Genomic DNA, 72,089 nt, shown 5'->3' with positions numbered 1-72,089 from the left:
ATATGATTTCTATGTCCACATAACATATTATCACTTAAGAATCCACTACTCAAAGGAATCTAAAAAGGCTAAATAGTGAAAGCTTTCATTCTTTTAATTTCGACTACATAATTTTTTCACTTATGCACAAACCTAAATTCATAATAGACTTAAATACAATGATAAGAGTTAAATTTGTCATTCAACTAATAAAAAAAAAATTAAAAAATGTGTCAACTTCTTTTAATCATCTCGATTCTTCTACTGTTCCTCCCTTTAGTCACTATCTGATTTTTCCCTTTTACAACATATACTTTAATTATTGTATCAACTTCTTTCACGAAGAGGAAAAACATCATTTTAAACAATTCAATACTTAATTTTATATCGGTAAACAATATTTATGAAGTCTCAACAAGTTAATACTTAATTTTATATCAATAAACAATATTTATGAAGTCTCAAAAATAAAATCTTTAAGTCTTTATTTCTTTAAAAAATCTTCAATTTTTTTTTTAATTCTTCAAAAAATCTTCAAATTTTCTTAAAATCATAAAATAAAATAAAAAACCTTGAGTTTTCAAGGAATTCCCCGAGAGTTCCAAAAATTTTCCTCAATCTTCAAATTGTGCTTTAAAAGGAGAGAACCCTTTATTTATAGCTCTTATTTATTTATTTATTTTTGAGATAATTACTTTATCTTTGATGGTAATTATTATTTATTTTAATTATCATAATAAATTAATTATCATTTTTTTTTTATAATTTGGGATGATGCATTTTTTGATAATTAACCAGTGAGCTATAATTTATTGTCAAGGAAAATGGAAGAAACTCCTATAAAACATCAATTTATGAACTTTGTCTTAGGATGCAATAGACTTCTAAGTACACCCTTACAAGGATGATGATGCATTTAAACCCAAAATATTATTTCTTTTATGCATAATATGAGGTTAAAAATGGAAGAAACTCTTATAAAACTCATACTTTCTTTTATGCATAATATGAGGTTAATTCTATTTCTTTATTTCGTGGAAAAACAAATTTAAAGCTATACACATTTGATCTATTTCTTCTTGAAAACTAGTTTTCATAGTCACTCTGAAAGAGGGCTAATTTTCATAATCTACTCAAAATAACCTTCCCTTGAGCTTATATGGAGTAGGAAATTTATAGAACCATTTGAAATCAACTACATTAGGGAAGTGTAAAAATTCTAGAAAGGTTTTGAAACATCCACATATCCCTACACTAGTATGGAAGGAAGGTATGGGAAGTTTAATAGGAAATTTAAGGCTATGTTTGGTTCCCGGAAAATTTGAGGGAAAATGTGAGGGAAAGAAAATACAAAGGAAAAGTAGAAGGAAAGAAAAAGTGAAGGAAAATAAAAAAATAGATTAAAAGTTGATAAATTATTTTTTTTGTTACTTCAAACTCATTTTATTTATTTTAACTTATCAATATAAAGATTAAATAATTTAAACATACATAAGTTTTTAATTAGTTTTAATTATATTTGATTTTCTTTGATATTTTTCATAGGACAACCAAACATGAGAAAATCATTTTCCTTATCATTTTTTTTCTTTCCTTTGTACTTTCCGGGAACCAAACATAACCTAAAGAGTTTCGAAGATATCTTGGAGATAGCATTTATGTAGATATTTCTAAAGTATTTAAGAGTAGCGGGGAACCTTTGAGGGTTTCATTCAAAAAGCTGCCTATAAATTGAGGATGGCCTCGTTAAGGCACCAAGCATTTGAGAGCGATCTAAAGTTGATGTAAGGTGGGGTGACGGGATGAAGACCTCACCTTTCTTCAGAATGGCAGAGACAGGCGGGATGAAGACCTCACATCTCTTCAGAATGGCAGAGACAGGTAGCCTTCTGTAAGAGTAAAGATTACGTGTTCCATTAGAAGCTCGCATCAGTTGGCTCCACTAGTCTGATTGGGGAAGAGTCAAATGTTTTTGACAATTCCTCATCGGAGGATGAATCAAGATTTTTTCATCCCTGCTGTAATAATATCTCAAGATTTGCAACGATAACTTGGTATATCTACTATACAACCATTAACTAAAATATGTTTATGATTAAGTAATTGGCGGGCTCCAGGAATAGTCTAAGCACCCAATCATAAAACTCGACCTGTTGCCCTTTGACTTTTTCCGATACGAGCATAGTTATTCTATCCATCGGCCCTCATCACCACGCAAAGAAAGATCTTCAGGAGGTGGAAGATCTCAAGACTCATGTTCTTGCAGATTTCTGGACTCAATAAATGCCGGATGTGCCCAAACTGATAAAAGAAAAGCGTTTTTTACTGGTACCTGATGATATTCAGAAACTATATCTATGTGAAATGAGATATTTTGTTGCATAAAAGATGCCCGTTTTGCCGTCTGTAGCCAATGAAAGACTGCATACTTTAATTGGCAGTGCGACTTTTGAAATGTGTATTACAGATTTGTTGCTCTTAGATGATCAATTGCCATGGCTGCTCGGGTGAACTCTATAAAATTTGTTAAGGAAAGGGGTAAAAAGAATATCATAAAGTTTAATTTCTGTGTGTTGCCATGAAGGGGAGGTTGTCAGATTCCTTCCCAAAGTCCCTCAAAATTTATTTGATAATGCTCATCTAGTGGGGTTATTGTGGGGATTATTCTGAAGATACCAAATTTGAAAAACTAACCCTTACCTTTTTTTCAACCTAAAAAATATCTATTTTGAATAAAAATATCTCATTTTTCTCTAACAAAAATAACCATTTCCTTTAAGATATATGATGTAAATATTAAAAATATTGAAGGGTATTTATATAAAAAAATGAATTACACTTCAAATTAAAAAATAGAAGATATTAGTTTTATAAATTTGAGATTTTTTCATTTCATTAATTTTGATTATAATATTAATATTTTTAAATTCAACAAAGTATGTTGGAGGGGCAATTTTTTTTTTTTAAAAATTAAATATGGTGGTTGGGATCACCTTTGCATACCCGACCACAAACATTCTAATTTTTGCGATATTACTTAATTTAGGTTGTTTTTATAAAACTTTGCAAAGTGATTCTCCTTAATTTAGATGATGAACCCTAATGATAAGAGGGTGTTTTTTTTAACTCGATTGAGTAGACTACTATTTATATAACAAGTCATATTGAATGGGGAAAAATTTTCTTGACACTATACATGTATGAGTATATTTTAACCGTATAAACATATTTTAAAACCATGATGTTCATTGCACTCAGTATAATATGACGGTTATGATGCGGTTAGAGTTATTTTTGGCCGATTAATTGACCTAGTATCCTAATATCATATTTATCACTTTAAATTTTTATTTAAAAATTAGAGAAACTAAAGTTATTTTCCCTTTATTGGTTCTATATTATTCTGTGAACCACTCAGGTATACTTGCTTTGATTTATCCGTTTTATCATTTTTTTAGATTTTTTTTTTAATATTTTTATAAATTTTTATAAATTTTCATTATATTAACCTTTTTTCTTTTATTTTTTAAATATTTTTATAAAATTCAATTGCCAATATTTCACAAATTTCTAGTATTTTTATCCTTAATTCTAGTATACCAAGTGAAATTTATGTTGAATTGATCGGTTAAAAAAGATAAATAATCCTCATATTTGTAATACATGTAGGTTAAAAAAAAAAGAAAAATGTTAGAAAATATGAGAATTTATCGAATTATGGGAATTTGTAAATGATCATTCATATTGATGTATATCTCTTTGTGACTTCCTATAAAAGGGAGTTACTTCGACTAGTATCTACAAAAGAAATAGAAAGATTTTTTCTCTATTCAATGAAATAGAAAAACGTTCTCCTTTTCAGAGAAATAAAAAGACTCTTCTTTCTTCTTTCTCACAAAAAGATATGTGATAAACTTATATCATGATTTTCTATTTTATTACCATTTGATCTCTATTTTCATTTATTTTATTTGAATACATAAATATGTATAATCCCTATAACTAGAAATTATGGGGTAAATTATAAATTATGGGGTAAATTCATAACCGGAATTATGAAAAATATGTGCAATTCATATAACCAGAAGTTATGGGGAAAAATTACAGAATTACAGATTATGTATATGATCCCTAATTATTTATTTTTAATTATACAGTATAATTGGATGTTATACCAAACAATATTGTATAGCCAGAAGTTATAAAATAAATAAATAAATATTCATAGCCTAAAACTATTTACAAATTTACATAATGAAAGTTCACAGCTCGAAGTTATGCATAAATTTACATAAAATAATTCATAGCTTGAAGGTATATATTACTTTGCACATTTTTGTTATGATAAAATAATCATAACCCGAAGCTATGAAAAAGAATATATATATATATATATATATATATATATATATATATATATATATATATATATATATATATATATATATATATATATATATATATATATATTAAATTTTAATTCTTATTTCATATTTATACATTTTTACCATATTATAATTGACAAATTTTAGGTCATTATATTTTAGATATTGTTTATTTGAAATATTGTTAAAACATTTTATTAATAGTTTATTATAATAATTGAAATATTTCTCTGATTAATATTATATATGGCTTTTAGATAATGTCAAACCTTGTAAAGCTTGAATTTGTTGTCTTCGATATTTCGGGCAAAAACTACTTATCTTGGGTTCTAGATGCTGAAATTCATCTAGATGCGATGAATATTGGAAATACCATTAAAGAAGGAAATGACGCATCCCTACAAGATTGCACTAGAGCTTTGATATTCCTTCGCCATCACATTGATGAAGGATTAAAAGGTGAATAACTTATGGTTAAAGATTCTTTCATCCTTTGGAATAATCTAAGAGAACAACATGACCACCAAAAGACCATAATCCTTCCAAAGGCACGCCATGATTGGATGTACTTGAGATTACAAGATTTCAAGTCTGTTAGTGACTACAACTTGGCCCTATTCAAAATTAGCTCACAATTAAAATTGTGTGGAAAAAAAGTCATTGAAGAAGATATGCTTGAAAAAACATTCACGACTTTTCATGTCTCGAATGTACAACAACAGTATCGAGATCGTCGTTTCACTAAATATTCAGAATTGATCTCATGTCTTCTTGTGGTTGAACAAAATAATGAGTTATTATTGAAAAACCATCAATCTTGTCCTACTAGGTCTATGCCATTGCCTGAAGCCAATGCCACATATGTTCAAACCCTTGGACATGGACAAGGACGTGGATATGGACGAGGTCGAGGATGTGGTCACGGTCGAGGTCGTGGTAAACACAATTCTTCTCATCGTAGTGGTTCTCAAAGTAAAAAAAACAACTCAAACCACCATAAGTGGAATAATTCAAAGACACAACCTAAAAAGGGGATAGAACCACAAAGTAAACATACTTGTGAGAATAAGTGTCATAGATGTGGCATGCAAGGACATTGGTCACGTGCTTCTCGTACTCCAAAACATTTTTCCTTTATCAAGCCTCAATAAAAGCAAAAGGAAAGGAAGTTGAAATGAACTTCATTGATGATGGCCTAATAGATCTAACCCATTTAAATGTTTCAGATTTTTTTGAGAATCTTAATGGGAAAATTGACCATCTAATTGGTGATGGAAATGTTTGTTATGATTAAATGTTATGTTCTTATTTAGTTCTTTGCAAATAGGTTTATTTTGTTATCATCTTTAAATACATTGTTTATTATTCATCTTTTATAGTTTATTTCACATTTTATTATTTCTTATTTAAATTCATCTTTTTATTTATACTTGAAGATACATGGATCTTTCTCATACCTTGGTACATCATACAACATCCAATGTAGATGCATGTATTGCAGATTGTGCCACAACACACACATTCCTTCGTGATAAAAAATATTTTTCCAACATATCGTTGGTTAAGTCTAATGTTAATACAATATTAGGTCCTGTAGACTTGATTCAAGGCTCTGGAAGAGCAACTATTATTTTACCTAGAAGAACTAAAATCCACATTAATGATGCCTTCTATTCTACTAAATCCAAGTGAAATCTTCTTAGTTTCAAGGATATTCGCTAAAATGGATATCACATTGAAACTATGAATGATGATAGTAATGAATACCTTCTCATTACTTCAATTATTTATGAGGAAAAACACATCTTGGAAAAGCTTCCTTCTTATTCTTGTGGGTTGTATCAAACAATCATTAGACCCATTGAGTCATATGCTGTCATGAACCAGAAGTTCTATGACTTAAAAACTTTTATGATATGGCATGAACGTCTTGGTCATCTAGGATTATCCATGATGTGTCGTATCATCAACAATTTTTTAAGGCATTCCTTAAAGAATCAGAAGATTCTGATGCCCAATGATTACAATTGTGTTGCTTCCTCACAAGGCAAATTAATTATTAAACCATCATTTACCAAGGTTGAATATGAATCATCAACCTTTCTAGAACATATTCAAGGTGATATTTGTGGACCTATTCATCCACCTAGTGGACCTTTTCTTTATTTTATGGTTTTAATTGATGCATTAACTCGTTGGTCTCTGCTTGTCTTCTTTCAACTAGAAATATTGTCTTCGCCAAGTTACTTGCTCAAATAATTCGACTCAAGGCACGATTCCCTAATCATCCTATTAAGACAATTCGTCTTGATAATGCTGGTGAATTTTCTTCTCAAACATTTCTTGATTATTGTATGTCGGTTGGTATTGATGTTGAATATCTTGTTGCTCACACCCATACTCAGAATGGATTAGTTGAATCTCTAATTAAGCGTTTGCAACTGATTGCAAGACCATTACTCTTGAGAACAAAATTACCTTTATCTGCTTAGGGGCATGCTATTTTTCATGTTGCCACTTTAATTCGAATTCACCCTACAACTAATCATGATTGCTCACCTTTACAACTTGCTTTAGGATCCCAACCAAATTGTGAAACCAAGGTTTGATTAATCTTGATTTTGATGATAACAAAACAAGCTTTAGAACTAATGATCATATTTCAAGTGTGATTAGACAAGACAATTTCCAAAGTGGCAATCACAAAGACAAATCAAGCCAAGGAGAAATCATGAAGAAGAAGACCACCTCAAAGAGAAGAGTTTTTCAAGACCAAAGCTTCATAAGATCTTTTTGTAAGGTTGTTGGTGTACTAGGACTTTCATGCATTTCATTATTTATTTATGCACCAAAATCATCCAAGAGTAATATTGTTTTAAATATCTTAAAAATTGGATGATTTCATGTTTTCAACTAAAACCTTGTATTAAATGATTTTCAAACTTGTGTTAAAAGGTTTTAAGTTGAAAAAGGTTGGGTATTGAGCCAAAAAATGGCTCAATCGGTTGACCGGTTGTGCTCATCCGGTCGAGAACCGATTGAGGGAGGTCAAAAAGTTCATTTCTCTCCCAGTGGCCTTCTCTTCCTGGTCAAGGTTGAACCTCAACCGTTTGAGGTTCAATTGAGGTCCGGTTGAGGCCCAACGGTCACTTGCCAAGCATTAAATGCTAACGGCTAGTCAACCGGTCGACCCCTAACTCGATCGATCGAACCCCTAAAGCTAGTATGGATTTTTTTTCTTCTATAAAAAGGCTCCAATCTTCATTGTTTCAAGAGCTTAACCTTCCTAAATCTTTCTTGATTATATTTGAGCCTTGGAAGAGTATTTTTTAGTACACCATTGTTTCAAAACTTTCATATCTTTAGTGCACCATTCAATCCTAATTTTTCTTGTATCATTTGAGCTTAAAGTTCTTGTGCTAGGATTTTTTAGAGATCATTCATTTGTAAATCTTTGAGAAGAAGTTTCTCAAGTGTGAGGTATCACTTGAGGGGTTGTTCAAGAGTGGGATATCTCTTGAGAAGTGTAAAGGGTGCTTGGAGCCAAAAGTCCAAGAGGGTGAATTGGAACCATAATCCAATTGTATTGCTTGAAGGCTTGGTTTGGAAGCCTTAGATTAGTGGAACCTCAAGCTCGGGATTGAAGCTAGAGGAGAGTGGATATAGGCCGGGTTGCACCGAACCACTATAAACTCTTGTGTTTGCATTCTCTCTTCCCTACTCTTTAATTTATATGCAATTGTCTATATATTGATTATTATATACTTGCATATAATTGTCTCTTGCATTCACTTGTTTAAATTTGCGAAAAGAAACCATCACCCTATTCACCCCCCCTCTAGGGTGATTACCATAGGTTGGATTAGTCTCAAATTCCTAACACAAATGTTTCATATTTTTGTATTTTTAGTTGTGCTGTCTATGTTCCTATAACTCCACCTCAACGGTCCAAGTTAGGACATCAACGTCAACTTGGTAGATATGTTGGTTTTAATTCTCCCTCCATTATCCATTATCTTGAACCAGTCACAAGTGATGTTTTTACTGCCCGCTTTGTAGATTGTCATTTTGATGAAAATATTTTCCCACTATTAGGGGGAGACAAGTCAAAAGAATGGAAAGACATTACATGGTATGTACCCTCCTTGTCTCATCTTGATCCTTGCACAAGACCATGTGAGTTAGAAGTTCAAAGGATTTTTAATTTGCAAGGACTTGCAAATCAATTACCTCATGTTTTCATAGATATAAAGAAAGTAACAAAGTCACACATGCCAGCTGTGAACGCCCCAACACATATTGATGTCCCTAAAGGACAATTGGAGAATGTCATAGCAAATGAATCTAAGACACGTCTAAAGCTTGGTAGACTTATTGACTCAAAGGATTTAATTCTTAGAAAAAAAAAATGAACAACATATGAAAAACTTAGTACTCCTAAAGAGTTCACAAATATGAAAGGGTCAAATGATGAAACCCAACTTGATAAACAGTTAGCTCTTGAAGAGGCACAAATTGATCAAATATCGGTATCTAGAATTGAAGAGATCTCAATGAGTCACATGGGAGAAACAAAGGACCGTAATGACATTATCATAAATAATATATTCGCATTCCAAGTGGCTATGGACATCATGAGAAATGATAAATGTCAAGAACCACAAACTGTGAATGAATGTCGAAAAATGAATGATTTGCCAAAATGGAAAGAAGCAATCCAAACAAAGCTAAACTCGTTAACAAAACGTGAGGTATTTGGACTTGTAGTTCAAACACCTGGAAACATAAAGCCTGTTGGATATAAATGGGTCTTTGTGAAAAAACGAAATGAGAATGATGAAATCATAAGATATAAAGCATGACTTGTTGCTCAAGGTTTCTCTCAAAGACCTGATATAGACCGAGGAAACTTATTCCCTTGTAATGGATGCAATCACACTTCGATACTTGATAAGTTTAACAGTCTCTGAATTACTAGATGTGCGTCTTATGGATGTTGTTATAACCTATTTATATGGGTCTATAAATATTGACATAAATATAAAAATCCTTAAAGGATTCAAATTGCTTGAAACAACTAATCCAAAACCTCAAAACATGTACTTAATCAAACTACAAAGATCTTTGTACGAATTAAAGGAATTCGGACATATGTGGTATAATCGTTTGAGTGAGTATTTGTTAAAAGAATGATATATGAATAATTCAATTTGCCCATGTGTTTTTATCAAGAAATCAAAATTTGGGCTTACAATAATTGTAGTGTATGTGGATGATTTAAACCTTATAGGAACTCCTGAAAAGCTCACAAAAGCAGCTAATTATTTAAAGAAGGAATTTGAAATGAAAGACTTGGGGAAAACAAGATATTGTCTCGGCCTGCAAATCGAGCATTGTTCAAATGACATATTAGTCCATCCATCGACATATATAGAGAAAGTATTAAAATGATTTTATATGGACAAATCACATCCAATCAATTCCTTTATGGTTGTTCATTCACTTGAATTGAACAAAGACCCATTTCGTCCTAAAGAAGAAAATGAAGAATTGCTTGGTCCAGAAGTACCATATCTCAGTGCAATCGGTGCACTAATGTATCTTGCAAATGGTACTAGACTAGACATAGCATTCTCTGTCAACTTACTAGCAAGATACAGTTCTACCCCAACTAAACGGCATTGGAATGAGATTAAACATATATTGTGATACCTTCGTGGAACAAGTGACATGGGTGTATATTATTCAAAAGAATCAAAATCACAATTGATTGGGTATGCAGATGCAGGGTATCTTTCAGATCCTCATAAAGCTTGATCTCAAATGGGATATGTCTTTACTTATGGTGGAACAACAATATCTTGGAGATCAGTCAAGCAAACAATGCTAGCCATATCTTTAAATCATTCAGAAATTCTTGCAATTCATGAAGCAAGTCGTGAATATGTATGACTAAGGTCAATGATCCAACATATACAAGAAACATGCAGATTACCTTCCATCAGAAGCAATGCAACCGTGTTACATGAAGATAATGTTGCTTGTATTGCACAAATTAAAGGATGATTCATAAAAGGTGACAGAACTAAGCATATCTCCCCTAAATTCTTCTATACTCATGAGCTCCAAAAGAAATGTGAGATTGATGTTAAACAAATTCGATCATGCAATAATCTAGCAGATCTATTCACAAAGGCGTTACCTTCGACCACATTGAAAAAGTTAAGGTATGACATTGAAATGCGAAGATTGAGAGATTTACCATTTGAAATATTGAAGAAATCATAATCATGTTTGCATGAGGGGGAGAATGCCAATATGGATATATTGCATTCTTTTTTCCTTCGTCCAAGTTTTGTCCCATTGAGTTTTATTAAAAAGGTTTTTAATGAGGCAGTTACCATATTCTTATGATCATCTAAAAGAAAGTGTTAGAAAATATGAGAATTTATCGAATTATGAGAACTTATAGATGATCATCCTTATTGATGCATATTTCTTTGTGAAGGGAAATACCTCTAATGAAAATCTATTTTATTCTCTTCATACATTTTAATTTCTCTTTCCTATTTTCTTCTCCTTTCACTTTATAATTTTACAAAAAAAAAAAACTATATTTATAAATAAAAAAAAAGAATATTTTAGTCAAAATATGGTAAAAAAAAATGATAGAATGTTAGATTTCTAAAATTGGGTTTTAAACAACCCTTTTAATAAAATAACCCTACTTAGGCAATTGAACAATTAGGATTTGAGTGGAGGTAACTCGTAATGGCAAATTAACAAATATTGGTCACATGTTTCCTACCAGAGACATCAACATCACAAAGTCAATAAAGCATTCAATCTGAGTTCATTATTCAATACAATTTAAAATATTTGATTCCAATGCTTTACCTAATCAGTTGGCAGTATCATATGACACTTTTTTTTTTTTTTTTTTTTTTTTTTATTGGCTTAAATTTAATTAATTAATAAAGATTTGTATTTGAACACAAAGTCCCATGTGAGTTTGTTGTATAAATCATTTTTTAAATGGCCTGAATTTAATTAATGAAGATTTGCATTCACACTTGAAGTTTTCATGCAAGTTGTAATAAGGTGAACTTTAATTAATTGATTCATATCAATAAATCAAAATCTTGTCACATTATTAAAATATAATTTAATATAAATTTAGATTTTGTTTGATATTTTTATTTGAAGTATTTTTAGTATATGTATTTTTTTTGAAAGTGTTTTTAAAAGAATCAATCATTTGATGTTTTCTCAAGAAAACATTATAATTGATTTTTCAATATTACAAGTTATTTTAAAATTTTTTTAAAATGTTTTCTTAATTTTGTCAGACACTTTATTTATTTATTTTTTTAAAAACACTTTTTAGTTAAAAGTGTTTTCTAAAAACACTATCAAATAGACTCTTAGTTTTAAGGAGTGTAAATGAGAAATGAGAATAGATATCTCATTCTTTCTCTCCTTCATTCCCGTGGTTGGATAAGTTTTATGAAGGTAGGGAATGGAATAAAAAATAATTCTTACAAAAATCAAATCTCACTTATAAGTGAAATTTCAATTTATCGCAAAATGGGTGGTATACAGATTCATTCATCTGGTAAGAAAATATAAAATATTTTAAAATTATTATTTTACCCTTAAATTTCATTCATCATGCCCTAATTCCTCATCATCCAATAATAAGATAATTATAATTTTTTAGTTTTATTATTTACTAAAAAAAAAACTCTCAAAATTTATTCTTTAAAATGAAAATAAAAAAAAATTATTTGAAACCACGTGTAAAGGTATTATCCTCGATTTATTTCTTTCATTCACATTTCTATCATTACCAAACATTAGAATAGAAACAAATAATCATTCTAATATTGAATTTTTAGGTTCATCCAAACATTATAAATTGAATCATCAAATTCATTTTTATTCAACAAAAAATAAGAATAAAAACAAAATATTCATTTTCACTCCATTATCATGTACCAAAACCCCCCTAATAGTGTATTTGATAATGTTTCTATTTAAAGTATTTGTAATTGAAGTGTTTTTTCTAAAAATAGTACAAGTGATTTTTCAATGTTACAAATAATTTTTCAAAATTTTAAAAGTATTTCTTAAAATTTGCCAAACATCTAAAGTTTTTATCAAAAATACTTTTTAAACTAAAATCACTTTTATAAAATCACTGTCACTAAATATATTTATAGCAATTCCCTCTCATTCACATGTATCTTCACGCAATATTAATATTTTTTTAGAGAATGACAAATGATGATCCACGAAGTACTATAAATAATTTTATTAAATGTGGAAATATTTAAATTTTTTTTTTTTTTTATATTAAGAGTTTATTTGGTAATTACTTTAAAAAATAATTTTAATAAAAAACGTTTTTAAAAAATGAGAAGTTTGACAAAACTTCTTAGAAAACACTTTAGAAAATTATAAAAAAGGTCATTTATAATATTTTAGGGAGAAACACGATAAAACTCACTCTAAGTCCCTTTTCTTCCAGCACGTTGATAATGAAGTTACATAAAGAACGGGGACATTAATAATATTATTTAAAGACCATCATAAATTTATTATTATTATTATTAGTTTAAAAAAAATATTTTATTATTATTAAAGTTGCCTATCTGATACTGAACATTGGTTGGCGTGCCCGTTAAGCTTTTGAGGGACTTAAAATATGTAAGATGGACAAGGGCCGGGCCATGTGACGCCTTGTCCGCTCCGCGTAGGAATGGTGTGGCTAATTGACCTTTTTCTAGAAGATATTACTGACGTGGACAAACCGGTCTCCTCCCCATTCACATGAGCTCACCCACCACCCACACCGGCATTTTCCGGTTACACCAGTGGGCAGTGGGCACAGACCAACCACACCCAAACTAGAGTGAGAAACCGCCAGGTGTGGGTGTTAGACAATTGATGGGCCCCACACCCCTCGTAAGTTTTTTCCCTAGTTGACAACGTACTAGGTAAGTAGGTATCAAAAAGGAACACTCGAAGAGTTTCTCTCACCAATTAAAGTGCAGATTTTTCTGAATAAATACCCACCCCATTGTGGCAGCCATTTGACAGTGAAGAGCATTTTTCTTTTCTCCGGAATTCCCAGATTCCTCCTCCGATGGCCCCTCGCTTCGAGCTCAAGCTCAAGATCTCCTCCGCCAAAGATCTGAAGAACGTGAACTGGCGCCACGGCTCTCTGAAGCCATACGCCGTGGTTTGGGTGGAACCTAACGCTAAGTGCTCCACCAAAGTCGACCACGACGGCGACACCTTTCCTTCCTGGAACGAGACTCTCCACATTCCAGTGCCCTCCTCCATCGATGATTCCGCCCTCTACCTCGACATCGTCCACGTCAAATCCGATGACGAAGACGACACCAAGCCTATGGTAGGCTCCGCTCGCCTCTTCCTCCGCGACGTCGTCGATGACGTCGGCTTCGGCGTCGAGGCCTTCCGCACTCTCGAGCTCCGCCGTCCCTCCGGGCGCCCTCAGGGCAAGGTCGATGTCGAGGTCTCCGTGAGGGATTTGCGTTACCGTGCGCCGGAGCCCTACTACACAGCACCTTACGGCGTGCCGCCGCCGCCGGGAACCAGAGGAGCAGGCTACGCCGATCCACCGGCCTACGGCGCACCTCCCCCTGATCCTTACTACTCCAATGCCGGCCCCTACGGCCACTCCCCGTACGGGCAGCCGGCGTATGGGTATCAGGAACCAACTTACGGATACGGTCAAGGGTCGTACGGGCAGACAGTGGTGGTGGAGGAGAAGAAGAAGAAGTCTGGCATGGGGATGGGGACGGGATTGGCTGTGGGTGCGGTCGCCGGAGTATTGGGCGGACTAGCAATAGCTGAGGGCGTGGATGCTTTGGAGGACAACATCGCTGAAGACGTGGCAGAGAGGATTGAAGATGAGGAAGACGACTGATTTTCCTTTCCCACATCTCGATGTTTATGTTGATTGTTCTGATGCACTCGCCTTTGCAAGATGAGCTTCTTCAAGGGTTTGTTTGCGATTGCTTGAAATCCTTTTACTTCTTTTTTCTTTTCCTTTATTTTCTTCCTCCTTCACTGTGTGTTATGGGCGAAACCTCTATCGGAGGCTATACGCAGACCTTCCATTCGTCAACATATTCCAAATCAATGCAGGGTCCATTTGATCTTCGACCGCCCAAGCAAAAAGTAATTTAACATATTTATAAAAATATTAAAATAATAGAAATTTTTATAATAAATAATTTATTTTTATAATAAATAATTGAGCAACTGAGCTCAAATGGGACATACAACATTTTTAAGCAAGCTGGCCACTGGTAAAATCTTATTCCTCCTGTTCCTTGTAGAAGCACAAACTTATGTTACCATTGCAAGTTCTCAGAAATTCAAGCCTTTTACCAAGGCCTTCTGCAACATAAACAGATCCTGAATTTGGTAATGATCATTATCATCAGGGCAAAATCTAGTCCATTAAGAGGCTTCATAGCACGTAGGAGTATAATGACAAGTTTGGCAACAGCGTAGGTGCCGAGGTACAAAAAGCTCAACATAAAGGCCACGCAGAATATGTACAGGAGTAAGTTTAACACCGACCCTGCCCAGCTGCCCAGGAAGCGCAACACTGAACAAAAACTAATGCCTCGATCGTGTAGTTGTTTAGCAGAAAAGGCCACTTTAGGGGGATTGGTAGGAGAAGTAGAAGGTTTGTGACGCTGGCTTCGGAGATCATCCGACAAGTTATGGGACAGATAAAGAAGCTGGCTTCCCGGATTCGGCATGGTGGCTGATAGAAATTCATTTATAATCTTCTTCTCCTCCCTTTCAAAAGGACCAAACCTCATACTAATCAATTCTTAAGAACAAAAAAGGGTATCCTATTCTCCGGCAAAAAGAAATCTCTCGCACAAATACACAGTAGAACAGATGAGAGAGGCAGACTACTCTCAGTGTTACTAACAATGCAGTAAATCGCTTCGATCAAAAAGCAGGCATCGATTAGCAACATCTCTGAAAACTGTTCATCCGCATAACGAGTTGCTATCTCTCATCCGCATAACGAGTTGCTATCTCTTCCGAATAATGAAGCTTCGCGTTATTAGAAATAGGGCCGAATTTCTTCATATAGAATTCACTACGTTGATCAACAGGCATCATAGATGACAGAACAAACTTCTGAAAATTTTCAAGCTTTCGTTCCTCAAACCTTTCTAGCCCTGGCCATCCAAGGATGACGGGCCCGTTAGACACAAAGCGGGGCCTCTGAACATGATTCAAAGCCCTTGTTTTATCGTTTTCCTCGGTCGAAACACAGCGCCTACTTCACCAAGATCTTGGCCGGCTCAGGAGAATTTGCTAAGCGATTTGGGCTTGCAGAGCATGCCTTAATATAGCAGAGAATCGTATCTCAAAGAGACTTCTATTCCTTCTCTACTTGCAAGTCTTCTTCCCAAAACCGTATAGGCAGACCAAAATTATCCAAAAAGTATAATATTCTTCACCGATCCGATTTGGGTGACCATTTGATTTAAGCGCCAGATAGAACCCATCATTTTGATGGACACGGCCTAGAGTCCTATCGAGGCAGCAGCGTGCCTCAATGTGCGAAAGCGGCCCACGGGTCGTGATCCTCTTTTACTGGGAAAGAAGCAATGACGGTACATGGGAATAAATATCGACTAATCATTTAAGGAAGTATATATATATAAAGCTAGATTATTGGTAGAAAAATATTAGATTTTTAATTAAATATCAAAATAATTATAAAGTTTTAGAAAATTTTCAATATTTTTCAAAATTTTAAATTCTTTTAATAAAATTTGAATTTGTGTTTTGATATTTATTAACTTAAATAAAATATAGGTAGTTACTAATAATTTGACACTTATTATATTCCAACTTTAAAGTATTTTATTAATTATATTGTCTTCAATAATTAAGACTAAATATAAATTCAATAATATGCATAAATTTAAAATTTCTAAATGATGGAAGAGAATATACCATGTAAAATTATTTAATAAAATATAAAATACAAAATGATTAAAATATTTTTAATTTATATTACCTTTTTTATTTTATTTTTTATTATCCTTATTTTTAATTATTTTTCATATTTATCTCATTAATCCTATTTTTAAAAATTATTATCACTTCACTTTTAATTTTTTTTATATTTATCCTTTTAATTTATTTAATTTTAAATATTTATCTTATTAATCTATTTTTTTAGAAAAATTACTATCACTTCACTTTATATATATATATATATTTATCCATTTAATTTTAAATATTTTTCACATTAATCTTATTTTAAAAAATTACTATCACTTCATGTTAATTTTTTTTGTAATAATTATCCTTTTAATTTTATTTAATTTTAAAATATTAAAAATATAAATTTATTCAAAAATTAGTAAAATGTTAAAAAGAAATAAATGAAGTTCTAATACTTTATAAATTTAATTTAATTTGATAAGATAAATTATTAATATAATTTTTAATTATTTTAATTATTTAAATAAATTAATGTTCATAACAAAAAGTTATCATCACAAATTTGTAATAAAATTTTAGAAATTAAATCTCAAATAAAAGGTTTTGCACAAATCAATTTAATTTTTTATTTAAAATTTAATAAAACATGTTCGAATAAAAATGGTTTTTAATTTTTAAAATAAATAAATAAGAATATTGTGTACCCCGAATTTTCGCTTGATGCATTCCCACTAGATGACGAAACTCGTTTTTTATTTATTTAATGTAAAATATGATTTTTATTTTTTTTAGAAAAGACTTAGAGTTGCCACTTGTTTTATTTTTAAAGGAAAAACAAAATAAGAAAGGAAAACCTCAAACGTGACTCATGATATGGAAAAGCAGTGAAAAATCGAGTCTGCTTTGGGGTTAGGTTACTTATTGGGAAGGTACGGTAAAGAGACCGAAACACCCCTCTAAGTCCCAAAAAACGGATCTCTATTAAGTAAGGTGAAGCAAGCATGACAATTAACTAAGAGATCAATGAACACCAATACAATGACTGAATAACGAAACAAATCAAACATAAGAACGAATAAATAAATGAAGTAGGAGTGAGAGCGTACCTTAGCAGCAATTAATAGTGCGCTATCATGGAAACAAGGTTAGCTCAAATATAAAATCGTCACATCCATATCAAAGACTAAGGCAAAGATCAAACAATACTCATCAAGCGTAACAATTGACAATTAGAAAGGGAAAACTCATACATGGGGCCCCCACCAAAGCCAAATCTATCTTATACGAATTAGTCTCACAAATTCCATTACTCTGGAATTATGAAAATTTGCATTCGTGCTTATGTAAAATCAAGAGAAATAGAAGATTATTTGAGAATTGGAGTGGAATTAAAACTATTTGAGAGAAAACTGGATTTTTGAAATTTATTTGAAAATTAGACTTTCGAAAATTATTTGAAAATTGGAGTTTTGGGAATTAAATTTAAGAATTGGAATATCAGAAATTAAATTTGAAAGAAATTAGAATTTTTAAAATTATTTGAGAATTAGGGTTTTGAGAATTAAATTAAGGAATTGAAATTTTGAAAATTAAATTTGAAAGAAATTAGCAAATTATTTGAGAATTGGAGTTTTGAAAAGTAAATTTAAGAATTGGAATTTTGGAAAATAAATTTGAAAGAAATAAGAATTTTGAAAATTATTTGAAAATTGGAACCATGAAAAAATGAATCTTGGAAATTATTTGAAAATGGAGTTTTTTTTATAAATAAAATAATAATAATAATAATAATAATAATAATAATAATAATAATAATAAATAAATAAATAAATAAATAAATAAATAAATGTGAAAATTAGAATTTTGGAAATTGGAAATTAAATTTGGAAATTGGAAAATTGGAATTTCGGAAATTGGGAATTAAATTTGGAAATTGGAATTTTGAAAAATTATTTAAAGATGGAATTTTAGAAATAAAAATAAATAAATAAAATAAAATAATAATAATAATGAAAATAATAATGATTGAATATATAAATGTGAAAAGTGGAATTTTGGAAATTGGAAATTAAATTTAGAAATTGGAAAATTGGAATTTCGGAAATTGAGAATTAAATTTGAAAATCGGAATTTTGAAGAATTATTTAAAAATGGAATTTTAAAAATAAATAAATAAATAAAATAATAATAATAACTAAAATAATAATGATTGAATAAATAAATGTGAAAATTGGAATTTTGGAAATTGAAAATTAAATTCGAAAATTGGAATTTCTGAAATTGGGAATTAAATTTGAAAATCGGAATTTTGAAGAATTATTTAAAGATGAAATTTTAAAAATAAATAAATAAATAAAATAATAATAATAGTCGAAAATAATAATTATCAAATAATATAAATGTGAATATTGGAATTTTGGAAATTGGAAATTAAATTCAGAAATTGAAGAATTGGAATTTCGGAAATTGGGAATTAAATTTGGAAATAGGAATTTTGAAGAATTATTTAAAGATGGAATTTTAAAAATAAATAAATAAAATAAAATAATAATAATAATAATAACGAAAATAATAATGATTAAATAAATAAATGTGAAAATTGGAATTTTGGAAATTAGAAATTAAATTCAGAAATTGGAATATTGGAATTTCAAAAATTGGGAATTGAATTTGGAAATCAAAATTTTGAAGAAATATTTAAAGATGAAAATTTAAAAATAAATAACTAATAATAATAATAATAATAATAATAACGAAAATAATAATTATTAAATAAATAAATGTGAAAATTGGAATTTTGGAAATTATTTGAAAATTGGAGTTTCAAAATTAAACTTAAAAATTGAGGTTTTGAAAAATTTAATTTTAAAAATGAAATTTTGGGAATTTATTTGAAAATGGAATCCTTAAAAAAAATTGAATTTGGAAATTGTAATTTTTGAAAAATTAATTTGAAGATTGAAGTGACTAAAAATTCATAATTTTTGAAAGTTACTTTTTTTAAAAAAAAAAAATTGGTGAAAATGTGTGAGCATAAAGGCTTAAAAAAGGTGTATGGGCATATGTGCCCCATGGATGCCCCACCAAAAGTCCTCCATTGACTTTATTGCCATAAAATATTCCCAATCAAGAAAAACCATTAATGGCTCTGAGAGCCTTCATTTCACACATGTTGCCCCCATTTTCAACATACCCATGAGGAATATCAATAACAAAGGGTCCAGATGTGCACGAACTAGCCTATCTCCTGCAGTGCAGAGCCTTGAACTGGAGCGCATGGAAACATCGCTTTGATCAGTTTTTCTACCACCTCTTCCTCTTCTCCTTCTTCTATTTTTTTTTTTTTTTTTTTTTTTATGAAGGCGAGGTTTGGCCGTGAGGTTTGGCATTTTGAGGTTTGTGTAGCAGCGCTCCAAGCCATCTCTCTCATCCACTCTCATTCACTCTCTTTGATAGAAAACAAGGAAGATGATAAAAAGTTGCCACTAAAATCTAGATTATCTACTACCGACTAAAATTTGAATAACTCAGCTTAAATGTCTTCCCTATAAATGGAAATGAAAAGAAATAGAAGAAACCCAACAACCATCCTTAATCATCAAATTGAATCTCAAATGTCAACAAGTGATGGAAGAAAATAATGCGAAAATGGAAGAAGATGAAGTTTACGGGGACTACACCTGGTGGGATTCGCTTAAGCGCTAATGCTCGATTTCCAGTATTTCACTACCTTCTCTTCCACAGCGCAAGTTCATTTCCTCTTCAACTCTCACTCCAGCTTCCCAAAATCCTCCCCGAAAAGCCCCTGAAAAATCCCCATTTTCTTTGTTTTTCTCCTAGCTAAAAGTCCCCCCGTCCGGAATCGAAAATCCCCACCCAGCTCTTTTCCTTTTTCTCTCTTAATCTCTGATTTTTTCCCACATCCTTTTCCTCTTTTTCCGCTTGGTTTTCTTGCTCTGTTTTCAGACCCAACCTCCCTCTTTCGTCCTCCTTTGCAACTCTCTCCATATCTAGTCGCCCAAAATAGCCCCTTCTGCGTCCCATATGGCCGCCCAAAGCAACCCACACATCAGTCTTCTCTCGCTGCCCCCAACAGCTCATCCTCGGGATGGTTAGAAAAAAAAGGGGGAACCCTACTCCCGAGCGGGTCTACAAATATATTAAAAGAATTTAAGATAACTTTTTTAAAAAAATTGATAAATATTTTTCTTTAATTATGTTTATCTCAATTACACTTACAAAATAACTTTACACTTAATGTATGTATTCAACATTTAATGTATGTATTCTTACTTATTTTATCATTTTTTAAAAAAATTTTGCAAGCATTTCCATGAATTTTGGTCTCATCGATATATCGATATTTCCAATATATTCATAAACTTCGATACATCCATGTTTAATATACACATGTTACATAATGTTAATATAAACACCAAATATAAAAAAAGTTATGTTTATATTTTTAAGAGGACTTCTTTTAGTGCAAATTAAAATATTTTTTGGGATCACCTTTAAATTTCTAAACACAAACATTCCAATTTTTGTTAAAACTTCGAAGTGATATTGCTTAATTTAGATGATGAGCCCTAATGTTATAGGAGAAGGTTTCTTTAACCCAGGTTGAGCAGAGTATTCAATGTAAAAATGGAGCCAGTTCAAAAGTTCATGAAGTTTGTATACTTTCTTTCCTTTCTTTCCTTTCTTTTTGTGTGACCATTTAACCATTTGAGTCATTCCCAATTATAAAATGACTGTCATTTTACATATGTTGCATTCGAAAAGTAAGTCAAAATTGTGATAACATTTATTTAACTCCGTAAACTAGATTTAAAGTCGTGAAAATCTTTTAAACTCAGAACAAATAATATCTCTATTAGAGGGATCAAACCATTATAAATGGTTTTAGAACTAATTCCTAATCTTGGTGCGAAAGTTTGTTTGACCCTATAATTTTGTAGGCTACAACGAGAATATTATGTCTACATAAGGGTGATTGTGATATCCTATATCATATAAGAGAAGAAGTTTCTAATGATATATGTATAGATTTCTCTTAACTATGTGAAGAAGTTTCTAATGATATATGTATAGATTTCTCTTAACTATGTAAACATATTTTAAAACACCGAGGATCTTTTGAATACAGAGCAGACAATATCTACATGAAAATGAGTGAAATGTTACAAAAATTGCATGACCCCAATGACATAGCTGAAAGTGAAACAAATTTTGAACCTAACATCACCTTCATAAAGTAAGCCAATATTTTGATAACAATGGAAAATGATGTGTGCTTTTAGGCTCAAGCTAGGCACGATACTTGCTTTGTATTGAACATCTCAAAGCATTGTTTCTTTTGACGATTTATTAATCCATCAGTGCTTAGGTTTAAACACTTTGTTAAATATACTTACCACCACTAGTGACAGAACTAGCCAAAAAAGTCTGTTGGAGCCTTCTGCTACCTTTTCTATAGAGAAACTAAGTATGCACCTTTCTTCCTTTATCAAATTGTTTATCCTGGATTTGCCTCTTCACTACCTGCATCTGTCCAAACAGAAGATATCAACTGGACGTCATATCCTTATCTTATGTGTTTGTGCTGCTCATACCTGCTTCCACATACATTTTTTATATATATAGAGTGTGACACCATCAAGCACAATATTCTTTCCTGGGGATTTCCCAAATGGAATGGGCAAATGGGATATGAGCTGAACCTAAGGGTGAATGCAGGCACAATGCCCTTATTCTCCCAAAAGATTTATGTTGGTTCATAAGGATTTGGCTGCTTGGAAGATGAATTCCCCTCGAAACAACGAGGTTATGGGCTGAAGGCTTTGCCTGCTCAGTGAAAAATATGGTGCTGACACATTTGGGTGTTAGAGCAGCAATGAAACACCCCCTCTCAGTCTATTGTAGCTTTGGTGGCACAGACTTTGTTTATTCTGTCACATATGAATTTTTTTAACTTATTGTAAGATAACTGTATTCTTTTCTCTATCTCTCTTTCCTTGGGCAGTTGGGTGTTGTATCAGTCAGTCTTATGTCTTCCTTTCTCATTGTATCTGATGAGAACCATTATTCTTTTTCCCATTAACAGCCAAGTCTATTAATACCCAAACCCCTTACCAGTGTTCTGCTCATTCTTTTTAGCTGCTAAGCTTTTATCTTTTCGTTCGCTCTTCATCCAAAACAATGGCAGCGAGCGATGTGCCATGTTGTGAGACAATGTTCTGGATATATCTGGTTATATGCGTTGCTCTTGTGTCTTTTGCTGGTCTAATGTCAGGCCTCACTCTGGGACTCATGTCCCTCAGCCTTGTTGATCTAGAGGTCCTGGCCAAGGCTGGTCGGCCCCAAGATAGGAGGAATGCAGGTTAAATTAGTTTTCATTCATTTGCGAAAGCATTATCTGATTAGAGCTCAATTTTCATTTCTTTGACACTTCAACTTGGTTGATGGCAGAGAAGATCCTGCCCATTGTTAAGAACCAGCACTTGCTCCTGTGTACCCTCCTCATAGGCAATTCTCTGGCAATGGAGGTAAGCTTCTTGACAAGTATATTTTTGTTTCTTTTGCTTGAAATTTTATTAACCCTGAGCTATGTTAAATAAGGCCCTGCCCATTTTCCTTGATGCGCTTGTCCCAGCTTGGGGTGCTATATTGATATCAGTCACCCTCATACTTGCTTTTGGGGAGGTAAATTCTTGATTCTTGAAAAGCTTTCCCTAGCGGTCACGGATTGATTGTTGGTAGCTTCCTAACATCTGGTTTATCCTTTTCGTTTTCCAGATCATCCCTCAAGCTGTCTGCTCCCAGTATGGTCTGAGCGTCGGTGCAAAACTGTCTGTTGTGGTTCGGTTACTTGTTTTAGTCCTCTTCCCTATATCTTACCCTATCAGTAAGGTAATCTGCTTCCCTTTATGCTCAAAATATTCCAAGTGTTGATGCATTTTGCCTTTTGTGGGGCTTCTTCTTGCTGCAGCTCCTGGATTGGCTCCTTGGAAAGGGCCATTCTGCACTGTTACGGCGAGCAGAGCTAAAGACCTTGGTGGATATGCATGGAAACGAGGTTAGTATCTGCAACCAAGCTAAATTGGATATTTCTGGAGCTGGAAGTGCATAAATCTTTCCACTCGTGTTCATTGTTAGGCAGGGAGAGGTGGGGAGTTGACACATGATGAAACAACCATTATCTCTGGAGTTTTGGACATGACACAGAAGACAGCTAAAGATGCAATGACACCCATATCTGAAATATTTTCCCTTGACATAAACACTAGACTCGACGAGTATGCCTTCGCTTCTGTCACTATGTCATACTATATCAATTTCTATCTTATATTTGGTTATGATTTATCTCTATCCTAGGGATACAATGAGCCTAATACTTAACAGAGGGCATAGTCGAATACCCGTCTTCTCAGGAAGCCTGACAAATATAATCGGCCTTATTTTGGTAAGAACAGCAGAAATCTTAATGATCATTCAGTCTGTGTTGTCTAAAGGAGAGTTTAAGCATCAACTATGTTCATTGTCCATGTGATTCTGGCTAACTTCCCTACTGGTTATAGGTGAAAAATCTGATCAAATGCCGTGCAGAAGATGAAACCCCAATCAGGAATCTTACTATTAGAAGAATACCCAGGTGAAAATTTTCCTATTTGGTTTCAAATTTCCAGGTTATATTTCAGGATACCATTGAGAACCATTTTTATGTTTTTTGATTTGTAACAGGGTATATGATTGTTTACCACTGTATGATATACTAAATCAATTCCAGAAGGGTCACAGTCATATGGCTGTTGTCGTGAAGTGTAGGAAGGATGTCAAGACAAATACAGAGAATGCAAACACCAAACCCTGCACATTTGCTATAAATAACTCGAATTCGAGGCAAAGACAAGCCGAGAATAAAGGTAAAACTGGGTAGACTTGAAGTCATTCATACCTACTCAGATCATAATCTTTCTATGGAAATTAAAGTATGGGGAGAACAGAAAACTCTGGCACTCAAGTTGGTGGTTACTACATTTCAGGAGTTGACAATCAGTTTTATCCAAGTGTACAGCTGAACATCTCTAGAGATGTGTCCTCTGAAACTCAAAATCCGACGTTAAAGAAAATGATGGAGCAAGGCAAAGGTGCGAGTCCACGGTTAAAAAAATGGGGAAGTGGAGATGGAAATGTTACAGGTGAAGACTTGGAATCTCTTCCAAATTTGGATGAAGAGGTCATTGGTATCATAACAATGGAGGATGTCATGGAAGAACTGCTGCAGGTTAATGTTTTTAGTATAAGTACATGGGCTTAGCCTCTTAAATAGCTTTAGACATAAACTCTTCTTTTTTGGTGTTTAGTTCTTATTTAGTATGATCTTATAGCTTACATAGAACAAGAACTATCCTGTATAGCATTTGTGGTTGTTGAAAGTCTCTGTGGATTCTCTGAAACCTAATGCTCATGTTCTGTTTTTGAAGGAGGAGATATTGGATGAGACAGATGAGTACATCGATGTTCACAACAAGTGAGTATCCATTCTTTTCATCTTACTATATGCTATTTCAATGAGCTGTTCTTGTTTTCTGTAGGACTAATCATATTGGATTTACTCTCATCATCTCTTACCCAGGATCAAAATCAATATGCTTCCATCAAGAAGATCATCATCAAGATCTCCTGCAGTGGCACTGGCCTCTCACCTTCACTGGCGATCGCCAGTGGCATCTCCGCTTTCTTCATGTGGTCATACTCCAGTACTAGACTCACCAGTCTCCCCCTATGTTCATCCATCCTTTATAAGACCCACTCTCTCTGCTTCACCTGGGATTTCTATGCCAAATTCTCCAGCTGGTCTTGCAGGCCCTATTCGCAGCTCACCATCCCCACATCGGGTACTTCAAAACTTCCTGTTTAGATACTATTCTCTACAAATTTATTGTGTACCGACTGATATAAACATTTCAACAGGTTTCAAGAAAATCATACGAGAAGATAAGGCAACCAGGTGGTTAACAGGGCTCCTATTGTTTGACACAATGGCCTTTAAACATTACATGTATAATATCAATCAGATCATATCTTTTATAATAATTGTGCATGAACTGCTTTTGAACTGCCTATATACAAACCATCTGCAACAGTTATTATTGATCACTCTGTGCATGCCTTACTCAAACAGTTTTCCATGAAAATCAAATCAGTGTTTGAACTAACATTAAAGAGAGGGTTGAGGTCATTGATTGAAATTCTAGAACACTTGTAATAACTCGCTCCCAACCGTATAGATATTGTCTGTTTTTTACCCAAAGGGACCCTCACGGCTTTAAAACACGTTTATAAGGTTACGAGGAGTTCATACTTATATAGAATCATGAACTTTCCCCCCTATCTGATGTGGGATGTCACAAACACCCCCCCTCCCCCCATGCAGACAAACGTCCTCATTGTGTCCCATAAGATTATGTGGTCAAATAGACAAACATGAGGTCGAGGATTGGCTACCTGCTCCTAAGCACGTAGATATTGTTCGTTTTTTACCCAAAAAGACCTTTACGGCTTTAAAACGCGTCTATAAGGTTACGAGGAGTCTATACTTATATAGCATCAGAAACTTTTCTCCCTATCCAATGTGGGATGTCACAAACCCCCCCCCCAAATATAACATCTTCGTTGTGTCCCATGAGATTGTAGGATCAAATAGACAAACACCTTTATGGGGTCAAACAAACCCCATAACGAGGTCGAGAATCGACTTTGATACCATTTGTAATGACTCACTCCTAACTGTATATATATTGTCTGTTTTGCACCCAAAGGGTTTCTTACGGCTTTAAAACGCGTCTATATGGTTACGAGGAGTTCATACTTATATAACGCCATAAACTTTCCCCATCACTTACATCTTAGAAGCAACAAGAAAAAGGGAACAAAGAGCATTGCCTTTGCTTTTCTTTTCTCTATTCTTGATTCAGTTGTCCTTTTCCTCTTAATTCCTATGAAGTATGTAAGTAGACATGACTATCCTTTTCCTCTTAATTCCTATGAAGTATGTAAGTAGACATGACTAGTCTTTTGTTTCTGGGAAATTGAATTGAGTCGATTCTGTTTCGGCAGTCCCAGATTGAGGAAAGGTGTCATTGGTCAAATCCTCGTAACAGACACCAATAGCAGCCTGCCATTTCATCTTGTTGGAATTTTCAGATGGGATGAGTTACTATATTACCCTTCTTAGAGCAGTGAAATGAATAAAATGGACCATACCATCGTGACATTGCATATGGTCATGGCTTCTTGTCAATTTGAAATTTTGCTGTTTTGTTGGCTCATTGAAAATAATCTGTTTTGTGCTTTGAAAGAAGACAAAAAGTCCATTTCCTGAAAAGGAGGTATAACCCCACAAATCTTCAAAATATCAAATGGTAGAAATAAAGAAACAAATTATCTTCTGAAACAAAGCCTCCACCATTCATTGTAATTTGGATAAGAGTCTAGCGATAAGAACATATACATTTGATGCCATGAATGATACACCTTGAGAAGCCATGAAAATTCTGGTTTGCCTCCAACAACCAAATCCCCATATCACAAAACCTTCTCCATGGAATCCAAGAGCCCCAACCCCCATTGCCACCAAAGACCTTAACCTTCGTCCAAGAACTTGGAAGCTGCATGCTGAAGCCAAAGGCTTCGGCGTAGCACCAGGTACCATACTAGAAAAGAAGACAGCACAGAAAGAAACTGTTCCAAGAAAGAACTCTGGGAACGGTGATGATGATGATGATGAGAAGATACCACAGGTGGTGTTTGATAGGATGATTGTTAGAATCTTGTTCTTTGTGGGGGCTCCTATGGGCATCGGCGTGGCTCTGTTGAACCTGTTTGGTGCAGTTAAGGACCAACACTTGTGGGATGTGCCAGTTTGGCTTCCTTTCTTGACAACATTTATCGCCTTTGGGGCATCAGCTCTTGGAATTGCCTATGGCACTCTCTCCACAAGTTGGGATGCGGAGAAGAAGGGTTCCCTTCTCGGGTTGGAAGAAGCTCAGCAGAACTGGGTTGATGTGTGGAAAGAGGAAGAAGACAGCAAGAGATAGAGGCGTTATAATATACAGGAATGCACCTTCTCTAGTCTTCCCCATCTCGCTACAGGAGTGTTCTTGGAGGGACTAATAGTCTAGAAAGTGTTGTTCCTCCATAGATTTCTATTTAAAAGAATATAGCATCAGTGACTAATGTTGAGCTTAAGGATGATTCCATTCTATCTTGTTTCCTAGAAATGAAAATCAAGTCTGCTTACAGTGATAACTGTTCTAATACCTGAGGCCCAAATGCTACAAGAAAAGCCAAATGTCATCGACATTATGTTCTTAAGCACACTAGATTACAATTAAGCTCTAATCTAATGCTTAGGACTTCAGTTATTTCTTATATTATATTCTTCTCAAGTCATATTGATGTGTATTGAATCATTTTGTTTGAGCTTGGGTTGTTTTGATCTGTTGATTGAACCTCAAGCTTATCCTAATCTGACTCCAATTTTGAATGGTTACATTCCCTTTTCTGGTTTCTAAAACCCATAGCTACTAGATTATTGTTAAAATCCCCATCCCATGTGTTGGATTACATATACAATTCATCAGAGAATAAAAACGACAATTAAAATTTGTTTAATATTCGATTAAAAACAAGATTATTTGGTCAAGATTAGTCCATTTCGGTGGCCTCCAGAGGCGTATGAGACGGGTTGTGTCAATTAATAAATGGTTCATCAGCATACTCATTGGTTGCAGGTGATATCAAAGAAGCATATTTCTTCAGAGTGAGTTGTCACTTGAAACCATATGCTCCACAGAAAGTGCATCGCTATGTCTCATATTTTTAACTGTTTCAGTCACCATCTTCCACCTAAGACCCTGCTGTAAACTAGATGATAGCGACACAAACTTCTTTCACAATCTTTCTTTAATAAAAAGAAACTTTTAATCACATAACATGTCAGAATTTTATTTTTAAATCACAAGGTAATACCTTTTTCTCTTTCTGCTGAGGTAAGGTAAGATTTTCTCTATGCAATCTTTGACTTTGTAGCATCCTCTGAAAGCTCAGTTTAACCTGAAAACTAAAGAGGTAGGTGATGAGAGAATAAAAGAGCCCACATTGATTTGATAACCACTAAAAACCAATCACTTTAATAGAATCCAAAAATTTGGCACAAATCATTTCTGCAGTTACAACACCCATATATGTGTTGCTTCAATGCAAACATGTTAACACAACACAAAGATGAAACCATCCACACATAAAAAGGTACATAATGTTTTAAAGTGATTCATGCATATACCCATAGATGAGAAAGAATATTTCACCATACTATTGAAAATATTACAAATAAATATTGGGTCCCGAACATAAGTTTCCTCATTCTTTGTATTTGTACCTTGATCCGCGAGTCCTCTTGTTCCATCTAGTGTTTACCACGTTTCCTCATATCCCCATCAACTACACATACTCTTCACAAGTTATCTCTATCCTATGACCTTTTCCCCTCATAAAATATAATATTTATAGAAATATTTTCAATTACTTTTCTATATTAATTAAGAATTTGAGACGCTTTCCAATAATACCAAGAAGAAAACAAAGATCAATATGTGAAAATTTTAGCTTCTAGACATTTATCATCATACCAAATTTTACAGATGGATGATTTTTTTCCTTTTGTATTTTCTATTTCTAGAAAAGTAAATAGGGGATTTATTTCCTTATGGTATTGATTGGTAACCAATCAAAATTGGTTTTTTGGGAAACAATATGGAATAGGAAATGAGGTGTAAATCAAATCAGATTTGTGGCCTACTGTTGAAGGCATCAAAATAGGAAGATATAAAATATATCAAAAAATACAAAAAATCAGGGGTAGTAATGTTGTTGTGTCCTTGTAATTTGGGGATTTACTTAGAGGGAAATTGTTCTGGTATGTTTTGTCATGTATCATTGACTACAAATAGTGAAAATTGCTGCTACAATTCGTGGATGTAGGTGTCCTTCAACTGCAATTGGCTTGAAAACTCCTCAAGAAGTATGGTCTGGGAAACCTGCAAAGTTGCTTAAATTTGAAGGTGTTTGGGTGTACAACTTATGCTCATGTAATACAGGATAAGCTGCAAACTAGGGCACTAACGTGTGTATTTATTGGCTATCCAAAGGAAGTTAAAGGATACAAGTTGTGGTGTCTTGAATCTAGTCAAAAGAAGATTATAATCAGTCGTGATGTGGTGTTCAACGAAGAAGAATTTCCTGGTTTAAAGTTTGATGGTGTGCTTCGTCAAGACGATTCAATATGTCAAGACTACAATGTTGGTGTTTAGGTGGAGCTCACACCTTTGGAATCTAGAAAAGCTATTGGTCTAAAATCATCAACCCAATTTCAAAAAAAGGATTCATCTCAACAACACCAAGAGCAAGGTTGTGATGATTATCAATTAGTGAGAGATAGGCAGAGAAGAGGTACAAGACCGCCTCAAAAGTATGGTTATGAAGACATGGTAGCTTTTGCTCTTACAAATGCTAGTGAGTCTTTAAATCAAGAACCAAAAAGTTATCAACAAGCAATGAGCTGTGATGACAAAGAAAAATGGCAGAAGGCCATGGAAGATGAAATTGAATCATTATACAAGAACAAGACTTAGGTTTTGGTGGAGAGACCAAAAGATAAGAAGCTTGTTGATTGTAAGTAGATTTATAAGAAGAAAAAATCTATATCAGGAGTGGAGAAAGCACGGTACAAAGCCAGGTTGGTTGTTAGAGACTTTACATATAAACAAGGAATGGATTACACAAAAAAAATTCTCTCTGGTGGTGAAGCATAGGTCAATCAGGATTTTGCTAACTATGGTGGCACATTTTGACATGGAGCTTGAGCAAATGGATGTCAAAACAACATTTCTTCATGGTGAGCTTGAGGAGACTATTTACATGAGGCAACCCGAAGGTTTTTAAATTAAAAGCAAGGGAGATTAGGTTTGTTTGTTAAAGAAATCATTGTATGGTTTGAAATAGTCCCCTCGACAATGGTATAAGTGCTTTGATGATCTCATGATTTATAGTGGTTTTGAAAGAAGCCAATTCGATAGATGTGTTTACTTCAAGAAGAAATCAAGTGTTAGTAATGTCTATCTTCTGTTGTATGTTGACATGTTATTGGCAAGTTGTGACAAGGCAGCAATTGAAGATTTGAAGAAACAATTGAAAGGAAAATTTGAGATGAAGGATTTGGGACCTGCCCTAAGAATGCTCGAAATGGAGATATCACGTGATAGGAAAAGACATTAAAGCTTACTCAAAAAGGGTATGTTAATAAGGTTTTGAAGAGGTTTAGCATGAGTCAAGCAAAACTTGTTAGCACTCCACTAGCACAACACTTTAAAATGACAATAGAGAATTCACCTAAGATTAAGGAGGAAGTCAAGTACATGGAGGAAATACCATATGCTAGTGTTGTTGGTAGCATCATGTATGCAATGGTATGTAGTAGGTCAGATTTGGTCTATGCCACCAGCATGATAAGTAGATTTATGTCAAGTCCAGGAAGGGAACATTGGAATGTTGTGAAATGGGTCCTAAGGTATTTGAAGGGATCTATTGATGTTGGAATTCTTTATGGAGGTGGAGCTATTGGAGAGTTAGGTGTTGTAGTAGGGTATGTAGATTTTTTATGTAGGAAGTGTGGACACAAGGAGATCCTTGACAGGATATGTTTTCACATTGTTTGGTGGTAAAAGCTGGAAGGCTAGTCTTCAATTCATGGTGGCTCTATCCTCGAGGGAAGCTAAATATGTAGCTCTTATAGAAGCTATGAAAGAAGCTTTGTGGGTTAAGGGGATGATTGGTGAGCTAGAGTTGGCACAGAAGACGTTGGCGGTTCGTTGTGATAATCAGAGTGCTATTTACTTGACAAGGAATACTATGTTTCATGAAAGAATGAAGCATATTGATGTCAAGTTACATTTCTTGAGAGATGTGGTGTCAAAAGATGAAGTCGTGGTTGAAAAGATTCATACAAATGACAACCCAACTGATATGTTGACGAAGGCATTGACAACTATCAAGTCCAAGCATTGCTTGAGCTTGATAAATATTCTGAGCAATTAAGAGAATATTGAGTGGCAGCAATTGATGATAAATTCAAAGCCAGACGGAGATTTGTGAAAAAAATTGCTTATGGACATTTATCATCATACCAGATTTTACAATTAAGATGGATGATTTTTTCCTTTTGTATTTTCTGTTTCTAGAAAAGTAAATAAGGGATTTGGTTTTTTGGGAAACAATATGGAATAGGAAACTAGGTGTAAATCAAATCAAATTTGTGGCCTACTTTTAGGGGTGGCAAAATAGAAAGATAAAATAAATAAAAAAAATTAGGGCAAGTAAGCATCTTGTTGTGTGCTTGTAATTTAGGGGTTTACCTAGAGGGAAATTGTTCTAGTATGTTTTGTCTTGTATCATTGACTGCAAATAGTGAAAATTGTTGCTACAATTCATGGATGTAGGTCAATTTTTGATCTAATCATGTAAACCTTTGTGTTTCTATTATCGTTTCTTTGGTGTTTGTGTGCGTGAGTACTTTTTTGTTGTGTGGATAGTATTACAACCGTAAGGAATTTGTGCATTGAATTGATTCATTCTTCTTCATATTCCCACATGGTCCTTGTATCTATCATCACAAAATATGTAAATTATCTTCTTTAGGAACTCCCACAAAAGTAGAATTGAGAGCCAGATAGTTACAATAATTTGAAATAAATAGAAGAAGAGCAAATTTTCAGCCTCTAGATCATTATCATTGGATTGTAATTTTTTATGCTAGTGAGCCACTCAACAATAAAGTTTCCAAGTTTCCTTTTTTATTTTTTTTATTTCCTTTTTGGTGAAACGCTTAAAAGGGTATGAAATAATTGAAACAAAAGGTGATATTCTTTTCTATGTCGTCATCTCAAATTTCCATCACCAAGGAGACAGAATATTCAATTATCATAACAACTCCAAGTTCTTACTTCATTCATGGAAAAAAACAACCCAAAATATGATACACTCCAAATCAAAACTGGCAAACAATAAACAATCAAACACCACCATCCACTAACCATTCAGTACTGTACATAAGGCTTCTGTTCTTGAGTGCACCATCATTATAGAAGACCCATATCTAGAATCACCCATAGACAGATACCGACACCATTGCTTTTGCCTTTTTGGGTTCTTCTATGATCTGGTGATTAACAAATGACACAAGCATTTGGGTCTTCTTCCACACTTCTAACATAGTAGTGTGGGGCATATTGAGGGTAAAAGGCTTGGTGTGCTTTAACAAGATCAGCCAATTGATCTTTAGCGTCCTTCTTCTTGGGCTCCTCTTTCTTGGGCTCCTCCTTCTTCTTCTCTGGCTCTTTTGCTGGTCCAACTGATAATATCTCTGTGCGGCAAAACTTCCTCAACTTGCTCACTATGCATACGGGATCCACATCTCCGATTACAGTCAATTTCTTGTCCTTCATATCCACGGAGATTGAAGTAACTCCTGCAAAATTGCAATTTAAAACCATTCAGATTGGAGCAGTTTTTAAGCTTTTAGGAACTGGGTTTTCTTCTGTGAGTACAATAAACCATTTGGCTGATGGGAAAGAGTAAGAAAAAGAAGAGAAAGCCAAAGAAAACATTGCGTGAATTTTTTAGTCTTTGGGATGAAAATAAACTCTTAAAGTTGCTCAGTTTTCACATAAACCAAAGGTCCAAACAGGGATTAGAGTAAATTTTGCAATAACTTCAGATTCAATACCTGGAAGGGAAGAGACATTCTTCATGGCCTTCTGCTTGGCTTTGTCATCGAATACCTCCAACTTCAAGATTATTTTCTGTCACAACAAAATAAAGAACAGCTTGAGATACGCTGTGATTCAGAGAAAAAGAAAAAGGGGAACAACCATCAACAATGAAAAAAAAAAATTCAGAAGACCTAGAAAACTTTCATCTTTACAAAACCTACTAAAGTGAGAATAGGAGCTCAAGCAAAGCAAAACCCATAGAACTTATTCAAATTCCTTAATGCTCCGTTTGATTTCTGAGAAAAATTAGGAAAAGAAACAACAAGAAAACTCAATTCTTCTGATTGTAGAACAGAAGAGTTAAGCTTTTCAACAAGCCCCTATATATTTTCTTTCCTTTCCTTTTCCTCAGTTTCTCAGCAACCAAACAGGCCAAACCCATCACAACCCATCACAGCCATGCAAGCTTATTCCTCAAGGAAAACAGAACAAACTCAAAAACAAAAAGCTATATCAGAGAGACAACAGACCTTTATCTCCATTGAATTATGGAAATTATACCAGACCAGAGACTCAAAAAGAAGGGTAGTGGAGAAAGGGAAGTTGATGTGTAAGAAGTTGTGAAATTGGTGGTGGAGTGAGTCCCCGGAACCTCATATTTATAGATACAATAAAAACCGTGTCAACCCCGGGTCAAGTCTATGGTCAGCAAAAGCCAGACGCAAAGATGGACAAAATAGCAAAAAACCCTATGTGGGAGACGACGTCGTTTGAACATTTAGGAGAAACTAATACCCTGATAAGATTTAGTTCAATTTCCGCGATGCTTCGAGAGATTCCGTGGGTGTGAAGAGTGGGAAGCTTCGCTCCTCTCTCCTGAGTCAATGAAGCTTGGTCGCTGCTTCGCTGGTTCTCATTAGATCATGTGTGAAAGAACGTTTATGAGTCAAAGTTGGGGTTTTGGCTGGCCCAAGTACCTCAATCACTATAGAAGTGGGGCTTGCATTTTTTTTTCCTGAATTTGCCGTGCCTAATTCACATGGGTTACCAACAAATTCTGGTCGTTTTCATTGTAAAAAGTGTGTAATCCCACCGGGAGTTGCACGGTAGAAATTAGAAATTGAAAAGTTATCCCCAATCAAATCTCATTTATTTATATCCTTCGTAAAATATAAGTTGTTTTTTATTATTAAAAAATAAGTATGATTATATGATACTCGGGTTTTACCTGATGGGATGAGTCAAGTTAATAGTTAACTCGAGTTCAAACATAATCTTGTTTTTTTTTTTAAATTGAAGTAATTCAAAATTTTGGCATACAAAAATGAAACAATAAATGAAATCAAGTTTAATATAATAAAAAATAAATAAAACCAATTTGTATATCTTTCTAAAAATATGATATAATTATAATTTGATAATGTATTTTAAATCCAAAAAAATAATAATATCATTATATAGGATAATACACATCATAAATATGATACAAATGTTAAATCGAGTTTTGATTAAGTTCGAATTATTTAAATTTTGACCCAAGTCCAATCTCGATCCAAATTGAATTCACGTTGAAAAAGTATACTATGAATCAATCAATTTAAGAATCAAAATCAATTTGTCCGATTATTGATTCTGACTTAGGTTCAATGGAGTTCACCTCGTTCAAGTTGTATCCCAATCGAAAAATATTGTTTCGATAAAGATTAAACGACTATTAATAACTGATGGTAACACATACATGCTTTCGAATTTTATGACTTTAAGATGTATTTATTTGTACCATCGTTTTACAACGATCCAAATTCTATCGTACATTATTCGATAATGGAGATGGGTACATTCCCATTCCATCGTTTGTTTGGGTATCAAGGGGGGAATTATTCAATGATGAAGATGGGTACATACCCATTCCATTGTTTGTTTGGGTATCAAGGGGGAAAGCAGGAGAGGCTGTGAACGTCACAAGTGGGTTTGTTGAAAGAATTTCAAGACTTACGAACCATGCGCGCACAGTAGTCGTGATCATCAAATAAAAAACTTATTTTTCCACAGTCCCACTTCACACTACTTCCAAAATACGAAGAATAACCATCATAGCACCCACATTCCGTAATTTTCCATCACTTTAACATTCTGACGTGACAGAATTGTAAATAAATGTATACCAAAATGGGGGCCCACGAAAAAGACACTTTAACGAATACATTAAGCCCAACATGGAAAAGCCCATCCCTAAAACCAATACCTCTCTATCTTTGGTTGAAGCGGTTCGGCCGCCAACCTCGGCGGCCAGTCAACGTTGAATCCGTCAAGTCTCCCCTTCAGCATTGAGCAGTCATCGCAAATTATTGCCAGAAGCCTCCACGCTTTGGACCATGAGTATGTGCCGAATTAGTGGAGTTTTTATTTAAATAATATATTTTAATAATTAAAATACAATATTTTATATAGTACTTTTGAAATGGTCTCTTCGAAATAGTTTTTAATTTAAAAAATAATAAAATTTTAACTTAAAATAATATTTTAAAATTTTATTCTAAAAGCAGGTTATTTTTAAAATAAATTAGTGATTTTTTTAAATGATATTTTAAAAAATAATTGAAAATATGATGAATGTTTTAACAATGTTTGTATTATATATAAATCTGTGGGGTGTGACACCCATGAGGAGTGACTAAAAAGTTATTTTTTATTTTTATTTTTGCTCTAATAAATAATTTAATAAAAAATGTAATTGATTGTGTATGCTTAAATTATTAGTCCAATCCTAAGTATGGCTTTTTTCCCAAATAAGATGTTCAATATTTACAATACATTGGTAGTTAAAGGTTGAGATTCTTTCAATCAATAAATTAATGTGACTCGTAGGTATTGGGAAATAATCGAGTTATAACTATAAGTGTTATAGATGGTTTAATAAGAGGAATAGAAGTGATTGACATGAGAGCTCCTCTAACTATTCTAGTGGGTGGAGTAACTTGGATTTCTCATTCTTATTCTTTATTCAAATGTTTAAAAGCAAGAGCTTAAACATCGTGAATTTGAAAAGGAAGAAAATGAATAGATGAACTTGAAAGGATTTAACAAAAAGAAGTAGAAAAAGGTTATTGAGAACCTAAGAAAATGAAGGAAAAAATGGAAATAAGTTTTATGATTTATGGGAATGTAATAACCCAATAAAGGCTAAATAATAAAGGTATCTGTTTGGATTTTCTGTGTTAGGCTTCTATAGACTAATCCATTAAGCAAAAGTTGAAAAACTATGATAAGTTTAAAAATAAATAGGTTTTATTCATAAATAATTACCACCCAAGATTTATTAAGTGTTTGACAAAGTTTTCAAGTTTATTTAAAAAAGAACAAAATTTGAAGAATTTTTTTCATAAGTGTGTGTTTCCATTTTCTTTTCCTTATATATACCCAACACCAAAAAATAAAATAAAACATTTTTTATTTATATTATATAATGAAATATTAATTAATTTTTAATAAAAAGAAAAATGGGCTTCAGCCCTTCAATTTGAAAGAATATAGAAAAAAGAATCTTAAATTTTATAAATATGATTTATCTTTATTTATTTAAAATATTTTAAAATATATGTACTTTTTTATAAGTATTTCTGAACACTAATTAACAATTTTTTATCATAAAAAATAATTTGAAATCAATAAAATAAGAAATTTAAAAATTAAAACTAAAAAAAAAAACTTTAAAACTAAAAATATAAAAATAAAATATTGACTTTGACTTCACTAAAACACACTAATAGAAAATAGAGATATATCTATAAATAGTTGAAAATACAATGGGAACCAATATTTTATTTTTTAAATTTTTTAGTTTTTTGGTTTTAATTGTATTTAATTTTTAAATATTTCATTTTAATTGTATTTAATTTTTAAGTATTTTAGTTTTACTTATACTCTTAATTTTTAAAATTTTTTATTTTATTATTAATGTCAACTAACAAAATTTGTATTCAATTTTATTAAATAATAAAAAAAAAAAGATGCATAAATATATATATAATACATGATATAAAATCATTATTAATTAGAAAATTTGAACTATTTTATTTATAACTTGAAGATTCACGATAATTTTTTCATGATGATTTGTATCTTATATTATATAATAAAAATTTATAATACGTTTATTTATAAGATATTTTCTCTAAGTTTGAAAGCTCAATTTAACCTGAAAACTAAAGAGGTAGATGATGAGAGAATAAAAGAGTGAACATTGGTTTGATAACCCCACTAAAATCCAACCACTTAGATTCCAAAAATTTGGCACAAATCACTTCTGCATTTATAACACCTATATATGTGTTGCTTCAATGTAAACATGTTAACACAAGAACACAAAGATAAAACGATCCACACATAAAAAAATGTATATAATGTTTTAAAGTGATTCGTGTATATACCTGTAAATGAAAGAGAATAAAAAAGGCATATAATGTTTTAAAGTGATTCATGCATATACCGATAGATGGTCCTGGACATACTCTTCACAAGTTATGCCTATCATATTACCTTTTCCTGATAGCATATAATATTTATTAAAATATTTTCAATTATTTTTTTATAGTAATTAAAAATTTGAGACACTTCTCAATAATACCAAAAACAAAACAAAGATCAATCCTTGTATCCATCATCACAAAATATGTAAATACCTTCTTTAGAAACTCCCACAAAAGTAGAATTGAGAGACAGATGGTTACAATAATTTGAAATGAATAGAAGAAGAGCAAAATTTTCAGCCTCTAGATCACTATCACTGGATTGTAATTGTATGGTAGTGAGCCCCTCAATAATAAAGTATCCAAGTTTCCTTTCTTTTCTTTTTTTTTTTTTTTTTGGCAAAAAGCTTAAAAGGGTACGAAATAATTGAAACAAAAGGAGACATTCTTTACTATGTCATCATCTCAAATTTCCATCACCAAGGAGACAGAATATTCAATTATCATAACAACTCCAAGTTCTTACATCATTCATGGGAAAAAAACACACCCCAAAATTTGATACATTCCAAATGAAAACTGGCTTACAATAGAAAATCAAACACCCATCCGCTAACCATCCAGTACTGTACATAAGGCTTCTGTTCTTGGGTGCACCATCATTATAGAAGACCCATATTGCTTTTGCCTTTTTGGATTCTTCTATGATCTGGTGATTAACAAATGACACAAGCATTCGGGTCTTCTTCCGCACTTCTAACAAAATAGTGTGTGGTATAGTGGGGATTATAAGCTTGGTATGCTTTAACAAGATCAGCCCATTGATCTTTAGGGTCCTTCTCTTCTTTCTTGGGTTCCTCCTTCTTCTTCTCTGGCTCTTTTGCTGGGCCAACTGATAATATCTCTGGGTGGCAAAGCTTCCTCAACCTGCCCACTATGCTTACTGGATCCACATCTCCAATTACAGTCAATTTCTTGTCCTTCATATCCATGGAAACTGAAGAAACTCCTGCAAAAATGCAATTCAAAACAATTCAGATTTAGCAGTTTTTAAGCTTTTAGGAATTGGGTTTTCTTCTGTGAGTTAAATAAACCATTTGGTTGATGGGAAAGAGTAGGAAAAAGAAGAGAGCCAACGAAATCATTGTGTGATTTTTTTAGTCTTTTGGATGAAAATAAACTCTTAATTTTCCTCAGTTTTCACATAAACCAAACAGGGATTAGAGTGAATTTTGCAAGAACTTCAGATTCAATACCTGGAAGGCAAGCGACATTCCTCATGGCCTTCTGCTTGCTTTTGTCATCGAATAACTCCACCTTCAAGATTGTTTTCTGTCACAACAAAATAAAGAACAGCTTGAGATATGCTGTGATTCAGAGAAAAAGGGGAACACCCGTCAACAATAAGAAAAATATCAGAAGACCCAGAAAATTTTCCTCTTTATAAAACCAACCGAAGTGAGAATATGAGCTCAAATCAAGCAAAACCCATAAATTTTATTCAAATTCCTTAATGCTCTGTTTGATTTCTGAGAAAAATTAGGAAAAGAAACAACAAGAAAACTCAATTCTTCTAATCGTAGAAGAATAAGCTTTTCAAAAAGGTTCCAACATCTTTTCTTTCCTTTCCTTTCCTTTCCTTTCCTTTTCCTCAGTTTCTCAGCAACCAAACAGACAAAACACATCACAGCCATGCAAGCTTATTCCTCAAAGAAAACAGAGCAAACCCAAACAAAAAGCTATATCAAAGAGACAACAGACCTTCATGGCCATTGAGTTATGGAAATGATACCAGACCAGACACTGAAAAAGAAGAAGAGTAGTGGAGAAAGGGATGGAGGAAGAAGGTCGATCTGGAACACCAAATTTATAGATACAATAAAATCGTGTCATACCCGGATCAAGCCTGTGGTCAGCAAAAGCCAGTCTGCAAAGGTGGACAAAGAGCAGCTTCTCTTCTCTCTCCGAGTCAATGAAGCTTGGTGGCTGCTTCGCTGCTTCTCATTAGATCATGTGTAAAAGAACAAGTCAATGAGTCAAGCTTTGGTTGGCCCAAGTACTTCAACGACTTGAGGGTGTTTTCACATACCATCGAAGTGGGGCTTGCCTGAATTTGCCTGAATTTGCCGTGCCCAATTCACATGAGTTGCCAACAAATTCTGCTTGTTTTCACTGTAAGAAGTGTGTAATCCTACCAGAAGTTACATGGTAGATATTGAAAAGTTATCACCGATCAACTCATGGCATGTACATCTTTGAGTCTCGTTATATCATTAACAAAATATGGATTGTTTTCATTATTAAGAAATTGGTATGATTATTTGATACCGGGGTTTTACTTTATGGGATGAATCAAGTTAATGGTTAACTCGAGTCCAAGGTAGTCTCGCTTTTTTAAATTGAAGTGAATCCGGTTATATGATTCAAAATTTTGGCATACAAAAATTAAATAATAAATGGAATCAAAAAGTTTTATATAACAAAAAAAAAAAATTATATATTTTTCTAAAAAATGACAAAAAAAAATGATATAATTATAATTTGATAAATCTTTTTAAATAAAAAAAATTAATATCATTATATAGGATGATATATATCATAATTATCATACAAATATTAAATCGGATTTTAGTTAAGTTCAAGTTATTTAAATTTTGATCCAAATCCAATCACAATCCAAATTGAATTCACGTCGAAAATATATAATATGAATGAATCTAAGTACTAAAATTGATTGTCCAATTATCGGGTTCGACTTAGGTTGGATGGAGTCAACTTGTCCAAGTTGTATCCCACTTGAAAAATATTGCTTCAATAAAAATGGAATAAATACCGATAATTAATGATAACACATGCATGTTTTTTAACATATTTATTTGTACCATCATTCAAAGATACAAATCCTATCATAAATTATTCAATGATGGAGATGGCTACACACCCCATCCTATTGTTTGTTTGGATATGAAGGGGTGGGGAAGGGGAAGGAGAGGTTGTCAACTTAAAATTGGGTTTGTTGAAAGAACTTTAAGATTTATGAACCATGACAGTAGTCATGATCATCAAATAAGTAACTTATTTTTCCACAATGCCCACTTCACAATACTTCCAAAATCCCAAGAATCACAATCATCCGTCGTAAGCACCCACGTTTCGTAATTATCCATAGCTTAGCATTCTGACGTGATAGAATGCAAACAAATGTTTGCCAACCAGAGGCCCACGAAAAAGACAGACCCTTTAGTTAATACATTAAGCCCAACATGCAAAAGCCCATCACTAAAACCAACCCCTCTCCATCTTTGGAGCTTTGACCCAAAATGCAACTTTTTTTAAAAAAATATTCCATAAAGTAAACCGATTTTGAAAATAATGTCCTATGTACCATGTAAATTGTCACATCATAAAACTGTAGTTGGTGACTATGACTTTGACTATTTTTAAAAGTAGTCAAAATCGTAGTCATCAACTACGACTTTAACTTTAATTCTAAAACCGTAGTTGGTGACTACGACTTTGACTACTTTAAAAATAGTAAAAGTCGTAATCACCAACTACGGCTTTTACTTTAATTTTATATATAAATAAATATATATAACTATATTGCTTGATTTAAAATATTTAACTTTAATTGATCTTATTAATAGGAGCAAGGCACACTTGAAGCACAATCATTCCCAAGCAAAGTGAAATGCAACTTAGTATGCATATCAATTTTATAAAATATTAGCCAACTGTGAATCCAAGCAACAAAAAGTTTAAGATTCCAAACATTTTAAAGAAGCATTTAGCAATAAAATAATGAAATTATATCAAATTTAATAACAAAGTGTTAAAAAGGGAAAAACAAAGTAGACGAGGTGTACCTTTTATAAGGTGCACATCTTAAGCAAGCAAGGTATTACAATTAGGGAGTGGTTGAGTCTTGGCTAACAATTATGAACCAAACAAAGAGAAGACTTTTATTTGCAATGGATGAGGATATGAACAGAGGATTTACTTTTCTTATTACAAAGGCTACACCTATTAACTAAACTTCACCTCTCCTTATAAGTTGCTCAATACTCAGAATTTTCTCCCATTCTATTTCTCATCCAAAAAAATGAACACCGAAAAAAAACTCATCTTGTTGGACACACTTGCATTCCAAATCAGCTTAGAAAGGAAAATTTTGAGCTTACTAGAAACCATAGACAAGTGGAGTACTCCTATTTTTTTTATTCCTATAACAAAAAATCATCATTCATCCCCTTCATTTTTTGAGTTCTTAAGAGTGGTCCCCTTCATTTTTAGAGTTTTTTTTACCGTGGTTCTCTCCATTTTTGGAGTTCTTAACAGTGGTCCCCTCCATTTTTGGTATCTTTAACTAAAAAATTCATGATGGTCCTCTATCCCATATCCGTTTTCTTTACCAAAAAAACCTTTTTCTTTTTGCTAAACTCGCAATCAAAATAAAATAAAATCAAACAAATCTTTACCAAGCTCAAGATGAAAATAAAAACATAAACTAGGGAAGGTTTTTTTAGAGAGAAAAACTGGTTTGGAATGGCAGTTGGAGGGAGCAGAAAAAAGGGGTTAGTTTTCTGAAATGCAAGGTTTTGTGGAATTTTTGAGAGCTTGAGGAGGGGGCTTGGAAGAAAAGTGGATAGAAGAGAGAGTTGGACTGAAAAATGGAGGAGTCCATAATGGTTTGTGGAGAGAAACGAACGAGACTTTTTGAGGCGAGCTAGCTATGGAGAGGACGTTGAAGGAGAAAAACAGAGCAAGAAAGGGACTGATGAAGAAGAACAGGGGAAAATGAATTAGAGGTGGAGAGAATAGAGAGACTAACCAAGGACCACCAGTGGAGATCTCTCCAGAGCAAAGTGAAAATGTTGAAGCTACCTAGGCCGGAGTGAGCTGCTGTCGATGGTGTTGAGAAGCCTGAGATCCCACCGTCGACAATAAGATTTAATGTCCAGTTGGAGTTAATATATGAGCTACCAATACACTTCTGTGAGGCCATAATCATTGAAAAACTACCTTGTAGAATTTTTCTGACCCATTTGAGCTACAACATCTTCTTCAGCGTGGAGTGTTTATGGATGCAGTTGTTTTTGGAGACACAAATTTGGAATTGCCATCGGTTCATTCCAACTGATCCCTTGTTGAGGTTCACACGGATGTCAATCTCAACACTTTTTCAAGACACAATGATGGTTTGGAAATCAACATATGCCATTTTTTACTTTATTTTGTTTTATTTTATGCAAAGTTATCATTTGATCACTGAACTGTGATGTATGTGTGCTAGACATCAAAACATTACCACTAAGTGAGATTATAATGAAAGAGGAATTCTTTTTTTTCAGGGTGAATTTAAAATTTTCATTCTCAAATAATTTTTTCAAAATTTTAATTTCAAAATTTAATTTAATTTTTTTAAAAAAAATATTCTCAAATAATTTTCTAAAATTCCAATTTTCAAATATTTTAATCTTCAAATAATTTTCCAAAATTCCAATTTCCAAATTTACTTTTTTTTTTTTTTAATTCCATTCTCAAATAATTTTCCAAAATTCCAATTTTCAAAAACTTTAATTCACAAATAATTTTCAAAATTCCAATTTCTTTCAAATTTAATTTCCAAACTTCCAATTCTTAAATTCAATTTCCAAAATTCCATTTCCTAAATTTAATTTTCAAAATTCTAATTATCAAATAATTTCCAAAATTCCAATTTCTTTCAAATTTAATTTCAAAAACTCCAATCTCTAAATTTAAATTTCAAGACTCCAATTTTCAAATATATTTTTTTAGATTTCAATTTTTAAAAAATTTTTAAAATTCCAGTTTTCTTCAAATAATTTTAAATCCACTCCAGTTTTCAAATAATTTTAAGTCATCAATTTTTTGCCTTTCCTTAAGGTTTAAGGTCACTAAGAATCTCATTTTTAATAAACTTGTTCCCTTTTTTTTTTTTTTCAGGCAAGCACCTTCACAAATTCTTCTTTGATTTTAAAATTATTTTTCGTTTTTCTCGATTTTTAATAAGTATGAATGAATTTTTCATAATTTTAAAATAATGGAATTTGTGGGACTAATTCATATAAGACAAATTGAGCTTTGGTGGAGCCCGACATATAGGATTGTCTCATTGATTGATTGATTGCTATGATTGATTGGTTTACCTCACTCTATGATATATATGTGGTTATTTTGTATTTGTGTACAAACTTTGTCTCTCATGATAGCACTCAGCTTGCGATTAAGGTACGCCTCGTAGCTGATTATATTTCTCTATTTATTCATTATCATGCATGTTTTGCTTTCACACTCTTGATCACTATTTGGTATCCACAATTAATCAATCAATTGTCACATTTACTTTAATTTATTCAGTAGAGACCTAATTCTTAGGGCTTAGAGGGGTGCTGCGGTTTACTATTGTTTCTGATAAGTAACCTGACCCCCGAACCCATATCTGTTTTCCACATACTGTCTTTTCCAAATAAAGAGTCACACTTAGAGTTTTTTTTTTTTTTTTTTTTTTTTCCATTTTCACCAAACAAATAAAAAGCAAGTCACGTCATCGAGTGGAAGTGCATGCATAAAATGTGGGGTCCACACTTATATAGTGCTTTTGAAATGGTCTCTTCGAAAATAGTTTTTAAATTTAAAAATAATAAAATTTTAATCGAAAAATAATATTTTAAAAATTCATTCTAAAAGCAGGTTATTTTCAAAATAAATTTGTGATTTTTTAAATGGCATTTTAAAAAATAATTGAAAATACCATTAATGTTTTAACAATGTTTGTATTATATATAAATCCGTAGTACCACGAGGAATGACTAAAAATTTATTTCTTATTTTTATTTTCATTTTCAACAAATATATTAATAAAAAATAGAATTGATTGTATATCATTCAAATCATTGGTTCAATCTTGGATGTAGTTTTTTCCTCGAGTAAGATACCTAATATTTATCATGTGTTCGTAATTATAGATCGAGGTATTGTTGATCAATAAATTAATGTGACTTGTGAGGTACAATAATTATTAGGAAATAATCGAGTCCAAGTTACGACTATGAATATTACAAATGGTCTAATGAGAGGAATAGAAGTTATTGACACAAGAACTCCTCTAAGTGTTCCAGTGGGTGGAGCGACTCTCAAATTTCTCGTTCTTATTCTTTATTTAAATGTTTAAAAGCACGAGCTTAAACACCATGAATATGAAAAGGAAGAAAATAAATAGATAAACTTGAAGGGGTTTCACAGAGAGAAGTAGAAAAAGGTTATTGGAACCTAAGAAAATGAAGGAGAAAAAGGAAATAAAATTTATGATTTATGGCAATGTGATGACCCATTAAAAGGTAGATAGTTTCCATATTTTGAAACCAATAAGTAAGAAAGCTATCTCTCTGGATTTTCTATGTTGGTCTTCTTTAGACTAATCTATTAAGCAGAAGTTGAAAAACTTAAAATATGATAAGTTTAAAAATAAATAAATTTTATTCATAAAAAATTACCACCCAAAATTTATTAAGTGTTTGACAATGTTTTCAAGTTTATATAAAAAAGAAAATTCGTGAGTGTGTGTTTCCGTTTTCTTTTCCTTATATATAACTAGCACCAAAAAATAAAATAAAACATTTTTTATTTATATTATATAATGAAATATTAAATAATGTTTTCATAAAAAGAAAAATAGGTTTTGGCCCACCAATTTAAAAGAATATAGAAAAAAGAATCCTAAATTTTATAAATTTGATTTATCTTTATTTATCTAAAAATAATTTAAAATATATACACTTTTTTATAATTATTTTTGTTGGTAACATTAATTGACAATTTTTTTATCATAAAAATTAATTTGAAATCAATAAAATAAGAAATTTTAAAATTTTAAAATACAATTAAAACTAAAAAAAAAACTTTTAAACTAAAAATATGAAAATAAAATATTGACTTTGACTTCGTTAAAACACACTAATAGAAAATATAAATATAAAAAAAAGTTGAAAATACAATGGAAGCTAATATTTTATTTTTTAATTTTTTTAGTTTTTTGGTTTTAATTGTATTTAATTTTTAAGTATTTTAGTTTTACTTATACTCTTATTTTAAAAAAAAAAATATTTTATTGTTGATGTCAATTAACAAAATTTTTATTCAGTTTTATTAAAAAAAATGAGAAGATGCATAGATTTATATAATACAATATATAAAATCATTATTAATTAGGAAATTATAAAAAATTTATTTATCACTACTAAATATTTTTTTCATAATGATTTTTATATTATATTATATAATAAAAATTTATATTATATTTGTTTATAAGATATTTTTATCAAATTAAAATGATAAATTAATTTTTTGATAATTTAATTTAATATTATCAAGTAAAAGGGTATTTTAGGAAATAATTATTTGAATTATGAAAAAGTTGATATATTTTAAAATATTTTTAAATTGGTAAGTGAAGATAAAATTGATTTATATATTTTTAAATAGTAAATTTAAATAACAAATTATATATAATTATAAGAGTTAAACCCAAAATTTTGATTTAAAATTTAAATATCAATAATTACAATAAATGTGGGACCCATGTACCATAAATGTATTGACAAATCAAGTGAAGTGCTTTAAATGCTTTGAATTTTAAAAGTTTTAGTTAAAGGGCAGTTTTAGTATATTAAGCCTATTAAAGTCTTCCTCAAGAATTATTAAAAGATATCACCCTTTCTAGTAATTGTTCTATCCAGGCCACCTTTTTAGGTAATTCTCCCTTTAAAAAATAATTGAAAACATGATGAATGTTTTAACAATGTTTGTATTATATATAAATCCGTAATACCACCATAAGGAATGACTAAAAAAATATTATTTTTATTCTGGCAAATAATTTAATAAAAAACACAATTGATTGCGTATCACTTAAATCATTAGTCTAGGATGTAGCTTTTTTTTTTCCGAGACAAGATGCTCAATATTTACAATGCATTGGTAGTTAAGGGTTGAGATTTTGTCGATCAATAAATTAATGTGACTCGTAGATACAATAATTATTGGGAAATAATCCAGTTATGACTATAAGTATTACAAATGGTCTAATGAGAGGAATAAAAGTGATTGACACGAGAGCTCCTCCAACTATTCTAGTGGGTGGAGTAACTCTCAGATTTCTAGTTCTTATTCTTTATTCAAATGTTTAAAAGCAAGAGCTTAAACATGTGAATTTGAAAATGAAGAAAATAAATATATGAACTTGAAGGGATTTGACAAAGAGAAGTAAAAAAGGGTTATTGGGAACCTAAGAAAATGAAGCAAAAAATGGAAATAAATTTTATGATTTATGGGAATGTAATAACCCATTAAAAGGCAAATAGTTTCCATATCTTGAAATCAATGAATAATAAAGCTATCTGTTTGGATTTTCTGTGTTAGCCTTCTATAGACTAATCCATTAAGCCGAAGTTGAACAACTATGATAAGTTTAAAAATAAATAAATTTTATTCACAAAAAATTACCACCCAAGATTTATTAAGTGTTTGGCAAAGTTTTCAAGTTTATTTAAAAAAGAACAAAATTTGAAGAATTTTTTTTCATAAGTGTGTGTTTCCATTTTCTTTTCCTTATATATACCCAACACCAAAAAATAAAATAAAACATTTTTTATTTATATTATATAATGAAATATTAATTAATTTTTAATAAAAAGAAAAATGGGTTTTAGCCCGTCAATTTGAAAGAATATAGAAAAAATGATCCTAAATTTTATAAATATGATTTATCTTCATTTATTTAAAAATATTTTAAAATATATGCACTGTTTTATAGGTATTTCTGAACACTAATTAACAATTTTTTTATCATAAAAATTAATTTGAAATCAATAAAATAAGAAATTTTAAAAATTAAAACTAAAAAAAAAAAACTTTAAAACTGAAAATATAAAAATAAAATGTTGACTTTGACTTCACTAAAACACAGTAATAGAAAATAGAGATATCTAGAAATAGTTGAAAATACAATGGGAACCAATATTTTTAAAAAAAAATTTTAGTTTTTCGGTTTTAATTGTATTTAATTTTTAAATATTTCATTTTAATTGTATTTAATTTTTAAGTATTTTAGTTTTACTTATACTCTTAATTTTTAAATTTTTTATTTTATTATTAATGTCAACTAACAAAATTTGTATTCAATTTTATAAAAAAAAAAAAAACAAAAGAGAAGATGCATAAATATATATAATACATGATATAAAATTATTATTAATTAGAAAATTTGAATGATTTTATTTATAACTTGAACATCCATGATAATTTTTTCATGGTGATTTGTATCTTATATTATATAATAAAAATTTATAATATGTTTATTTATAAGATATTTTCTCTAAGTTTGAAAGCTCAATTTAACCTGAAAACTAAAGAGGTAAATGATGAGAGAATAAAAGAGCCAACATTGGTTTGATAACCCCACTAAAAACCAACCACTTAGATTCCAAAAATTTGGCACAAATCACTTCTGCATTTATAACACCCATATATGTGTTGCTTCAATGTAAACATGTTAACACAAGAACACGAAGATAAAACGATCCACACATTAAAAAAAAATTATATAATGTTTTAAAGCGATTTATGCATATACCTATAGATGAAAGAGAATAAAAAGGGTATATAATATTTTAAAGTGATTCATGCATATACCGATAAATGGTCCTGAACATACTCTTCATAAGTTATGCCTATCACGTTACCTTTTCCTGATAATATATAATTTTTATAAAAATATTTTTAATTACTTTTTTATATTAATTAAAAATTTGAGACACTTCTCAACAATACCAAAAAGAAAACAAAGATCAATTTTTGTATCCATCATCATAAAATATGTAAATACCTTCTTTAGAAACTCCCACAAAAGTAGAATTGAGAGACAAATGGTCACAATAATTTGAAATGAATAGAAGAAGAGCAAACTTTTCAGCCTCTAGATCATTATCAATGGATTGTAATTGTATGGTAGTGAGCCACTCAATAATAAAGTATCCAAGTTTCCTTTCTCTTCTTCTTCTTCTTCTTTTTTTATTTTTATTTTTTTAGCGAAAAGCTTAGAAGGATATGAAATAATTGAAACAAAAGGAGACATTTTTTACTATGTCGTCATCTCAAATTTCCATCACCAAGGAGACAGAATATTCAATTATCATAACAACTCCAAGTTCTTATTTCATTCATGGAAAAAAAAAAAACAACCCAAAATTTGATACATTCCAAATGAAAACTGGCATACAATAGAAAATCAAACACCCACCATCCAGTACTGTACATAAGGCTTCTGTTCTTGGGTGCACCATCATTATAGAAGACCCATATTGCTTTTGCCTTTTTGGATTCTTCTATGATCTGGTGATTAACAAATGACACAAGCATTCGGGTCTTCTTCCACACTTCTAACAAAATAGTGTGTGGTATAGTGAGGATTATAAGCTTGGTATGCTTTAACAAGATCAGCCCATTGATCTTTAGGGTCCTTCTCTTCTTTCTTGGGTTCCTCCTTCTTCTTCTCTGGCTCTTTTGCTGGTCCAACTGATAATATCTCTGGGTGGCAAACCTTCCTCAACCTGCCCACTATGCTTACTGGATCCACATCTCCAATTACAGTCAATTTCTTGTCCTTCATATCCATGGAAACTGAAGAAACTCCTGCAAAATTGTAATTCAAAACAATTCAGATTTAGTAGTTTTTAAGCTTTTAGGAACTGGGTTTTCTTCTGTGAGTTAAATAAACCATTTGGTTGATGGGAAAGAGTAGGAAAAAGAAGAGAAAGCCAACGAAATCATTGTGTGATTTTTTTAGTCTTTTGGATGAAAATAAACTCTTAATTTTGCTCAGTTTTCACATAAACCAAACAGGGATTAGAGTTAATTTTGCAAGAACTTCAGATTCAATACCTGGAAGGCAAGCGACATTCTTCATGGCCTTCTGCTTGCTTTTGTCATCGAATAACTCCACCTTCTGTTGAGATATTATGAATATTGAGATATTAGGAATATTGAGATACTAGGAATATTAAGATATTAGGAATATTGAGATATTAGGAAAGTTGAGATATTAGGATATTAGTTGTTATTTCCTTATATCATTCTTTCCTTGTATCATTCTTTCCCATTCTTAGAATGGTGATTACCCTCTATATATACTCTGTATATGAACGAATGAAAGTATGAATGAAAAAACTACAATTTATCAATTTGAAGATGGTATCAGAGTCATGGAACTGAAATCCTGGATATTTTGTCGCTATGGTAGTCCGACAGCGATCAACCATCCTAAGACAAGCCCTAATATTGATAAGTCAACCTTCAAATGCACTCACTGCAATAAGACTGGTCCCACCAGTCTGGATATCCCACAATTTCAAAGCAACGACTCTTGGTATGACCAGGAAAACAATAAGGAACCGAGGGTTTGAACCATGGACCTTTAGATCATGTTTAGGCTATCAACACTTTGTTATTAATTATAATAATCGTGATCAACGGAAGAAGGATTCCAAGAAAACCTCGACTGCAATTGTTGCCGAAATAAAAACAGAGGCTAATGTTGCTGAGAAAGCCTCTGCATTGGTAGCCGCTACTGATCATGGTGGTAAGTTTTTAAATACTTTTACACCTGTTATTAATAGTACATGGATAATTGATTCTGGTGCTACAGATCATATGACTTTTGATTCTAGACAGGTTTCACCCCTTAGACCTTCCTCACAAAAAATTGTTTCCACAGCCAATGGTAACACAACCCCAGTTATTGGGGAAGGATCCTTAACTCTTACTGATACTTTGAATTTGGATTCTGTTTTAGTTGTTCCATCTTTAGATTACAATCTTTTGTCAGTTTCTCAAATCACTACAGCCTTATCTTGCATTGTCATTTTTTGGCCTGAATTTTGTGTGATTAAGGACATCCAAACAAGACAGACGATTGGTTGTGGTATTAAACGGGGAAAACTCTATTACTTGGACTTGCAGTCAAAGGATTCAAATAAGTTGCAACAAGCCTTGATGGCAGATGGATCTGAGGGGGAGAAGAAAAAGTCTGAAATTTGGTTGTGGCATTGACGTCTAGGACATGCTTCCTTTGGTTATTTAAAAAAATTGTTTCCTAGTTTGTTTGCAAAGAGTGATATTTCTGGTTTCCGTTGTGATATTTGTGAATTGGCTAAAAGTCATCGTGCTTCGTTTCCGTTAATTTTGAATAAAAGTCCGTTTCCTTTTATGGTTATACATTCTGATGTTTGGGGCCCATCCAAAGTCCCAACTTTGAGTGGCTCACGTTGGTTTGTTACTTTTATTGATGATTGTACCAGAATGACATGGTTATGCTTGATGAAGACCAAAGATGAAGTGAACTTGTTGTTTCAAAATTTTCATAAAATGATTGAAACTCAATACAATGCAAAGGTTCGGGTTTTGCGTAGTGATAATGGTGGAGAATATCAAAGTTCTGATCTTCAAAAGTATTTGGAAGGACATGGCATCATTCATCAGACTACTTGTTCCAATACACCCCAGCAAAATGGAGTCGCTGAACGAAAAAATCGACACTTGTTAGAGGTTGTTCGTGCTTCCTTGATAGCAGCAAAAACACCAATATCTTATTGGGGAGAAGCAATCACATCTGCCGCATACTTGATCAATCGGGTACCTTCTAGCTCAATTAACTTTCAAACACCTCTCCAAGCTCTTACTAATGTCGTAGTTGCCCCAACCGTCCCAAATCTACCTCCTCGTGTTTTTGGTTGCGTGGCATTTGTGCATCTACACAAGCACCAACGCACCAAGTTAACTTCCCATGCATTGCAATGTGTGTTTGTTGGATATGCATTGCACAAAAAGGGATATCGATGTTACCATCCTCCAACTCGACAAATGTATATTACAATGGATGTGGTGTTTCATGAAGATTCAATGTATTTTTCATCTGAGTCTGAACTTCAGGGGGAGTACCATAAGGAAATTCAGACTCTCGATTATGATTATCATATTTCTGAGGAAGATGAATCTGGACAATCTGAACTAGTGAACCAGGAAGTGGGTGAGTTGGATATGAGTGGTCAACAATTTGGGTCTGAAGATGTCTTCATTGAAATACCAAACCAATCGTCGTCTGTTGAGGGTGTTCTTAATTTGGAGCCTGATCCATTCATGAAACGGTTACCACATCGTCATAATAGAGGTATTCCTAAACCCACATATGAACCTGAATTGTCTACTAAAGTCAAATATCCCATGAGCAACTATGTGTCTACCCATCGTTTGTCTGAATCAAATAAGTCATTTGTAAATCAATTATCTATTGTAGCTATTCCTAACAATGTGCAGGAAGCCTTAGCTGATCCAAGGTGGAAAGCAGCCATGAATGAAGAGATGAAATCATTGCAGAAGAATGAAACATGGGAACTCGTAGAATGTCCACCAGGAAAGAAGCCAGTTGGGTGTCGTTGGATCTATACTGTGAAGTACAAGGCAGATGGTAGTATTGAACGATTTAAAGCAAGACTGGTAGCAAAAGGGTACACTCAAACTTATGGAATTGACTACACAGAGACATTTGCACCTGTAGCTAAATTCAACACAATTCGAGTATTACTGTCTTTAGCTGCAAACCTAGATTGGCCATTACAACAATTTGATGTGAAAAATGCCTTTTTGCATGGCGAGTTATCTGAAGAAGTATATATGGATCTTCCACCAGGATGCATGGTGTCAGAAAAGCAATGTCAGAAGGTGTGCAAATTGAAGAAGTCATTGTATGGGTTGAAGCAATCCCCGAGAGCATGGTTTGGAAGGTTCACAAAGTCAATGAGAGCTTTTGGCTATCATCAAAGTAATTCAGATCACACTTTGTTCCTAAAAAAGCAACATGGTAAGATTACGGCACTCATCGTATATGTGGATGACATGGTAGTTACAGGAAATGATCCTGAAGAAAGAAAAGCTCTACAAAATTATCTATCTAGAGAATTCGAAATGAAAGATCTAGGTCCTCTGAAATACTTTCTTGGGATTGAAGTTTCTCGATCAAGTGAAGGAATTTTTCTGTCTCAAAGAAAGTATGCCTTAGATCTTTTACAGGAGACTGGAATGTCGGGATGTCAACCTATTAATACACCAATAGAAGAAGGTCTGAAATTGTGTGTTGAGCCTAATCAAGTATCAACCGATAAGGGAAGATACCAAAGACTTGTAGGGAGATTAATATACTTAGCTCATACAAGACCAGATCTTGCTTATGCATTGAGTGTAGTGAGTCAATACATGCATAATCCTGGAGAACAACATATGAATGCAGTCATGCGTATTTTGAGGTATTTGAAGAATGCTCCTGGGAAGGGAATTTTACTCGCAAAAAATGTTGATCATCAGAGTATAGAAGTATATACTGATGCTGATTGGGCTGGTGCAGTGGATGATAGGCGATCTACATCTGGTTACTTTACCTTTGTAGGTGGTAATCTTGTGACATGGAAAAGTAAGAAACAGAATGTCGTCGCTCGTTCAAGTGCAGAAGCGGAATTTAGAGGTATGGCTCTAGGACTTTGTGAGGCATTATGGCTAAGACTCCTCTTACAGGATTTAGGTTATCTATCTAGGCAACCAATCCGATTGTTTTGTGACAATAAAGCCGCATGTGATATTGCTCATAATCCAGTACAACATGATCGTACAAAGCATGTCGAGGTGGATAGATTCTTCATTAAGGAAAAGTTGGATGATAAGATTGTGGAATTGCCTAAGATTCGATCAGAAGATCAATTGGCCGATATCCTTACCAAAGCTGTCTCAAGTCAAGTGTTCTCAAAATTTTTAGACAAGTTGGGCATGTGTGACATCTATGCACCAACTTGAGGGGGAGTGTTGAGATATTATGAATATTGAGATATTAGGAATATTGAGATACTAGGAATATTAAGATATTAGGAATATTGAGATATTAGGAAAGTTGAGATATTAGGATATTAGTTGTTATTTCCTTATATCATTCTTTCCTTGTATCATTCTTTCCCATTCTTAGAATGGTGATTACCCTCTATATATACTCTGTACATGAACGAATGAAAGTATGAATGAAAAAACTACAATTTATCAATTTGAAGACCTTCAAGATTGTTTTCTGTCACAACAAAATAAAGAACAGCTTGAGATATGCTGTGATTCAGAGAAAAAGGGGAACACCCATCAACAATAAGAAAAATATCAGAAGACCCAGAAAATTTTCATCTTTATAAAACCAACCGAAGTGAGAATATGAGCTCAAATCAAGCAAAACCCATAAATTTTATTCAAATTCCTTAATGCTTTGTTTGATTTCTGAGAAAAATTAGGAAAAGAAACAACAAGAAAACTCAATTCTTCTAATCGTAGAAGAATAAGCTTTTCAAAAAGGTTCAACATCTTTTCTTTCCTTTCCTTTCCTTTTCCTCAGTTTCTCAGCAACCAAACAGACAAAACACATCACAGCCATGCAAGCTTATTCCTCAAAGAAAACAGAGCAAACCCAAACAAAAAGCTATATCAAAGAGACAACAGACCTTCATGTCCATTGAGTTATGGAAATGATACCAGACCAGACACTGAAAAAGAAGAAGAGTAGTGGAGAAAGGGATGGAGGAAGAAGGTCGATCTGGAACACCAAATTTATAGATACAATAAAACCGTGTCATACCCGGATCAAGCCTGTGGTCAGCAAAAGCCAGTCTGCAAAGGTGGACAAAGAGCAGCTTCTCTTCTCTCTCCGAGTCAATGAAGCTTGGTGGCTGCTTCGCTGGTTCTCATTAGATCATGTGTAAAAGAACAAGTCAATGAGTCAAGCTTTGGTTGGCCCAAGTACTTCAACGACTTGAGGGTGTTTTCACATACCATCGAAGTGGGGCTTGCCTGAATTTGCCTGAATTTGCCGTGCCCAATTCACATGAGTTACCAACAAATTCTGCTTGTTTTCAGTGTAAGAAGTGTGTAATCCTACCAGAAGTTACATGGTAGATATCGAAAAGTTATCACCGATCAACTCATGGCATGTACATCTTTGAGTCTCGTTATATCATTAACAAAATATGGATTTTTTTCATTATTAAGAAATTGGTATGATTATTTGATACCGGGGTTTTACTTTATGGGATGAGTTAAGTTAATGGTTAACTCGAGTCCAACCTAGTCTCACTTTTTTAAATTGAAGTGAATCTGGTTATATGATTCAAAATTTTGGCATACAAAAATTAAATAATAATAAATGGAATCAAAAAGTTTTATATAACAAAAAAAAAAAAAAAACAAATTTGTATTTCTGAAAAATGACCAATATATATATATATATATATATAATTATAATTTGATAAATTTTTTTAAATCGAAAAAATTAATATCATTATATAGGATGATATATATTATAATTATCATACAAATATTAAATCGGATTTTAGTTAAGTTCGAGTTATTTAAATTTTGATTCAAGTCCAATCACAATCCAAATTGAATTCACGTAAAAAATATATAATATGAATGAATCTAAGTACTAAAATAGATTGTCCAATTATCGGGTTCAACTTAGGTTGGATGGAGTCAACTTGTCCAAGTTGTATCCCACTTGAAAAATATTGTTTCAATAAAAATGGAATAAATACCGATAATTAATGATAACACATGCATGTTTTTTAACATATTTATTTTTACCATCATTCAAAGATACAAATCCTATCATAAATTATTCAATGATGGAGATGGCTACACACCCCATCCTATTGTTTGTTTGGATATGAAGGGGTGGGGAAGGAGAAGGAGAGGTTGTCAACTTAAAATTGGGTTTGTTGAAAGAACTTTAAGATTTATGAACCATGACAGTAGTCATGATCATCAAATAAGTAACTTATTTTTCCACAGTGCCCACTTCACAATACTTCCAAAATCCCAAGAATCACAATCATCCATCGTAAGCACCCACGTTTCGTAATTATCCATCGCTTAGCATTCTGACGTGATAGAATGCAAACAAATGTTTGCCAACTAGAGGCCCACGAAAAAGACAGACCCTTTAGTTAATACATTAAGCCCAACATGCAAAAGCCCATCACTAAAACCAACCCCTCTTTATCTTTGGAGCTTTGACCCAAAATGCAACTTTTTTTAAAAATATTTCATAAAGTAAACCGATTCTGAAAATAATATTCAATCTAATACGTATGTATCACGTAGATTGTCACATCATAAAATCGTAGTTGGTGACTACGAGTTTAACTACTTTAAAAATAGTCAAAGTCGTAGTCACCAACTACGACTTTAACTTTAATTTTATATATATATATATAACTATGTTGCTTAATTTAAAATATTTAACTTTAATTTTTTTAAATAAAAATATTACATTATTTTGATTTTATATTGAGTAAAAATATGTGAATGGTTTAATAAAAATATTTAATTTTAATTGATTTCTTTAATAGGTTGCTCAACACTCAGAATTTTCTCCCATTCTATTTCTCATCCCGAAAAAAAAAAAAAAAAAAAAAGGAAACTCATCTTGTTGGACACACTTGCATTCCAAATCAGCTTAGAAAGAAAAATTTTGAGCTCACCAGAAACCATAGACAAGTGGAGTACTCCTATTTTTTCTATTCTTATAACAAAAATCACCGTTCATTCCCTTCATTTTTGGGGTTCTTAAGAGTGACCCCCTTCATTTTTAGAGTTTTTATTGTGGTCCCCTCCATTTTTGGTATCTTTAACAAAAAAAAAATCATGATGGCCCTCCATTCCATATCCCTTTTTTTTACTAAAAAAAACTTTTTTCTTTCTACTAAGCTCACAATCAAAATAAAATAAAATCAAACAAATATTTACCAAGCTCAATATGAAAATAAAAACATAAATCTTAGAAGAAAGCTAACAAGGAAATGAATGAAAAATGATAAAATGATTCAAAATCGTAGTTGGTAATTACGAATTTGATTGATTTAAAAAAATTCAAAATCGTAATTGATGACTACGGTTTTTTGACATAGAATCCTAAGTGAAACATGTGGCATTATTTTCGGAATACGTTTACTTTATGGAATTTTTTTTTTTAAATGTTAGCATTTTGGGTCAAAACTCGGTCGTGGCGGCGGCCAACCTGGACTGGGAGTCAGCGTTGAATCCTTCAAGTGTACCCTTCAACATTGAGAATTCATCTCAAATTATTGCCAGAAGCCTCCAAGCTTTGCACTACAATTATGGGGCCGAATTAGTGGAATTTTTATTTTAATAATTAAAATACAATATCTTATATACTGCTTTTGAAATGGTCTCTTCGAAAATAGTTTTTAAATTCAAAAATAATAAAATTTTAACCGAAAATAATATTTTAAAAATTCATTCTACAAGCAGGTTATTTTCAAAATAAATTTGTGATTTTTTAAATGACATTTAAAAAAAATAATTGAACATACTATTAATGTTTTAACAATGTTTGTATTATATATAAATCCGTAGTACCATGGGGAATGACTAAAAAATTATTTCTTATTTTTATTTTTATTTCAACAAATATATTAATAAAAAATAGAATTGATTGTATACCATTCAAATCATTAGTTCAATCTTGGATATAGCTTTTTCCACGAGTAAGATACCTAATATTTATCATGCGTTCGTAATTATAGATCAAGATATTGTCGATCAATAAATTAATGTGTCTTGTGAGGTACAATAATTATTAGGAAATAATCGAGTCAAAGCTACAACTATGAATATTATAAATGATCTAATGAGGAATAAAAGTTATTAACACAAGAACTCCTCTAAGTGTTCTAGTGGGGGGAGCGACTCTTAGATTTCTCGTTCTTATTCTTTATTTAAATGTTTAAAAGCACGAGCTTAAATACCATGAATTTGAAAAGGAAGAAAATAAATAGATAAACTTGAAGGGGTTTCACAAAGAGAAGTAGAAAAAGGTTGTTGGGAACTAAGAAAATGAAGGAGAAAAATGAAATAAATTTTATGATTTATGGCAATGTAATGACCATTATAAGGCAGATAATTTCTATATTTTGAAACCAATAAAAAAGAAAGCTATCACTCTGGATTTTCTGTATAAGATTTAATGTCCAGTTGGAGTTATCATAAAAAATTACCACCCAAAATTTATTAAGTGTTTGACAATGTTTTCAAGTTTATATAAAAAAGAAAAAAAAATTGAAGAATTTTTTTTGGTAAGTGTGTGTTTCATTTTCTTTTCCTTATATATAACCAGCACCAAAAAATAAAATAAAATATTTTTTATTTATATTATATAATGCAATATCAAATATTTTTTCATAAAAGGAAAAATAGGTTTTGGCCCACCAATTTGAAAGAATATAGAAAAAAGAATCCTAAATTTTATAAATTTGATTTATCTTTATTTATCTAAAAATATTTTAAAATATATGCACTTTTTTATAATTATTTTTGTTGGTAACATTAATTGACAATTTTTTTATCAAAAAAATTAATTTGAAATCAATAAAATAAGAAATTTAAAAAATTTTAAAATACAATTAAAACTAAAAAAACTTTTAAACTAAAAGTATAAAAATAAAATATTAACTTTGACTTCGTTAAAACACACTAATAGAAAATAGAGATAACCAGAAAAAGTTGAAAATACAAGCTAATATTTTATTTTTTTAGTTTTTTGGTTTTAATTGTATTTAATTTTAAAGTATTTTAGTTTTACTTATCCTCTTATTTTAAAAAATATATATATTTTATTGTTGATATCAACTAACAAAATTTTTATTCAATTTTATTAAAAAAGAATTAGAAGATGAGTAGATTTATATAATACATGATATAAAATCATTATTAATTAGAAAATTAAAAATATTTTATTTATCACTTGAAAATGCTAAATAATTTTTTCATAATGATTTGTATCTTATATTAAATAATAAAAATTTATAATATATTTATTTATAAGATATTTTTTTATAATTTAATTTAATTTAATATTATCAAGTAAAAGAGTATTTTATAAAATAATTATCTGAATTATGAAAAAATACATATATATATTTTTTTTTAAAAATTATTTGGTAAAGATAAAATTGATTTATAAAAATTAAGTTTTTTTATTTTTATTTTTTCAAATTAATGAAAATTGGTGCAAATCATATGATTCAAAATTATGTACATCAATCTACATCACGAAACATCTAGTTTGTTGCTACCATGATAAAGAAGAATAGGACTCGATCAATACATATTAATCGAGTGAAATTGCAATCATGATCAAGATTTATCCACTAATTTGAGCATTGAACTCAAAACTCGACCAATGTATATTTTAATTATTGACAATATTTTTGCTAAAATAATATTTGATAGCATTCTTTTTTTCAAAATAATAATAAGTCCATTTATAATAAACTAATCATATTTGTAATAGAACTCCAATTCCAATTAGATTAAAATTCCGAATTAAAAGCTTAAATAAATAACAATTTCTAATATTTATCCGTCCAATTCCAAAACCTATTCTAATTTAACTTTAAGTCTGAATTATAATTTCACCGCTCGTTGGCTCCATTTTCTTTCTCCTCTTTCATCTTGTCTGCTGCTTATGCTGGTGACCCAACCGTGACTAAATCTGTGTGACAAAGCTTTCTCAATTGTTTCACCATAATTATTATATCAACATCCCCAACTACTGTCAGTTTCTTTTCCTTCATGTCCACGGACGCTGATTCAACACCTGCAAAGCCACTCAAATTTGTCAAATTTAGAGGCTTTAAGAACTGGGTTTTCTTGTTTGATTTCAGTAATTACTGTTTGGTTGATGAGAAAATGTTGAAAAAGAAATGAAAGATTTGCAATTCCTTAGTATGTGATGTGATGTGAGTGTTCATTTTCTGGGGGCTAATACAAGTATTTTACCTGGTTGAACATGGAAACATGGATTTGACTCAACATTTTGATTTTTACTTCTAGAATTTTTGTCATTTCTTCAGTTTTCTCATCAACCAAACAGAGGGTGCAAAATTCAAAAAGTTCAATACCTGAATGGCTGCAGACATTCTTCATGGCCTTCTGCTTGGTTTTGTCATCGTTGAATTCCAACTTCAACACGATTTTCTGTCATCCAAAAAAAGAAAAAGAAACAATCTAAGATCTTCATAATCAAAATAAAAAAACAAATGAAGAAAAAAAGAAAAGCTCCAAGGTAACACCCAAACTTCCATTTTCTTTTCTATTCTTTTCCTTTCTTTTCTTTTCTCAACAACCAAACTAGGATATGTGCAAAACCCATCACACCCAAGAAAAAGAGAAGAACAAACCCAAAAAATAAGCTAAAAAAAATGCTACGCTGGAGAAAGAACCGACCTTCTTTTCCATTGAAGTACGAGAAAATGTAAGAGATGAAAGCCTGAAAAGAAGAAGATAAAGAAGAAGATTGAAGAAAGAGAGGTTGAAGGAGATGAAGTTTGATGAATTTGGCGAAGTTCACAGGGGCCAAGGCGTCATATTTGTAGTGATTTGAGAGTGAAGAAACCCGAGCGAACCCAGGGTTAAGTCCATGCTAAGCAAAACCCGGACGCGGAGTTTTGTGTCAGAAGGTCAACATGTTTGTCGTCGTCTCAGGCGCGTGAAGACTCGAATGCTTTCACACCTTATTTTGGACATTCTTCCACGGAGGCAATACCAAAAATTGATACTTATTCATTCATAATCTTATCCGAATATTCATTAAAAGTTATCTTTCATTATAATTAGGACTGTACTTGATAGTGATTTCCCAGATGCTTCGAGGGCCGAGAGGTTCCTTGGGTGTGTGAAGACTGAGCAGCTTCTCTTCTCTCTCTGAGTCAATGTAGCTTGGTAGCTGCTTCGCTGGTTCTGCATTAGATCACGTGTAGAAGAACATGTCAATGAGTCAAAGTTGGGGTTTTGGTTGGTCCAAGTACTTCAATTACTTGTGGGTGTTATTCTGGTATTCAAATCTCATTTATTTATCAAAATATAAATTGTTTTTATTATTAAAAAATGGGTATGATTATATGATACCCGGGTTTTACTTCATGGGATGAGTCAAGTTAATGGTTAACTCGAGTCCAACATAATCTCGTTTTATTAAATTGAAGTGAACCTGGTTAATCAACTTATATGATTCAAAATTTTGGCATACAAAAATTAAATAATAAATGAGATCAAATTTAATATAATAAATAAAAATAAAAACAAATTTATGTACCTCTCTAAAAATTGATATAATTATATATGATAATATATATTATAAATATTAAAACCCGTTTTAGTTAAGTTCAAGTTATTTAAACTTCAACTAAAGTGCTAAAAAAAAAAAATGATATGAATCGATTTAAGTATCAGGTTCGACTCACGATAAATGGAGTCAATAATCCCGTCCAAGTTGTATCCCAACTTCCATAAACATGGAATGGATACCAATAATTGGATGGTAATACATGCATGTTTTATGCATGGTTTCGAATCTTGTGACTCAAGACTCGCACAACAACTATCCAAATTTTATTATAAATTATTCAATGATGGAGATGGCCATGCGCAGACAGTAGTCGTGATCAAGAAGTAACTTATTTTTCCACAATAGTCAGTCACTTCACAAGACTTCCAAAATCCCAAGAATCACAATCATTAAGCCCAAATGGAGCCCCACGAAAAAGACAGGCCCTTTGGTTTATACATTAAGCCCAACATGGAAAAGCCCATCCCTAAACCAACCCCTCCATCTTTCGGGCAGCTCCCCTCCTCCGAGTCAATGTTCAAGTCATCTCAAATTATTGCCAAAATCCTCCAAGCTTTGCACTATGAGTGTAGGCCGAATTAGTGGAATTTTTATTTAAATGATATATTATTGAAATACAATATCTTGTGTAGTACTTTTGAAATGGTCTCTTCGAAAATAGTTTTTAATTTAAAAATAATAAAATTTTAATTGAAAATAATATTTTAAAATTTTATTCTAAAAGCAGGTTATTTCTGAAATAAATTTGTGATTTTTTAAATGGTATTTTTAAAAATAATTGAAAATAAGATTAATATTTTAACAACATTTGTATCATATATAAATCCTAGGAATAAATAAATAAAATTATAATGAAATTTTTTTTATAATTTTTATTTTTATATCTAAATCCTCAACTATTATATCTAAGTAATGTTTTACTTGCATTACAATGAATTTCTTATTATTATTTTTATTCCAACAAATAATTTAATGAAAATAAGAATTGAAAGAAAAACGGAACAAAAGATGGGATGACTCAATCATCTTCCCAAAAGAAATGCAACAATGTTAAAAGACAATTATTTCACTTGCAAACATATTTGGATGGGATTAAATATATGACAAGGTTAACCGATATTTTCTTGCCCTTATTCTTTATTCAAATGTTTAAAAACACAGCTTAATTTGAAACCAGTGAATAATAAATCTATGTGTCTAGATTTTTTGTATCAGTCATTTGTAGGCTAATCTATAAACAGAAGTTGAAAAAAATTAAAATATGATAAGTTTAAAAATAAATAAATTGTCATCCCAAATTTTCACAACTTTCCTAAATTCTTAGCTTTTGTTGTGCTTTCAAAGAGACAATATTCAATTATAGTAGGGAAATTTACACACCCAAAATTTATTAAGGTTATGTTTGATGCCTGGGAAAATTTAAGGGAAAATATGAAGGAAAAAAAAATAGAGTGAAAAATGATTAAAAAAAAATTAAAACAAAAATAAAAAATACATTCAAATTTAATAAATTATATTTTATATTTAAAAAAAATATTTTACTTATTTTCCTTAGATTAAATAATTTTAAAATTCATAAATTTCCAAGTTTTTTTTTTATTTTCATAGTGCAATCGAAAATAAGAAAATCATTTTTTTAACATTTTTTTTTCTTTCCTTAATATTTTTTGAGATTCAAACATAGACTCAGTTGTGATATCTCACATCAGATGGGAGATAAAGTTATTAGAACTATATATGTATGAACTTATTTTAATCAGGTAAACGTATTTTAAAGCTGTGAGAGTTATTTGACCTAAAATGAACAATAATCAGACTTAGCAAATTAGTAAATGACAATTTGTCATATTTGACTAGGGATGGCAATGGGGTGGGTTTTTTCGGGTACCCGCCCCACCCCTAATGGGACATGATTAAATTTTAATAAACGGGTTTGGGACGGGTTTGAGATTTTTTTTAAAAACCTAGGACATGTTCGGGTATTGTCCCATCCCGCCTTGCCCCGCCCCAATTATATATAAAATTAATTTTAAAATTAATTTAATTTAAATTTTTATTTTACCATTTTTAATATATAGATAATAATAAAATATTTTTAATAAAATAAGTTATAAAAAATATAATAATTTAATTATTTATATAATATATTTATTTTAATATAATTAAAAAATTTAAAAGTAATTTAAAAAAATTAAAATTCAAATAAAAAAAAGTTAAGCGAGGCGGGTATGGGAATTTATCATACCTGCCTTGCCCCGCCTTGTTTAATTTTTTACATGGGACGAAGATGGGAATTGTTTTGAATAAACGGAGCGGGGTTGGAATGAGGGCGACTCGTCCCGAACCCGCTCCGTTGCCATTCCTATATTTAACATTATCTAAATAATTATAAAAATATCCTTGGAACAATAGCATTAAGGATTAAAATTTTTTTAAATATTGTTTAACTTGTTTTTACACCAAATACCGATTTTTGATAATTGTACATCTTGAAAATAAAAAATGCAAATCATAAAAAGGTGATTAGTAAAAATTGTTATTTTTTAAATAAATTAGTTTGAATTTCTTGTCCCAATTTGAATTTTTTTATTCTTACTCATATTAAAAAAATTTGGCACAGATCATTTGTATATTTACAACATCCATATATGTGTTGCTTCAATGCAAATATGTTAAAAGAACACAAAGATAAAACGATCCACACATAAAAAAAGGTACATAATATTTTTAAGTGATTCATGCATATACCCACAAATGAGAAAAAATATTTCATTATATTATAAAAAATATTACAAAATCCACTCTTCACAAGTTATGTCTATTACATGACCTTTATCTCATAACATATAATATTTATAAATATATTTTTAACTATTTTTTTATATTAATTAAGAATTTGAGACACTTTTCAATAATACCAAGAAGAAAACAAAGATCGATACTTGTATCCATCATCAAAAAATATGTAAATATCTTTTTAAAAAACTCCCACAAAAGTAGAATTGAGAGAGATAGTCACAATAATTTGAAATGAATAGAAGAAGAGCAAAATTTTCAGCCTCTAGATCATTATCATTGGATTGTAATTGTATGGCAGTGAGCCACTCACTAATAAAGTATCCAAGTTCCCCTTTTCTCCTTTTTTTTTTCTTTTTGTTTTGGTGAAAAGCTTAAGTATGAAATAATTGAAACAAAAGGAGATATTCTTTACTATGTCGTCATCTCAAATTTCCATCACCAAGGAGACAGAATATTCAATTATCATAACAACTCCAAGTTCTTACTTCATTCATGGAAAAAAACAACCCAAAATTTGATACATTCCAAATGAAAACTGGCATACAATAGAAAATCAAACACCCACCATCCAGTACTGTACATAAGGCTTCTGTTCTTGGGTGCACCATCATTATAGAAGACCCATATTGCTTTTGCCTTTTTGGATTCTTCTATGATCTGGTGATTAACAAATGACACAAGCATTCGGGTCTTCTTCCGCACTTCTAACAAAATAGTGTGTGGTATAGTGGGGATTATAAGCTTGGTATGCTTTAACAAGATCAGCCCATTGATCTTTAGGGTCCTTCTCTTCTTTCTTGGGTTCCTCCTTCTTCTTCTCTGGCTCTTTTGCTGGGCCAACTGATAATATCTCTGGGTGGCAAAGCTTCCTCAACCTGCCCACTATGCTTACTGGATCCACATCTCCAATTACAGTCAATTTCTTGTCCTTCATATCCATGGAAACTGAAGAAACTCCTGCATAAATGCAATTCAAAACAATTCAGATTTAGCAGTTTTTAAGCTTTTAGGAACTGGGTTTTCTTCTGTGAGTTAAATAAACCATTTGGTTGATGGGAAAGAGTAGGAAAAAGAAGAGAGCCAACGAAATCATTGTGTGATTTTTTTAGTCTTTTGGATGAAAATAAACTCTTAATTTTCCTCAGTTTTCACATAAACCAAACAGGGATTAGAGTGAATTTTGCAAGAACTTCAGATTCAATACCTGGAAGGCAAGCGACATTCTTCATGGCCTTCTGCTTGCTTTTGTCATCGAATAACTCCACCTTCAAGATTATTTTCTGTCACAACAAAATAAAGAACAGCTTGAGATATGCTGTGATTCAGAGAAAAAGGGGAACACGCATCAACAATAAGAAAAATATCAGAAGACCCAGAAAATTTTCGTCTTTATAAAGCCAACCGAAGTGAGAATATGAGCTCAAATCAAGCAAAACCCATAAATTTTATTCAAATTCCTTAATGCTCTGTTTGATTTCTGAGAAAAAATGGGAAAAGAAACAACAAGAAAACTCAATTCTTCTAATCGTAGAAGAATAAGCTTTTCAAAAAGGTTCCAACATCTTTTCTTTCCTTTCCTTTCCTTTCCTTTTCCTCAGTTTCTCAGCAACCAAACAGACAAAACCCATCACAGGCATGCAAGCTTATTCCTCAAAGAAAACAGAGCAAACCCAAACAAAAAGCTATATCAAAGAGACAACAGACCTTCATGTCCATTGAGTTATGGAAATGATACCAGACCAGACACTGAAAAAGAAGAAGAGTAGTGGAGAAAGGGATGGAGGAAGAAGGTCGATCTGGAACACCAAATTTATAGATACAATAAAACCGCGTCATACCCGGGTCAAGCCCGTGGTCAGCAAAAGCCAGTCTTCAAAGGTGGCCAAAAAGGCCAAAAGCTCTATGTGGGAGACGACGTCGTTTGGACTTTTTGGAGAAACTAAAACCCTGATAAGATTAGTCCTATTTCCAGGATGCGTCCAGAGATTCTGTGGGTCTTAAGACTGAGCAGCTTCTCTTCTGTCTCTGAGTCAACGAAGCTTGGTGGCTGCTTCGCTGGTTCTCATTAGATCATGTGTAAAAGAACAAGTCAATGAGTCAAACTTTGGTTGGCCGAAGTACTTCAACGACTTGAGGGTGTTTTCACATACCATCGAAGTGGGGCTTGCCTGAATTTGCCTGAATTTGCCGTGCCCAATTCACATGAGTTACCAACAAATTCTGATCCAAGTCCAGTCACAATCCAAATTGAATTCACGTCGAAAAAATATAATATGAATGAATCTAAGTACTAAAATTGATTGTCCAATTATCATGTTCGACTTAGGTTGGATGGAATCAACTTGTCCAAGTTGTATCCCACTTGAAAAATATTGCTTCAATAAAAATGGAATAAATACCAATAATTAATGATAACACATGCATGTTTTTTAACGTGTTTATTTGTACCATCATTCAAAGATACAAATCCTATCATAAATTATTCAATGATGGAGATGGCTACACACCCCATCCTATTGTTTGTTTGGATATGAAGGGGTGGGGAAGGGGAAGGAGAGGTTGTCAACTTAAAATTGGGTTTGTTGAAAGAACTTCAAGACTTATGAACCATGACAGTAGTCGTGATCATCAAATACGTAACTTATTTTTCCACAGTGCCCACTTCACAATACTTCCAAAATCCCAAGAATCACAATCATCCGTCATAAGCACCCACGTTTCGTAATTATCCATCGCTTAGCATTCTGACGTGACAGAATGCAAACAAATGTTTGCCAAATAGAGGCCCACGAAAAAGACAAGCCCTTTAGTTAATACATTAAGCCCAACATGGAAAAGCCCATCACTAAAACCAACCCCTCTCCATCTTTGGAGCTTTGACCCAAAATGCAACTTTAAAAAAAAAAAAAATATTCCATAAAGTAAACCGATTTTGAAAATAATGTCCTATGTACCATGTAAATTGTCACAGCATAAAACTATAGTTGGTGACTACGGTTTTAATTTTTAAAAACAGTCAAAACCCTAATCACAAACCACGATTTTAACTTTAAGTTTAAAACTGTAGTTGGTGACTATGACTTTGACTATTTTTAAAAGTAGTTAAAACCGTAGTCACCAACTACGACTTTAACTTTAATTCTAAAACCGTAGTTGGTGACTACGACTTTGACTACTTTAAAAATAGTAAAAGTCATAGCCACCAACTACGGCTTTTACTTTAATTTTATATATAAATATATATATATATATATATATATTGCTTGATTTAAAATATTTAACTTTAATTGATCTTATTAATAGGAGCAAGGCACACTTGAAGCACAATCATTCCCAAGCAAAGTGAAATGTAACTTAGTATGCATATCAATTTTATAAAATATTAGCCAACTATGAATCCAAGCAACAAAAAGTTTAAGATTCCAAACATTTTAAAGAAGCATTTAGCAACAAAATAATGAAATTATATAAATTTTAATACATAGTAAAAAAATTTAAGAACAAAGTGTTAAAAAGGGAAAAACAAAGTAGACGAGGCGTACCTCTAATAAGGTGCACATCTTAAGCAAGCAAGGTATTATAATTAGGGAGTGGTTGAGCCTTGGCTAACAATTATGAACCAGACGAAGAGAAGACTTTTATTTGCAATGGATGAGGATATGAATAAAGGATTTACTTTTCTCATTACAAAGGCAGCACCTATTAACTAAACTTCACCTCTCCTCATAAGTTGCTCAATACTCAGAATTTTCTCACATTCTATTTCTCATAAAAAAAAAAAAAGAACACCAAAAAAAAAAAACTCATCTTGCTGGACACACTTGCATTCCAAATCATCTTAGAAAGGAAAATTTTGAGCTCACTAGAAACCATAGACAAGTGGAGTACTCCTATTTTTTCTATTCCTATAACAAAAATCACCGCTCATCCCCTTCATTTTTTGAGTTTTTAAGAGTGGTCCCCTTCATTTCTAGAGTTTTTTTTTTTTACCGTGGTCCTCTCCATTTTTGGAGTTCTTAACAGTGGTCCTCTCCATTTTTGGTATCTTTAACAAAAAAATTCATGATGGTCCTCCATTCCATATCCGTTTTCTTTACCAAAAAAAATCTTTTTCTTTTTGCTAAGCTCACAATCAAAATAAAATAAAATCAAACAAATCTTGACCAAGCTCAAGATGAAAATAAAAACATAAACCAGGGGAAGATTTTTTTAGAGAGAAAAATTGGTTTGGAATGGCAGTTGGAGGGAGCAAAAAAAGAGGTTAGTTTTCGGAGATGCAGGGTTTTGTGGAATTTTTGAGAGCTTGAGGAGGGGGCTTGGAAGAAAAATGGATAGAAGAGAGAGTTGGACTGAAAAATGGAGGAGTCCATAATGGTTTGTGAAGAGAAACGAACGAGACTTTTTGGGGCGAGCTAGCTGTGGAAAGGATGTTGAAAGAGAAAAACAGAGCAAGAAAGGGACTAATGAAGAAGAACATGGGAAAATGAATTAGAGGTGGAGAGAATAGAGAGACTAACCAAGGACCACCAGCAGAGATCTCTCCGGAGCAAAGTGAAAATGTCGAAGCTACCTAGGCCGGAGTGAGCTGCTGCCGATGGTGTTGAGAAGCCTGAGATGCCACCGTCGACAGTAAGATTTAATGTCCAGTTGGAGTTAATAGCTGAGCTACCAATACACTTCTGTGAGGCCATAATCATTGAAAAACTACCTTGTGGAATTTTTCTGACCCATTTGAGCTACAACATCTTCTTCAGCGTGGAGTGTTTATGGATGCAGCTGTTTTTGGAGACACAAATTTGGAATTGCCATCGGTTCATTCCAACCGATCCCTTGTTGAGGTTCACACGCATGTCAGTCTCAACACTTTTTCAAGACACAATGATGGTTTGGAAATCAACATATGCCATTTTTTTACTTTATTTTATTTTATTTTATGCAGAGTTATCATTTGATCACTGAACTGTGATGTATGTGTGTTAGACATCAAAACATTACCACTGAGTGAGATTATAATGAAAGAGGAATTCTTTTTTTTTCAGGGTGAATTTAAAATTTTCATTCTCAAATAATTTTTCAAAGTTCTAATTTCCAAATTTAATTTTTTTTTAAAAAAAATTATTCTCAAATAATTTTCTAAAATTCCAATTTTCAAATATTTTAATCTTCAAATAATTTTCCAAAATTCCAATTTCCAAATTTACTTTTTTTTTTTTTAATTCCGTTCTCAAATAATTTTCCAAAATTCCAATTTCTTTCAAATTTAATTTCCAAACTTCCAATTCTTAAATTCAATTTCCAAAATTCCATTTCCTAAATTAATTTTCAAAATTCCAATTCTCAAATAATTTCCAAAATTCCAATTTCTTTCAAATTTAATTTCAAAAATTCCAATCCCTAAATTTAAATTTCAAGAGTACAATTTTCAAATATTTTTTTTAGATTTCAATTTTTAAATCATTTTCAAAATTCCAGTTTTCTTCAAATAATTTTAAATCCACTCCAGTTTTCAAATAATTTTAAATCATCAACTTTTTGTCTTTCCTTAGGTTTAAGGTCACCAAGAATCCCGTTTTTAATAAACTCATTCCCTTTTTTCTTTCAGGCAAGCACCTTCACAAATTCTTCTTTGATTTTAAAATGATTTTCCGTTTTTCTCGATTTTTAATAAACATGAATGAATTTTTCATAATTCCAAAATAATAGAATTTGTGGGACTAATTCATGCAAAACAAATTGGGCTTTGGTGGAGCCCCCACATATAGGATTTTCTCATTGATTGATTGATTGCTATGCTTGATTGGTTTACCTCACTCTATGATATATATGTGGTTATTTTGTATTTGTGAACTAACCTTGTCTCTCATGATAGCACTTAGTTTGCAACTAAGGTACGCCTCGTAGTTGATTATATTTCTCTATTTATTCATTATCATGCATGTCTTGCTTTCACACTCTTGATCACTATTTGGTATCCACAATTAATCAATCAATTGTCACACTTGCTTTAATTTATTCAGTAGATACCTAATTCTTAGGGCTTAGAGGAGTGTTATGGTTTACTATTGTACCTTCCTGATAAGTAACCTGACCCCCGAACCCATATATGTTTTCCACAGACTATCTTTTCCAAATAAAGAATCACACTTAGGGTTTTCTTTCTTATTTTGTTTTCTCATTTTCACCAAACAAATAAAATACGAGTCACTTCATCAAGTGGAAGCGCATGCGTAAAATATGGAGTCCACACTTATATAGTGCTTTTGAAATGGTATCTTCGAAAATAGTTTTTAAATTTAAAAATAATAAAATTTTAACCGAAAATAATATTTTAAAAATTCATTCTAAAAGTAGGTTATTTTCAAAATAAATTTGTGATTTTTTAAATGGCATTTTAAAAAATAATTGAAAAACGATTAATGTTTTAACAATGTTTGTATTATATATAAATCCATAGTACCACGAGGATGACTAAAAAATTATTTCTTATTTTTATTTTCATTTCAACAAATATATTAATAAAAAATAGAATTGATTGTATATCATTCAAATCATTGGTTCAATCTTGGATGTAGTTTTTTCCTTGAGTAAGATACCTAATATTTATCATGTGTTCGTAATTATAGATCGAGGTATTGTCGATCAATAAATTAATGTGACTTGTGAGGTACAATAATTATTAGGAAATAATCGAGTCAAAGTTGGGACTATGAATATTACAAATGGTCCAATGAGAGGAATAGAAGTTATTGACACAAGAACTCCTTTAAGTGTTCCCGTGGGTGGAGCGAAAGCACAAGCTTAAACACCATGAATCTGAAAATGAAGAAAATAAATAGATAAACTTGAAGGGGTTTCACAAAGAGAACTAGAAAAAGAAGGTTGTTGGGAACCTAAGAAAATAAATGAGAAAAAGGAAATAAAATTTATGATTTATGGCAATGTAATGACACATTAAAAGGCAGATAGTTTCCATATTTTGAAACCAATAAATAAGAAAGGTATCTGTCTGGATTTTCTGTGTTAGTCTTCTTTAGACTAATCCATTAAGCATAAGTTGAAAAACTTAAAATATGATAAGTTTAAAAATAAATAAATTTTATTCATAAAAAATTACCACCCAAAATTTATTAAGTGTTTGACAATGTTTTCAAGTTTATATAAAAAAGAAAAAAAAATTGAAGAATTTTTTTTCGTAAGTGTGTGTTTCCATTTTCTTTTCCTTATATATAACTAGCACCAAAAAATAAAATAAAACATTTTTTATTTATATTATATAATGAAATACTAAATAATTTTTCATAAAAAGAAAAATAGGTTTTGGTCCGCCAATTTGAAAAAATATAGAAAAAAGAATCCTAAATTTTATAAATTTGATTTATCTTTATTTATCTAAAAATATTTTAAAATATATACATTTTTTTATAATTATTTTTGTTGGTAACATTAATTGACAAATTTTTTATCATAAAAATTAATTTGAAATCAATAAAATAAGAAAATTTTAAAATTTAAAATACAATTAAAACAAAAAAAAACTTTTAAACTAAAAATATGAAAATAAAATATTGACTTTGACTTCGTTAAAACACACTAATAGAAAATATAGATATCATAAAAAGTTGAAAATACAATGGAAGCTAATATTTTATTTTTTAATTTTTTTAGTTTTTTGGTTTTAATTGTATTTAATTTTTAAGTATTTTAGTTTTACTTATACTCTTATTTTAAAAAAAATTATTTTATTGTTGATGTCAATTAACAAAATTTTTATTTAAAAAAAAAAAATGAGAAGATGCATATATTTATATAATACAATATATAAAATCATTATTAATTAGTAAGTTATAAAAAAATTATTTATCACTACTAAATATTTTTTTCATAATGATTAGTATATTATATTATATAATAAAATTTTATATTATATTTGTTTATAAGATATTTTTATCAAATTAAAATGATAAATTAATTTTTTGATAATTTAATTTAATATTATCAAGTAAAAGGGTATTTTAGGAAATAATTATTTGAATTATGAAAAAGTAGATATATTTTTAAATTGGTAAGTAAAGATAAAATTGATTTATAAAAGTTAGGTTCTTTTTTTTTATATTTTTTTAAATTAATGAAAATGACTCCAAATCATATGATTCAAAGTTGTGTACATCATCGAGTGAGAAAGCTGCATTTTTTCAGAGAGTTTTTGACCTAGTTGCAGACTAACAAGGAAGAAAAGGAAATCTGAGAGGGCAGTTCCAGGTACGTTTGATGTAGTTTTTTTTATCATTTTCCCTCATGACTC

At 31.6% G+C, this 72,089-nt stretch overlaps 7 protein-coding genes and 1 long non-coding RNA gene across 9 annotated transcripts; 3 read left to right on the top strand and 5 right to left on the bottom strand.

Moving 5' to 3' along the window:
- The first annotated feature begins 13,444 nt into the window (after positions 1-13,444).
- On the top strand, positions 13,445-14,554 carry LOC117933878 (protein SRC2 homolog). The gene has a single exon (XM_034855449.1). The coding sequence runs from the start codon at positions 13,513-13,515 to the stop codon at positions 14,317-14,319; it is 807 nt and encodes a 268-aa protein (XP_034711340.1). The 5' UTR covers positions 13,445-13,512; the 3' UTR covers positions 14,320-14,554.
- A 7,530-nt stretch (positions 14,555-22,084) lies between these two features.
- LOC117933465 (DUF21 domain-containing protein At5g52790) lies at positions 22,085-25,544 on the top strand. Its single transcript, XM_034854839.1, has 13 exons — positions 22,085-22,764; positions 22,854-22,930; positions 23,004-23,087; positions 23,181-23,294; positions 23,374-23,460; positions 23,541-23,680; positions 23,760-23,847; positions 23,963-24,036; positions 24,126-24,307; positions 24,428-24,669; positions 24,869-24,915; positions 25,021-25,282; positions 25,359-25,544. The coding sequence occupies exons 1-13, from the start codon at positions 22,584-22,586 to the stop codon at positions 25,401-25,403; spliced, it is 1,623 nt and encodes a 540-aa protein (XP_034710730.1). The 5' UTR covers positions 22,085-22,583; the 3' UTR covers positions 25,404-25,544.
- Positions 25,545-26,902: 1,358 nt separating this feature from the next.
- On the top strand, positions 26,903-27,939 carry LOC117933139 (uncharacterized protein PAM68-like). The gene has a single exon (XM_034854534.1). The coding sequence runs from the start codon at positions 26,933-26,935 to the stop codon at positions 27,482-27,484; it is 552 nt and encodes a 183-aa protein (XP_034710425.1). The 5' UTR covers positions 26,903-26,932; the 3' UTR covers positions 27,485-27,939.
- A 4,441-nt stretch (positions 27,940-32,380) lies between these two features.
- On the bottom strand, positions 32,381-33,854 carry LOC117933646 (heavy metal-associated isoprenylated plant protein 39-like). The gene is made up of 3 exons (XM_034855119.1): positions 33,745-33,854; positions 33,229-33,304; positions 32,381-32,970 (listed from the first exon to the last, which is right to left on the bottom strand). Exons 1-3 carry the CDS (start codon positions 33,754-33,756, stop codon positions 32,669-32,671), a joined length of 390 nt encoding a protein of 129 aa, XP_034711010.1. The 5' UTR covers positions 33,757-33,854; the 3' UTR covers positions 32,381-32,668.
- Positions 33,855-38,140: 4,286 nt separating this feature from the next.
- Positions 38,141-39,649, bottom strand: LOC117933648 (heavy metal-associated isoprenylated plant protein 39-like). 2 transcript variants are annotated; one of them, XM_034855122.1, is made up of 3 exons: positions 39,579-39,649; positions 38,940-39,015; positions 38,141-38,692 (listed from the first exon to the last, which is right to left on the bottom strand). In XM_034855122.1, exons 2-3 carry the CDS (start codon positions 38,962-38,964, stop codon positions 38,400-38,402), a joined length of 318 nt encoding a protein of 105 aa, XP_034711013.1. In that variant the 5' UTR covers positions 38,965-39,015; positions 39,579-39,649; the 3' UTR covers positions 38,141-38,399. The 2 variants fall into 2 exon arrangements, with proteins under 2 accessions (XP_034711013.1, XP_034711012.1); XM_034855121.1 differs by lacking the exon at positions 39,579-39,649 and adding an exon at positions 39,445-39,548.
- Positions 39,650-48,887: 9,238 nt separating this feature from the next.
- LOC117933647 (heavy metal-associated isoprenylated plant protein 39-like) lies at positions 48,888-54,377 on the bottom strand. The gene is made up of 4 exons (XM_034855120.1): positions 54,285-54,377; positions 53,852-53,866; positions 49,645-49,705; positions 48,888-49,395 (listed from the first exon to the last, which is right to left on the bottom strand). The coding sequence occupies exons 1-4, from the start codon at positions 54,294-54,296 to the stop codon at positions 49,103-49,105; spliced, it is 381 nt and encodes a 126-aa protein (XP_034711011.1). The 5' UTR covers positions 54,297-54,377; the 3' UTR covers positions 48,888-49,102.
- A 4,763-nt stretch (positions 54,378-59,140) lies between these two features.
- LOC117933649 lies at positions 59,141-60,100 on the bottom strand. The gene is made up of 3 exons (XR_004654342.1): positions 60,088-60,100; positions 59,763-59,838; positions 59,141-59,458 (listed from the first exon to the last, which is right to left on the bottom strand). It is a non-coding gene; the product is annotated as an uncharacterized LOC117933649 (long non-coding RNA).
- A 4,103-nt stretch (positions 60,101-64,203) lies between these two features.
- On the bottom strand, positions 64,204-65,590 carry LOC117934030 (heavy metal-associated isoprenylated plant protein 39-like). The gene is made up of 3 exons (XM_034855623.1): positions 65,492-65,590; positions 64,992-65,067; positions 64,204-64,744 (listed from the first exon to the last, which is right to left on the bottom strand). The coding sequence occupies exons 1-3, from the start codon at positions 65,501-65,503 to the stop codon at positions 64,452-64,454; spliced, it is 381 nt and encodes a 126-aa protein (XP_034711514.1). The 5' UTR covers positions 65,504-65,590; the 3' UTR covers positions 64,204-64,451.
- Positions 65,591-72,089: the final 6,499 nt, after the last annotated feature.

Source organism: Vitis riparia, chromosome 16 (genome assembly GCF_004353265.1).
Source record: "Vitis riparia cultivar Riparia Gloire de Montpellier isolate 1030 chromosome 16, EGFV_Vit.rip_1.0, whole genome shotgun sequence".
Classification (NCBI taxonomy): domain Eukaryota; kingdom Viridiplantae; phylum Streptophyta; class Magnoliopsida; order Vitales; family Vitaceae; genus Vitis; species Vitis riparia.
This window is presented reverse-complemented; position numbering and strand designations above follow the sequence as displayed.

Coding starts and splice junctions, on each gene's coding strand:
- LOC117933878 (XM_034855449.1), top strand. CDS start 13,513: ATGGCCCCTCGCTTCGAGCTCAAGCTCAAGATCTCCTCCGCCAAAGAT.
- LOC117933465 (XM_034854839.1), top strand. CDS start 22,584: ATGGCAGCGAGCGATGTGCCATGTTGTGAGACAATGTTCTGGATATAT. Junction 22,931..23,003: donor GCAATTCTCTGGCAATGGAG/GTAAGCTTCTTG, acceptor ATGTTAAATAAG/GCCCTGCCCATTTTCCTTGA. Junction 24,308..24,427: donor AAGACAAGCCGAGAATAAAG/GTAAAACTGGGT, acceptor ACTACATTTCAG/GAGTTGACAATCAGTTTTAT.
- LOC117933139 (XM_034854534.1), top strand. CDS start 26,933: ATGAAAATTCTGGTTTGCCTCCAACAACCAAATCCCCATATCACAAAA.
- LOC117933646 (XM_034855119.1), bottom strand. Junction 32,971..33,228: donor GAATGTCTCTTCCCTTCCAG/GTATTGAATCTG, acceptor GCAATTTTGCAG/GAGTTACTTCAATCTCCGTG.
- LOC117933648 (XM_034855121.1), bottom strand. Junction 38,693..38,939: donor GAATGTCGCTTGCCTTCCAG/GTATTGAATCTG, acceptor GCATTTTTGCAG/GAGTTTCTTCAGTTTCCATG.
- LOC117933647 (XM_034855120.1), bottom strand. Junction 49,396..49,644: donor GAATGTCGCTTGCCTTCCAG/GTATTGAATCTG, acceptor ACAATTTTGCAG/GAGTTTCTTCAGTTTCCATG.
- LOC117934030 (XM_034855623.1), bottom strand. Junction 64,745..64,991: donor GAATGTCGCTTGCCTTCCAG/GTATTGAATCTG, acceptor GCATTTATGCAG/GAGTTTCTTCAGTTTCCATG.